Source organism: Miniopterus natalensis, chromosome 2 (genome assembly GCF_054644295.1).
Source record: "Miniopterus natalensis isolate mMinNat1 chromosome 2, mMinNat1.hap1, whole genome shotgun sequence".
NCBI lineage: Eukaryota > Metazoa > Chordata > Mammalia > Chiroptera > Miniopteridae > Miniopterus > Miniopterus natalensis.
Window position 1 is genome coordinate 51634700 of NC_142082.1, and position 72089 is coordinate 51706788.

Consider the following 72089-nt stretch of genomic DNA (forward strand, 5'->3'; position numbering starts at 1 on the left):
CAAATGCAAATATAGACATGTGCAGTTTTTTGCAAATAATTGTATGCTTTGATCCACCATCACTAAGTAGGTTACTTTATTGTTTGGAAGGGAAGATGGAATTATTCTCATCAGTTTTCACATTCCCACTGCGAGTGATCAAGTGTTCCTTTTGACCAGTATTTCCCTGGTGAAATGGCTGGAATTAAGAGGGCAGCAAGTAGGTGCAGACGAGTAATAGCTAGCACTTATGTAGTGCTTACCTTGGGCTCTTTCTATTCTTTTATTATTTTTAAAAAATTTTTCAAGTACGGCTGATAACTTTAAAGCTATTTACACACGTTCATGCAGTTAATTCTCAGACCAACCCAACAAGATGTGTACTATTATCATTTCCATTTAACGCAGAGAGTTGCACTCTCCTTGCTCTGGACGTGAACACTAGGCTACAAGGGTGTAGGCCGGCTCCAGCGCTTGCTAGGGCTGCCTTGGAGCCCAGGCAGCTGCTCCTGGGGAGCTCTGGGCTTTGCCCAAACACCGAAGGAGAAGGGCTGCGGTGAGTTAGCAGCAGCAACCAGGATATTTGCAACCCTGGTCAAAGGATAAAACGTCTCACTTGCACTCATCACGAAGAGTCCTCCAACTTCATGTGTAGCACTAATCAAATGCTCCTTTTACCTCAGTTTCCTTTCAGAACTCATTTACTTTAATACGACTCTGCTCTGTGGGTTGTCAGGACACAATATGCTCCTAATTTAAAGTCCTTAGAATGAAGGTATTATGAAGATATCAAACAATTACATTCACTCACTTAAGGCAGCGTTGCAAACCCAGTTGGGAAAATCAACAGCTGAGGAATAGACTTCAAAAACACGATTGCTTTCTGCTTCCTGTTCCGAAGAAGTTCTAGTTCTGGGAAAAATATTTTATTTCTCTTTCTCTGGAGAAGCCACACCCTGTTTATATATAATATGAGCGCCCAAGGCACAGGCACTTGAGAAATAATCACCCGCCGGGGTAGAAGCACCGAGGGAAGCTCGCAGCCTGTGCACAGCCGTCAGGGCGGTCACAGCTCCTGCACATGCTGCTCCTGCTGCAGCTGTTCACACTCAGTGGCACAGTAACTGTCCCCTGAGCGGGCTTTGCAGCCACAGACGGCTTCAAAAGTGTTGGTATGAGCATTAGCTAAGTTCACTGAAAAATTATTCAGCATCTGGGCCTTAGGGTTGCCAAGACCCCTGGTGAGTTCTTGACTGTTGGCTGAAATTCTGGAGTAGATGAAGGAGATGAAGAGGAGGAGTCCTGTGCTGAATCGGATGAGGCAGGTGCTGAGATGACCGACGGGATAGTCACATACACTACCTTCAACTCAGCAAGTAGTTCTGTCTCATGGAGATAGCTGCAAAGGGTGAAAAAAAATCCAAGCAAATCTTGAAGTCTAATCTTTAACAATACAACTGGAGACACTTTAGACTAGAAATTCAGAAGTTTCCTTATCTTGATATGGGTATGTAGTATTGTGGGCATTTAGCTTATTGCACATTTATTAACAGGTAAGGCGAAGTTGTCTGGTTTGAACATAGAGACAGTTTCAGATTTCACTGGTCCTTATAACAGCTTGGCTCAAATGAATTGTTCTTCAGCAGGTATTTTTGCACTGTTTGCACTAAGTGTTACTAATTACTCTGTTTTGGGACAGATTTATAATCAATGCACCCAGACCACCGATGACTGTGCGGTGTTGGGCACCAAATAATGGTTTCTGGGCACCTCTCATTAGTAGGGGATGCTGGTATTACCATTCTCATTCAGCTCCCTGACTTCAAACTATCTTTTCATTTTGTGTGCCTTTATATGGGTTTTCCTTACCTACAAATACCAGTCTTTCTTTTCTGAATTTTTCAATAAAAATCTCATTCATCGTTCAAAAATAAAGACTAATACTAAAAAGCCAACTAAAATGAAGACTTTTCTCCTAAATTTGGCAATAGCCTTCCCCTGCCAATCTCTCAGGGTGGGGGCTCTCCTACTTCATACAAACTATATATTGATTAATTGTATTTGGTTAAATGTGAGTCTCATACTTGGAAACTGATTTTCTACAAAGGAGAAAAGCAAAAATGAAGAATATAAAGTGCAGAATATTTTAAAACATATTTACTAGATATAACCAGTCCACCATTTACATAAAGATTTTAACTACCTTCTACATACAAATTGTGGTTACCTATGCTTACTACTTTTCATTAGCAGGTAAACTAAGAAAAAAGCTCAATTTTAAAATAGCTTGTTTCCAAATTTAATTGTTTCATGACGCTGGAGTTTTTCTTTCTTCTTGAGGAAGGGGAGAGAAGCACATTTCAAAGTGTTCTTTTGCACTCCGTTAGGATATACATCTTTTTCATTAAACCATCTTGAAAATATAGGCCAAAATTTTGGCTTTATATTGTAAGACATGACACACTTTTGTTAAGTATGTCCTTGCCTTGATGTCCTTTGGAGAATTGTTTAGAAAATTACTTTTACTGGCATATTTCCTCTCTCACAGCACCCTCGGGAATATTGCTGCATGGAAATGGGAAGGTAATGACCCAACCTCCTCTTAGCATTCTTAGGAAACAATTTTCAAAGACGTTTAATTACAAAGAACACCCACTCGTACACAAACAAATATTTTCTCCCTTCAAGTCTAACCATGTGCTGTCATTGGTATTATGTTCCTAACATTCCTAGACTTCGGAGACAACTGCAGAGCAGACGGTGTCTGCTGGTCTAGGAGCAGAGTCCCTGAGCCATCACCATCCTGAGGAGCCAGGGTACACTCCTGGGGGTTCTTCATTTCCAGACTTTTAACAGCTGGTGATTTGCTCCCAAGTCACATGAAACTGTAGACAAGCAGCTTCCTTCTTTCCCCATGCAAAGCAGTCTTCTCTCCTCTGAAATCTTTTTCTGCATTTTTATCTAATTTCTAAGAATATCATATTGGAAGAAATCGTGGTTGAGATTTTATATATTACTTTACTACTTGCACAGCACATTCCCACATTTAATTCACATAACATGTGAAAGACATATCATTATCAGGCACTAAATAAATTGGCTATAGAACTCACACTGATTCTTCCTGTGGCCATGTCCTTACTCTCTTCCCATCCCCAGACAAGTGTTCCAAATAATCTTTTTTTTTTTTTTCATGACTCTGACTCTTTGGTTTAACAATTATTAATTGTTGGTTATGTGAACCAAGCCAACTAAAGTCCTTCCTTGGAGTTTTGTTTTTAATATCAGATGTGTGCATTGTGGGCAGTTCAGTAAGTGGGTATGAAGTTAAGTCCAGAGCTGCTGACGGCCGTATCTCAACAGTGTGGCATAAGGTGCTTTCAGAGATTGAAATCGATGTGCAGAGAGAGGCTGAGGTAAACTTAGCAGAAAAAGGGGAAGACCCCACCCGCAGATTGGTTCCATGAGCCAATTAAGTGCCCTTTCTATGTTGAAGTCATCAGTAAAACCAAAGGGAGTTGATACAATACTTCCAATTTAAGGGTGAGAGATTGAAATCTTGTAAACATTAAGCAACTTTTTATTTTATTTTTTAAAATGTATCTTTATTGTTGAAAATATTGCAGATGCCGCTTTTTTTCCCCATTGACCCCTTCCATCCCCACCCACTCCATGCCCCAGGCCTTTACCACACTATTATCTGTGTCCATGTATTATGTATATATGCATATAAATTCTTTGGTTAATCTTTCCCCACCTACCACCAACCCACCCCTACTTTCCCTCTGAGACTCGTCAATCTGTTCCATGCTTTTATGTCACTGAATCTATTTTGTTTATCAATTTATTATGTTCTTTAGTGAGATCATATTAGTGAGATCACGTGATATTTGTCTTTCTCTGTCTGGCTTATTTCACTTAGCATAATATTCTCCAGGTCCATCCAGATTGTCCCAAAGAGTACAAGATCCTTCTTAACAGCTGTATAGAATTCCATGCTGTAAATGTCCCAAGGTTTTTGCCCACTCATCTACTGATGGGCACTTGTATATTAGATATATTTGCTGTCTCCCAGTCTTGTGGAGTGGGATTTTGTGGTGTATGTCCAGTGGGACCTAGAAGTGTGTTTTCCTTATACTTTTGAGCTATTTGCTCTAGGTGTGTCCCTTTTGTGGATGTCCCTTTTGTGGGTTCTTTGGGCTCTCCTATTGTGACTGGGTCTAGATTGTCATGGACCTATTCATGAGAGGACTCTCCTTTCAGGTTGGCTCACTGTGATGCTCAGCCACAACCACGTCGTGTAAGCTGTTGTACAGGTGCTGGCAGGGCAAACAAAACACAACAAAACTGCCAGGAAGCAAACAGTAACTTACAAAATATCCTGACAATCACAATGAAAACAACCCAAGAGAAAGTAGAATTGGGGGAGTGAAGCGAGAACACAAATGCTAAAGCAAAAAGAGAAAGAGAGAAAAGGATATTGTTGCTAATAGTAAAATAAAAAATAATAATAATAAAATAAAAAGTGAAAAATAAAGAAGCTACTGGGAGATAGAAGGAGCAGAGAAAAGATTCTGAAAGGAAAGAAGTGTGAGCAAAAAAGTAAGGGTAGAGAGTTGGAATAGAAAAATGGTTGAAAAGGTAAAATAAAAAGACAAACACAAACAAACAAAAAGACAGGAAGACAGAGAATAAAAGGGGAGAAAAAGAGAAAAAAAAAACAGAAGAAAATTATGCCAGTGGAATGAGAAGAGAGAGAAGTAAAGCAAGGGCAGGGATGAAGACAATAAGAGATATGGAGGAAACAATAGAGAAAAGCAATGAACTTATTGGTTATCATAATAATATCCCAGCAATAAAGCACAGAATATCAAGAAAATCTTGATGATAGAATAAAAAACAAAACAAAAAGCAAAGCAAAAACAAAACAAATCCTTAAAAAGTTAATTTGAAAATTACAAAATTAAAAACAATTAAAATATATATTTTTTCTTTTCCCTCTTTTGCTTTTCTTTTTTTGTCTTTATTGTTGAGAGTATCACAGATATTCTCCCTGTTTCCCCCATTGATCCCCTCCACCCCACACCCACCCCACCCCACACCCCCGTTCACAAGCCCTACTGCAGCTCAGTAAGGGGAGCAATATCCCGAGCTACACTAGCTGGCCTGCGCTCTAAAGACTCCTTTCAGAAGACTCTGGAGCAAGACCAGACAACCTCAAGGGGGAGGCAAAATAGCTGACAGGTGGAGGTGGCCCACAGAGAGCCTCACACCAGCCACCTACCTAAGGACCAGAGCCAAACCTAGACAGCTCCTGACATTGGTTACCACACCAAGTACCTCCCAGGAGACCTGAAATCAGCACACAAAACAGTGAGCTTCAGATGATGTAAGCTGAGCACACAAAACTCAACTGTTTGACTTTTTTTTTTTTTAGAAAAAAGAGGGATAGATTAAAGATGATGGTGGACTGAGTGGAAGCTACACTGACACTGTCCCAGGACCAAACTGGAATTACAACTAAGAAATAGGAAAACCATCCTGAATAATCAACTGCAACTGAAGATGAGCTGGGGAGCACCCTCACGACCAAGGAGGAAAAGCGGAGACCACATAGAGACTGGTAGGAAGTGTGAAGGCAAGAGGGGGCTGGCTGGGCTCCCACAGGCAGCAGCTGTGGGATGTCTCAGCTGTGGGGATTCCCACTGAGAACTCTGGGGCCCAAACCCCAGGCTGGGCTTCCCAGCCAAGAGCACCAGAGCTGAGGAAGGGGCTCCCATAACATCTGGCTGTGAAAAGCAGCAGGGCTTCTGTCTGCCAGGGAGAGATGGAGGGAAATGCAGGCCCCCCCTTAGAGAGCCAACACACAGAGTTTCGTGTGCAGCCACTCACACTGGGCCCTGGCAGAGAGGAGCAGAGTAAACTGGAGCTGTGTGAGGAGAACCTAGGGTTGTGGGCCCTAGAGATGGAGGTCAGAGGACACCCCTCTGGATTCCTGTGCCGAGTCATTCCCCCATACTGCAGAGGCAGACACCTACCTTCCAAGCAGCTCTTGCCTGAAGGAGAAGCAATTGCCCCCCCCCCCCAGCCACCCCACCCTGTAGAGTTTCTAAAGCCTGAGGCTCATTAAGAGAATCAGGTTAATCAGCCTTCAGGCAGAGGCAGATCTCAGAGTGCTTTGAGTCTTTGCCTGATTTGCTTCTGGACCAAGGCCTTGGAAAAGCAGACTTTGGTGTGTATCTTGGTCCTGTCCAAATGCACCCAGCCCCAGCAGAGGAGACCTCAAGCTATGGGTGGTTGATAGCTCCAAATAGGGTACTCAGGGCCAGTCACAAACAGAGTCTGATATTGGCCTGCACCAGAGACCATCCCAAAAGACTGAGAGCCATAGCAGGCCTACCTAATACATAGAAACAAATCCAAAAAGGCAGCCAAAAAAACAAGCCCCAAATGAAAGAACAAGAGAAGTCTCCAAAAAAGAGCTAAATGAAATGGAGATAAGCAATCTATCAGATATAGAATTCAGAATACTGATTGTAAGAATGCTCAACAGCATGCAAAAAGATATGGAAACTATGAAGGAAACTAGGAATGACATAGAAGAAATAAAGAATACATTTGGGCAGTAAGAAATACTGTTAAAAGTTCAAATGTCTAAAAATGTCCATTAAAAAGCATGTCAGCCTGGAGGCCAAGTATGGAGGAGCCAGAATGTGGATTACAGGCTGCTTCCAAGAGCCAGGTGAAAGGTATATTGACCAAGAAGGCAGGTGGTTCTGGAATAAACAAGAGCTGAACCATATCTGTGGGGCTTCAACAGCCACATAGCTCAGTGGATGGACTTGTAAAATGTACGAAGTCATACCAAACACCTCTAGTCAGCTTGAAAGGCATAGTCTCACTGCATCTGTTCACTCACTTGCAACCCCTGCCCAACCCTATCAATTCCATCACCTGGCTAGTGGTAAGATTCTAGTTGCTGCACTTACTCAAGTTATCTTTTTTAAAATAAAGACAACTTTCTGCAAATTAATGTAAGTTGGGTACTCACAATTTGACTATACTTCAATGTAAAAATATTTCCTGGCTTTCACCTTAAGTTTCTCTTCTTTCTGCACTTTCTCCATATCTTGTCCGTGTGAGGTGCCTATTTGTAAATTTGAAAGGAATCATCACTGGGGCAGAAGGGACGCTTTTCTCGGTGAGATGAGGAATCCTGCTCTGCGGGAAAGAGGACCACCTCAGCACAATGATGTTACACTCCGTGAGCAGGACACAGGGAGTCAGAAAACATCTGGAAATCTATAAATAACTGCTTAAATTTTCTACTCTATTCCCTCCATAAACTCTTTCCCTTATTAATATTTATTAGCATTTATATAAAATTATAAATTGAAGCTAATAGATTTAGCTGCTGTTTATTAAATGAAAATTGGAACTTAAAACACGTTGAGAACTTATAATTTTGACTCACAATCAAAGGCTGCCCAAGATAACGGCTCCAACTCTGAGAAAGAGTCAAAATTCTAGAGAAGGGCTAAAGGAAGAAGTGAGGGAAGGAAAGTTTCAGAGTCACAACTAAAAAATGGTGAGAGAGAGGAAGTGGAAGGACCTGTCATCAGTGGAAATCAGACAATCACTGGCATTCATTAGGTTCAGTTTCTGGAAACCAACCAGTGTCCCCATAGTTATGCATTTACTCAGCTGCTCTGTGCTGAGCACCATGCGTGACTCTTGAGAAAGTGATCAAGCATATATATAAATTTTAAAACTTAAATTGGTCTACGTATACATGTGTACATACTTAAATGTATATGTATATATATTTTTTCAATCAATAAGCTATTTTAATTTTAAAAAATAATTTTATAATTGAGGTACCTGAGATTGAAACAGGTTCAGTGCTTCTCAAGGTCATGGAATAGTAGAGCCAAGATTCATCTGTCCAAGTTGATTACATCACCATTTCAGGTTGATCTCTGCAACACTGCTTAAGATGGTTCAGATTTTACTTTATATTGGAAAACAGAAAGCCATCTATTTGATTATATATATGTGTATATTTTTTATTATCTAAACAAATAAAAATTCTTCTAATTTTTTGGTGTCATTAATGCAAACAGAAGAGTGTTAAGATGTTTTGGATGATTTCTGCTTAGTTTTCATGGGCAATGAAATCAGAATCCACACCTGCTGAAGAAGAGAAATGATCTCACATGAAGGTGTGCGTCGAAAGTCATTTAGAGGAGCAAATCCTCATCATTTCTCCGAGACCCCTCTTGTCAATCACTAGCTGTCAGGAGTGTTCATCCTGTCACTTTTATTGAAGGTAACAAAGCTTGTTTGATGGAAACTCTTTTTCTTGAGGAAAATTGTATATGTATATTTATAATAACAACTGAAACAAATATATTTTATAGTTTGCCTCAGGCACAGTCTACATGATGCTGTTTCAGGGATATAGAAATATCCACTAACAACCAAGGAAGTCCTCCCCCATTTACTAATCTCGAAATGGATTCATGAGAGTGAAATGATTAAATGAGGACTTCTGGGAAGAGGTGTGTCATCAACTAAAGAAATATATGCCTGGTACGTATTAATACTTTCTTTTTCTAGAGGGTCAGAAGGTGGGAGGAAAGACAAGAACAGAAACCTTAGAGATATTGAGTTCAGAGAAGGAAAGCTTCCTTCCTTACAGTTTTGTACAGACCTGGACATGCACATTTCTAATTTATCTCAGCTCTAAGAGAGGAAGGTTTTTGAGAATGAAGACAGATTTTCTTTACCTTTTTTCCCTTCTAGTTCTCTTTTGAGGATCTGGCAAAAGCTTTACACTTTTCATCAGAAAAAAATGTACGTGTACACATTTATCCAAGGGTTGGGGTACAGTGTCAGGGGTTCAAAGACTCTCTGAAACCTGTCCAAGTTGGCAGGTTGAGGGCTGGTGATCAAAGGGCTGTTGTCATCCGTGGAATAATAGGTGTTTGTTAGAAGCCCTGAGTGTGATGAGTGCTTTCCTGTCCGTTGGAGAGGAGGCAGGAGAAAGGTCTGGAAATAAAATCACTGAGTGTCAGGTAGAGCGAGTTGTTTGGTTTGAAGTGAAATGTGCAAATGGATAAAACAGCAGACAGAATAAAAAAATTGAAACCAGTACCTGAACAAGTACAATTTGTGGGATGCAATTTACAGAGCAAATTTATTTCCTTCTCTCACTGGTCTTTCAGTGCTCAGTGAGCTAAATTTCCCCCTCCCTCTGCACGAAAAGGGGTAGTTACAGGACTTTGCAGAACACAAGCCACTTTAAGTCACACAATTGTCTCATTTTGGTACTTAGGATACCTGGTCTCACATACAGAGGTTAATGTGTCCAAATTCTGCTGGGGTGGGGAGGGGCACCTGGGCTACCTCCTGCTTTCATTCTCTCCCTCAGCTCACTAACCTTCCAGTCCGATGCTCTGGGGCTGGGCTGTGGGGAGTGAAGGGTGTAGGGGGTTGGAAAGTTCATGCTCTTATAAGCCATCTTTGTGCTATGGTTCAAACCCACTTTCTGACTGAGAGATGGGGCCCCTCCCCATTGCTGGAGATCTTTTTCTAGCAATTCCTCAGATGCAAATAAGGAACGCTCCTCATTTCCCTGCTTCCACAGTCCCTAGGAACCTTGGACTTCCCTCTGCAGAGGCCTACTTACCCACATGCCTCCACTGTGGCTCTTCTTACATGTGGCCCCTGTCCTGACCATGGGGATTAGGTGTCTTTCCTTTGCACTGACACATTCGTTGAGCTCAACACAGCAGCCCTTTTTTTCACTTCTGTTGTTGGTGGAGCTGGCAAGTCTGCCCTCCGCCTTTTGCAATTCTCAGCAGGATTCAGACCCAAGTTAGTGAAATTCGTCAATGACAGGGGACACACCTGAGGCCCTCCCAGTGATCCTGTGGAGGTGGAAGTTGAGGTGAAGGAGGCAGCTCACCCTCTTTCTCCTCTTGGGTGATGGTGGGTGGCTCACTGTATGCCAACAACAAGTTCTGCAAGATCTTTCTCACAGATTCTCTCAGGATCTTGTACATGCTCAGTGGGGAAGAAATATTTAATATGATCCTGAGCATCTGAATTTTTGTGAGTTCTATTGGTTGATTTATCTCATAACGCACTATAAAATCAGATACTTCTCATCATAGGGTAAAAATTATACAACTCTAAATTCACAGAAAATTTTAAAATATGTTTTGTTTTAAAGAGATGAAAACAGAAAATTAAACCATACATATAATTTTAGGCAAAATAGTTGTGAATTAATATATAAAGCTTTAATTTAACAAATTTAACAAGCACTATCGCCACTTTTCTGAGAACTTTACAAAAGAATTCATTTAAACCTTATAACAAACAACATTATGATGCAAGCACTACTGTTTCATCTCCATTTTCAGAAAAGGAAACAGGCCCAGAGTGGCTAAGCAACTTATTCAAGGCCACACAACTGGTAAGCCTCAGAGCCAGGATTCGAGCCTAGACAGTCTGACTCCAGTAAGATTGGCCTTGGCCTCTATACTATACTTCCTCTCAAGATTATTGGAATCCCTAAGGAATTCTATAAGGAGAAAGTGTACATTTTATCAATTTGAATTCCACAGTCTATCATTTCAACCACCACTTCCAAATGCTTTGCTTCCCTATAGTTCCTCTCACCTGGCAAATCAGCTTATGTCAATTACCTACTTAAAACCTTCAGTATTTATTTTTATTACCCACCAAGACCACATTTCTTAGTGATGTACAAAAAGCCTTTCATGGTCTAGTTCCTTTTAACCGGTCTCATTCCCTGTCATTTTACCAAACACTCCTCTCCATCACGCTGCACCGTCACTACTTGTCAGTGTCCTGAATTATGTCCATGAAAATGCAATTTCATTTCTCTATGCCATTTATTCCACATGAAAATACCCCTCTCATGTATACTTTTATGGTCTTCAATCCATAACTAGATTTCTTTTCCTTTGAGGAAGCCATCCTTGACCCATCCATCCATGCACCGCGTACCCATCCATGCATTCATTGTTCACCAAGTGCCACAGACCTCAGTGTTCCAGGGGCTGGAATACATGGTGATTAAAGCAGATACAAATCAGCATCTCCTTTCTGGAGCTCTCTTAATGTCTGGGGATACATCCATTTCATTTCTTATCACAACATTTTGTAATAGTTTGTTTACATGTCTCCCTTGCACTATGGTCTGAAATCCTTCAGGGTCCTCAAACAGGTCTTTTTAAACAATATTATGTTCATTTCTCCAAGCACCTAGCAGAACTCTTAGCATATATATGATGTTTAAGTGGTGGATTATTAAATTAATAAGTGAATATGTTAGTGAGAGGTAAATGAATAAATGAATCTGAGAAGAATGTTCTTGCTCTTATATTATTTTTGGTGTAATTAGAAATTAGTACTAAGGTAACTAATAAGGAAGGTGTTTCTGGAGTCTAGATCCAAGAATTTAGAGTTTGGACTGGTTTTCTAACAGCTATAGAAAGAAATGTGGTAGATCCAAAAAAGATTTAGTCCCTGTTAGAAAAGCATAATGTAACCTCTCTGAAGGCCAGGTGAGCACACCCTTTCAGCTTTCAGGCTGTCTATGCCACCCAGAAAGCTCCTGAATTGATCAATATGGAAATTTAGAGCAAAGAAGTGCAAAATAAAGGAGAGATTTTAAAAGTTTTCAAGAACTCATGTTTTCATTTTTTTAAAAAAATCATTAAAGGCTAGCTGTTTTGCTTTGATTTCAAGGGATTCCAACTTGATATTTAAAAACCAAAGAAGTAAAACACGCTACTAAGTCAAGTTTCCAGTCTTCTCAGGAACAGTGAATTGAATATTCAAAGAAATTAATAGGAGAGTATATACAAAAAGTTCCTGTTCTTAGTTAATATGAATCTCTGTTGACATGTGTGTTCAGTACTTGGACTGGCTTTTGGCACATTTTCTTAAATTCATCATGTAGTCTTCTAGAGAATTATGAAAAACGCACAGAAGAAACCACTATTTTCGTTAGATCCTTTTATGCTTATCAAGTAAAATAAAGTAATGGTTTCTTTGATGTCACTGTATCAAGAATTAAATTTCCTCTAAGGAAATTGTTCATATCCCTTTCACAATTTGGTGAAAACGATGAGTCACCTGCCATTGACCTTCACATGTTTATGTGTACTTATCTAAACCACACATCTGTTCTTTATTTTCCAATAAAGAGACCATATGCCCCTTGACTCACATATAAGAGCATGATGTTCCCAAACAAACACACTAAAGTTAATTTATGGGATAAAATGAACGTTGAAGAGGATTCACATTCAATGCTCTAGTTATGAAAAATAGCAGAATTTATTCCTAAAATCACAAGTGGCATTTCATCTTTTCTTTCATAATACTGAGGTGAAAAAAACAGATTAATAAAATAAATTTTTAAGAAAGCTAAAGAGGTATGTTTTTAGGAAAATGTTTCATAAAAATGGCTTCAATAATTTTTTTCCAGTTTCATGGTAAACACATCTCAAGACAAATTCTCTCAGACTTAATATTTTAAGTCTGAAAATTTTCTCAGACTTAATATTTTACTCTTTTAAGCCAGCCAATTGCAATCTAAGAGAAATATCAACCACAGGTCTGAAACTTACTCAGTAATAATAACAAACAAATTATTTTTCATATTTGAAAACACTTTAGAAACACTTCTACATTATTGGCTTTCATTTGCTTCTAATAACAATCTATTAAGGGAAGAAGTGCTATTATCTTTGGTTCTACAAATGGGGAAACTAAAGGTCAAAGAGTTTAAACAAATAGTCTAAAGTCTTAATGACAACGAAGAAGACAGAACTTGAACCCAGGTCCTCTGCTAAATATGTTGATGAAAAACAGTGATGGTTCAGAAAAGTGGAAGGAGATAGATTAAGTTGCATAAGATACTAGTTCTCAATAAACATAAGAAATAATCATTGGATATATATCCACTGATGTTATCTATCTATCATCTATCTAGATATACATTTTCTTAGATTTGAACAAAACACAGCCAGAGTGGGAGAGTTAATATATCTCTTTCAGGATTTCATGGCTAAAGTTGACAAATATGAAAGGTACAGAAGAGTTTTAATATAGATATACTGGATTCCAAACCCCCAAAATATATATCATTTTCAAATATTCATAGAAAATAGATTTTAAAAGCTGATCATATATTAAACAACTAGAAAATTTGATAATTTCATAGTAAAACATCCTATAGGTTGTAGCAAAAAGAAAGAGAATCCTCTGACTATAATCACTTAGAAACAAAAATAATATCAAAGAAATCACTCTCTATTTAATACTTGAATTAAAATGGAAATAAAAATGAAATAAAATACATTTTGAAATTAATATCAGTGAAAATGCTATATGTAAAACCCTATAAAATGTTACCAAGTCTGTAACACAGAAGAAACTATGGTTTTAAAATTTGTATTAATGAAGAGGAAATATTTGAAAACATTGAACTGACAGTGAGATCAACAAATTAGAAAAGATGACAAAAGAGTTTAAATATGGGACTAAAGATAAAAAGATAAAGAGAAAAGGAAAGAGTAATGAATTAGGTAAGAACAACCACCACAAGAAATCCATACAGTGCTAGCTCCTTAAGTGAACAATGCAATAGAGAAACCTTTTAATCATGTGGAAAAAATAAAGAGAAAATATAAACACACAACATCATATTTCTCATCATTAGTGAGAAATAAATTATAAAATATATAATCACAAAACAGATATTTTCAATATTATTTTCATAATATGAGCTAATAGCATGAATTAGAACTGTAGATACTGACATAAGAGGTATTTTGCTTAAGGATCATCTTTCCTGGCTGGTGTGGCTCAGTTGGTTGCAGCATTATCAGGAAACACTGAAAGTGGGTTCAGTTCCTGGTCAGGGCCCATACCCAGGTTTTCGGGTTCAATCCCTAGTCCACATACGGGAGTCAACCTTGATCAATATTTCTCTCTCACATCGATGTTTTTCTCTCTCCCTTCCTATCTCTCTCTCTCTCAAAAAAATTATCATCTTTAGGAATTAGGAAAGTGTCTTAGAATAATATATAAATATATTTTGAATAAAGAAGAAATAATAGCTTAATCTCTTTCCTGCCTCGTATACTCAAAATATAATCTCCCAGGAAAAAAACAACTCAACAATAGTGATTATGTTTAAGAAATGCTCCATAAGAGTAAAATCAAAGCATCAGTTTTCATAGTTAGAGAGTCCCTACTTTTACCATTAACATATATATCTCTATATAGTTTTTCCTAATGTTTTCCAATAATTTCCATTGCCCTCTTCTTCGTATTTTGATATTAATTAGGAATCAGGTACAAAAGAACATGAAGAGCAGGGTCTCATATAAAATCCCGAAGGATGCATACCAAATTATTAACAATGGTTAGCTATAGAACTGTGGGGTGAAATTTGAAATTACAGAAAAACTTTCTACTTTATACATGTCTATAATATTTAAACTTATAAAAACATATATTGTTATTAGCCTAAGTTTAAAAAATCATTTTTATTCTTTCATCTATAATTCAAAGTATAAGAATCTCTTTTAAGAAAAAATAATCAGAAATGATAAAAAGCCTAAACCAAAAAGTACTATAACACTGAAAAACTATATATAACCCAATATTCAACACTACAGTGATCTTAACTATGGCACATTAAAGTAGTAGATTATTGCCCTGACCAGGTGGCTCAGTTGGTTGGAGTGTCATCCTGTACAACAAAAGGTTTTGGGTTCAAATCTTGATAAGGGCACATACCTAGGTTGAGGGTTCGATTCTCCATCAGGGAGGCAAATGATTGATGTTTCTCTCTCATATAGATGTTTTTTTCTCTCTCTCTCCCTTCCTGTCTCTAAAATCAATGAAAACATATCTTCAGATGAGAATTAAAGAAACAAAACAAAACAAAAAAACCCAGTAGATTATTCTTCAAATGAAATGGTTATAAAGAATATTTAATAGCTGAAGAAATGTGTATAATTACATGTTATATTTATCTTATACTACAGAAATTGATAAATATTAAAATTTTTATATACTTTAGAAAATGCAATAGTTATAATAAACATCTAAAATAGGAGTACAGAAAAAGTTGCATTGAAATTATGGAGGATTTTTTTTCTTCTTTTTACTTTCTGTATTTTCCAAGTACCCTGTAATAATAGAGATCACTTTTATAATTGGAAAAATATTATTTAAAATATATTATACCTACTAAATATTTTAATCAACATCAATTTAATCATCTTTTTTAGTTTATCATCTCCTTGATGGCTTATTTTAGAGCTTACTTTTTAACAATTTTGATATTTAATATTTTAATCAACTTTATTAATAGAAAAGGGTTTGAAAGAAATGTATTAGAATTTTAATAACAATAGTTTTGGTACCATGAGCAATTCTTTCGTTCCTCTTCATTCTTTATATTTTACAAGTTTACTATGGTGAACATGTTATTACAGTTTTATACAGGCTATGGTAAGACTCATTTATAAACAGAGTGTGGTTACTTTTAACCTTTGCTCTACCTTAATCTACACTTGTGTTCTATGGTGCAGATTAAATATACAGCTGGATGATAGGTGGGTGGATGGATAGAAAGGAAGGGAGGAAATAAAGAGGAAGGGAGGAAGGGAGGAAGGGAGGAAGGGAGGAAGGAAGGAAGGGAGGAAGGAAGGAAGGAAGGAAGGAAGGAAGGAAGGAAGGAAGGAAGGAAGGAAGGAAGGAAGGAAGGAAGGAAGGAAGGAAGGAAGGAAAGAAGGAAGGGCTCTGAAGTTTTCTATGTGCATTATGATATCTCATTTAATTTTCACCTCATTTATGTAAAGGAACACTGAGGCACAGAGAGCTTAAGTTATTTGCCATCTTCCTCTCCATCCAACCACCCATCCATCCACCTGACAAATATTTATTGAGCTCATACTATTTGCCTGTGATGGACATTAGAAACAGATGGATATGCAAGATAGACATATCTGCCCTCCAGGTATAATTAAAATAATTATTCTATACTTAACTAATTCATTGAATTATAATACATACATAAAAGAAGTGCTTAAATAAAGTAAGAGATAAGGCTGAGGTAAGGCTCAGCAAAGAAGGAATAAAGACCATCTGAGGTTTATATAATAGGACACTCTCTTCTACATCCCCTCTTCCACTCTCTATGAAATTAAAAATGAAGTGCCTATTGAATTTGCACTGGATGCCAAAGAGGGAGTTATTTATATGCTGTTGTGGTCTTCATAATACAGGTCAATCCCAGGAAGGAAACAGATGTTCTTAATAAGAATAATGCAGAGGGTGCTCTTTCATAAAGGGCAGGTCAAAGTCAGATTAATGGGAGAAATTTTCCTTTCCCCATATGAGACTTGAGTATACGGTCTTCATGAAAAGTTAATGCTCACTTGGGTGGGGCGTGCTTGTTTCCTAATGAAGAAATAATTACTAAGCTTTAAGTTAACAGTTCAGTAATTATTGAAATTATAGTTCAGTTAAATCTAAACTGAAACCAGAGTAGCGATTCTTGTTTCCTCATAGAACTACAGTTTAATTTTCCCCTTTAGGGATGAATGAGGTCCATTAAACTCCATTAATATTTAGTTGAGAGCATTCATCTTGCAGAATTCAAGCACAAACCAGGGAGAAATGTTTCCCAAATGAAGATGGGGTATTTGCTTGGGGGCCTTGGAAGAGGAACATCTAGAATAGGGAGGAGGAATGAAGAGAGAGGGTCGGCAAAGAAAGAGCACCCACATGTTCCTGCTCACGTAAGCATTAGCCTCTTGTCAGTTAGATTAATATAAGTCAGTATGCAGAGATGGATAAATTCCGGGTGCTTCGATTATGAAGAGTCTGGACTTGCAAACATGGGGATCCTCCATGGACTCTGATAAGTCAGTCAAATTGTGACCACCTTATAATATCCTTCCTGAGCTACTAAATGCTTTTCTTAGGTAGCACTTTTTAAATTTTTTTATTTTTGTCTATCTCAGCACATTGGTTACTATATAGAGCTAAGCAGTCTAAAATTTCTTTCCCTATCTTTTGTAAGTATCTGTTTTTTTCTTGAGCCATGACGGCTTGTTCTTATGAGTTTCCATTTTGTTTGGGGATAACTGTAGATTCATATGCCTTTGCAGTAAATAATACACAGATATGCCACATATCCTTCACCTAGTTTTCCCCAAGGATAACATCTTGCTTAACTTACAGTACAACACCACAAATAAGAAATTAGTGTTAATATAATTTTAATCTTTTTCATATTTTTCCCAGCTTTACACACTCTCTGTCTGTGTATATTTATTTCTATTCATTTTTATCACATTTATAGATTTGTGTAATTTGTGTAAAATAAGTGTCTTAAGGTTTTCCTCTATATTCATTTAAATCTATATTAGACTGTGTTATAATTTTTGCTTCAATTATCAAATATGATTTTAAAAACTTGAGAGGAAAAGCTATATCTATTGTATTTTCCTACATTTTTACTCTCTCCCTTGTTCTTCCATCCTTCTTGTTTAATTGTTACTTCTTTTAGCATTTCTTCTCTTCTTAGAGATCTTCCTTTTGTCATTCTTTTTGGGAGGGGCTGTAATTTTATTTTATTTTTTTCAATTACAATTTACACTCAATATTATTTTGTTTTTAAAATTGAACTTATTGGGGTGACATTGGTTAATAGAACTATATAGGTTTCAGGGGTACAATTCTATAATACGTCATCTGTGTACTGTATTGTGTGTTGACCACCCCAAGTCAAGTCTCCTTCCATCACCATTTATCCCCGTCTACCCTCTCCTACCTTCCGCCACCCACATTTCCCTCTGGCAATCACCATACTGCTGTCTATAAGGTGTTCTTGTTTTTGCTTAATCCCTTCACCTTATCTTTTTTTTTTTAGTAGAACTGATGATGACAAATTCCTTAGTATTTTCAACTGAAAATGCTTGATTTATCCTTTATTTCTGAAGGACATATTTGCTAGATATAAAATTCTGTGTCAGTAGTGCTTTTCTTTCAACTTAAAAGCATTGAACTACTTCTTTCTGGCCCCCATAGTCTTAAAGAGAATTATACTTTTATTCCAATTGTTTTTTCTCCATAGATAAGATATCACTTCTCTATTGCTACCTTCATAATTTTTTTGTTTGGATTTTAGTTCGCAGAAGGGTGACCATTATTTGTCTTGGTGTGGATTTCTATATTTTTACTCTTTGGAGTTGCTCAGTGTATTGAATCTGTAGGTTTATGTCTTTTGCCAAATATGGAAAGTTTTCAGTCATTATTTCTTTCAGTACTTTTTTTTTTTTTTTAACCGCTGCTTTCTTTCTCTGCTTCCTCTGGGACTCTAATGGCATAAATGTTAGATCCTTTGTTATAGTCTCATAGTTCCCCGAGGCTGTGTTCTGTTTTTTTATCAATCTATTTTCTCTCAGATTTGAACATTAGATAATTTATATTCTATCTTAAGGTCCACCAATCCCCCCACCCACACCTCTGACCCCTCTATTATACCGTTGAGCTCACCTATGCATTTATTCAGTTTTTTATTTAGGTTAATGTAATTTTTAGTTCTCAAATTTTTTTTTTTGGGTTCTTTATATTTTTTATTTCCTTCCTAAGGTTTTCTATTTTTTATCTGTTTCAAGTGTGTTCATAATTCCTCACTGAAACATTGTTATGATGCCTGCTTTAAAATTCTTGTCAGATGATTCTAATATCTGTATCACCTAGGTGTTGGTGTCTGTTACCTTTTCTCATTCAAGAAGTTCCTAGTTCTTGGTATGATGAATGATTTTTCATCAAAAGTTGGACATTTAGAGATTCATGTCACAGGATTCAGGATCTTATTTAAGTTTTGTGTTTTAGCAGGTTTTCTTTGAAACTGCTTTGGCAAGGCTTGTAGAGCTCTGTTTCATTACTGCAAAGGGGGCTGGAGGCCCAGTTTCCACTGTGCCTCAGTGGCAGGAAAGAGGCTTCTCAACATTGCTGAGTGGGGCTAGGAGTTCAGGTTTCCCCAGTCCTCCCTGATAACTCTGTCTAGGAGCTGGCGGGGCACTGCTCTCCATGTGGCCTTCACTGGAACTACAGGAGGGTATCACCTCATTGTCATGGAAAATAATCATTCATCATCACATTATCAGTGAGCAGCAGTGAAAGTCCTGCCTCTATTAGGCATCTTCGGATACCAGCTCAAGGTGGAGTTGCCTTGTTACTACCTGGTGGGGATATAAATCATAGCTCCAAACTTGGCTTTTTGTGACACTACCTTGCAGGGTGTTGAGGCACCTTGTTACAGCCTGTTGAGGGTGGAAATCTAATTTTCCCACTGGACCACAGTTTCATATTTTTCCTGTGGCATTTGCCTGAAGAAGAGCAGTTATTGTCAAAGATTATTCTGTGTTGCTAGGTTGCTGCTTCCTGATTCTTTGCCTAGAAAGCGCAGACTCTCCTTGGTGTCTTGATATTTTGTTTTTGTCTCTGCCTGTAAGTGTATCCGGGTTGCAGGTTTCCCTGTAACCCAATCTGGGGTATATGAAGCAAAAGATATCTCTGGGAACTTATCACCATGTGGTTTCTAGGCTCCAAGTTTTCTTTTCTCCAACTTTGAGAGGCTCCTTATGTTTGATTTATCCACATGTCCAGGGTTTTTAGGTGGACTTAGCAGGAGGAATAAGGAAAAGCATGTCTACTCTATCTTTTAAAGGAGAAGTGAAATTCATTTTAAGAATATAACAACGTCCTTGGCTTCCTGGATGGTAATGGTGATGATTCATGGAAGGAAGCAAACCTCAGGGAACTCTGCTTACTCTTCCTCCATGCGACTTCTAGGACCTTTTCTGCAGCTAATGATTCTTGAAGAAAGGGCCTGTAAGTTTCACTTACCAATAATTTTTAAAAAATAGATTCAAGAAGAAATATGATCAATAAGAAAGTATATGTTATTCTTTAAAACAATAACAACAACAACAAACCCCAAGTTAATTCTAAATGTAAGAGAAGAGATTGAGGGGAAAACAGATTTATCAAGAAGGTATATTAGCGAAGTAAAAGGGAAGAGGTATAATAATGGAAATTAAGGTTTGGGATATTTATATAAGTGGATTTAGAGGCTGCTATTCTCAAGACTCTGAGAAAAAGAAACTGTCATCTCTGTGAGGATATTATGAGTTTTCAAAGAGGAACTATAGAAAACAAGAGTGAAATTAACATGAAAGAAATAAAAAGTAAGCCACAATTATAAGATATTCTCCAAAACAGAGTTTTTCCTTTTTTTTTAAACTTTATTCTGTCTGGAAATTCAATCACAGTAATTTCTTACAACTATTAAGAGACTTTTGTAAAACTGATTGATCCAGAATTACATGTTCTATTTTGTTCATTAATTTAACAGAATATAGATTCATTCTGAAGGCAATTCTTAAAGCATCATAATTAAGAGATCCTCTGGAACGCTAATGTAATGGTTAAATCATTCAACAATAAGGACATGAACAGCAGTGGGAGGAAAAATGAACTTCACAAGTAAAATTTGCAGCAACTGTAGCCATATGCAAATGTGATAGCAAACTATTTCTGAGTCTGCCTTACCCATATAGCCTATTAAGTTAAAAGTAAGTAGCAAAAAAGTTAGTGGAGATTTATAAATGTGTAATAGCTATGACTGATGTTGTGATAAAGTCTCTTTGATATCATACCGTCCAAAATAGTTTCTGAATCATCATTCATTTATTAGGCAAGTAAATTATTAAAGTTATCTTTAATGTATTTTAACTGTTAACTAGCAAGCACAGGAAGCTGTACTATATTCTGTAATAATAATAATAAAAATTAAACATAGGCCCTTTCCAGATGTTGGGAAGTAACTTAGATACCTTGATTTGCTTTTTGGAGTTGGATGGGACATTTAGTATAAATATGTCATGATTACACTAACCAAGGTTCTCTACTACCCAAGCAAGATTTTTTAAATAAAATTGGTTATACTAGAATATATCAAAAATATCAGAATGAATTCAGCTGTGATCTAGACATTTCACTTGAACCAACAGTGACATGACTATAACAAGAATTTTTACAGAGGGAAACATAAATAGAAAGAAAATGATATGTTGAGTGAATGAATTATACTGGCTCTGAACTTCATTGGACTTGCACAAGTTATTTAATTTTTTTAAGCCTAAGTCATTAGTCTAATTGTGAAATCCTTAATTCAAATTGAATCAAGATTCTTAAAATTTTGATGCATTTGAGAACCAAAATCATCCATATCCATACAGGTTACTATCTACCTTTGGAGAACTACTGTTTAGCTGTCTTCACTAATATGACTTTACTATTCCAGGAAACTTCTGCTCAAGAGGACAAAAGTTACTAATAGCTTGCTTTTTTTTTTTTTTTTTTTTTTTTCAGGAAAATCCCTCCACTCCCCCCAAAAGACATCTAAATGAATATCAGACATTCAACTTTTCAACAGCCACCCCCCTCCCCAAACTACTCTTTTCTCATTGAAACCTTTTGAAACCCTTGCCTAAAAATCTCCACTTTGTTGTGTTCACCCATCCTGAACTGTTACAGCATGGTCCTGTACAGTCCTAATCAAGCTCCCACAATGAAAGCTTCCAAACAGCCTAAAAATTCCAACTTTGCCCTCCACCCTGAAAGAAGCCATTAAAATCCTATCAAGATAATGAATTCTCTCACCTTGGAAAACAATAAAATCAGCTTCCTGTTGTCAACAGTTTGTTTTAGTGATATTTTCAGTGAGCCAGCATTTAATAAGTTCTTAAGAACTAATAGGAAAATTATATACTTTCAAAATGGGATATATTATTTTATCACATTTTTAAAAAATAACCACATTTGGTGACTATTGTAGTATAACAGAGAAGGAAATGAAATTGAGCTGTGCTATGAAGACTATAGATTACCTTGTAAAATAAAGTGACAACCGCCCTAGCTTTATCTCCCTTCCTCTTTATGACTTGGTGGCAATGAAATTGGAAAGTATTTAACAGAAACTGACCCCAGCCATCCTGAGCGGCTAAGAGAGAGCCTTTTATAATAACTTTTAGCATGTAAGTCAACAATAAGATTTGAGTACCCCTCAATCACAAGGAGGCCTGAGGTATGCCCTGCCCTGCAAGGTGCAGGGTGAAAGACCTACTAGGAGGTAAGTTCTGTTTACAAATGGAACTGAAACACCTCAGGGAAAACATTAGTCATCTCCTTGTGATGTGAGCTCATTTGTAAGAGTCCAAGGCAGTAATCAGCCACAGCTTTCTCTGACCAAGAGGCTGGCTGCAACTGGAGCCCCACCAGGGCCTGCTCACAAGCTTAGCTCTCTATTCCATCCTTTGGAGGGAGTGGTGGCATATGTCCCTCCTCTTTCCGTGAAAAGGGGTGCAATCCCTGGGAAGAGTGGTGTGGCACAGCCTGGGTAGTGTAGACAACAGTGTGAGAAAGACAAGTGGAGGAGAGGGATGGAGACGTCTGGAAAGGGGGAGTATTCACACGGGACAATGCCTCTTTCAAATTCCTCTCTTTGTGAGGTAGATCAAGGCCTTACCCTCCGTTTTTCACATTGTGCCTTTCAATAAAAGAAAACCCTATACTTTCCCATTATTGTCTGGAGCCTGTTTGGTTTGGGGGAAAATGGTGAGGATGGCAAGAGGTAGGCATAGAAGGAGCTACAAGTTTTATTCAGTTATCCTGTGGAGACTGGAGCTGGAAGAACAGAAAGGCATCGTCTCTCTTTTTCGTGTCATCACTCTCATCCATGAAAGCCATATCTCTGACCATACTGTGTGTTAGAATGTCTGGGCCCATGAAGGGATTTGGTGTGACTGCTGGAGGGGGCAAGTTTGGAGGCTATTCATTTATTCATTAACAGACTCTGAGGGATTTTTTTAAATCTTCACTCGAGGATATGTTTTTATTGATTTGAGAGGGGGAGGGGAGAAACATCTATGTAGAGAGAAACATCAAATGGTTGCCTCCCGTATGCACCTCAACCAGGTATCAAACCCACATCTTAGGTATGTGCCCTGATTGGGAACTGAACCCACAACCTTTTTGGTGTATGAGGTGACATTCCAACCAACTGAGCCACCCTGCCAGGCCAGATGCTGAGGGATTATTATCTGCTAAACACAGTGCTTTAGGTGGTGAATAAATTGGTGAGCAAACTTGTATGGTTTCTGCCCTCATAGAGCAAAGTCTAGTACAGAGGATGAATGCCAGTCAAGGAATTGCAAAAGTTAGTGTGAGCTTACATACCAGATTAGGGCAGCCATGGTGCTCTGGAAATTCTGTAGGGAGGTCAGGAAAGGCTCCTCTAGGAACTGTGATTGAGCTGGGGCCTAAAGGAAAAAAGGAAGTTCTTCTAGCATGCATTGCATCTTAGAATCATGAATCATACATTTATGAATCATAAATTTGAACCCTAGCTAAGGTGCAAGGGCTTTTTAATCTGATGCTTGCTTTCACTTTAAAAAGAAACCTTGGTGGTCAAAAGGAAATTATAACAATACAATAATCAAGTGGAGATTTAATGATTTGAATTTCTGTTGTCTAAATGCAGGTGATGCTGTTTGGATTTGACACAGAGATGGAGAGAACCAATGGATCATAAGGGTTAAAATTTATGCTCTGTGGTCAGATGGCCTGTGCTTGCATCCTGTTGCTACTGCTACTTAAGAGATGTGGCACATTCTTCCACAAGGAGGTGCTCTGATGTTCTCAAGGCCAACAACCCTAGTGTCTACCTCCAGGTGACACAATAGCTATCCCTCTAATCTGTGCCTTGGTTTACCTTATAAAATGGGCGCAGTGATAGCAACTACTTCAAAAATTGCAAAGTAGATTAAATTAGGTAAAGGGTAAGATCTTTTATTTATTTATTTATTTATTTTAATTAAATTTATTGAGGTGAGGTCTTTAGCACAGTGACTAATCAAAACTGGCAATGGTTGTTAATGAGATTGACTAGGTAATAAATCAGAATCATTCAAGCAAGTCTCTATATACATAGATCTCTGAGGTGTTTAAAGGACAGAACCAGCTACTTCACATAGCTCAGCTCTGAATTGTAATACATCTTTTTCTCATTTTAATCTTGCTCTATTCTTAACTTTATTTCGAGGCCATCAGGGTCACACTTGTAAGCTGTTGATACTTACGTTTTGACGTGCGTACGCGCACACACACACACGCACAATGAATGTTAAGTAGACATTACTGAAAAACAACTAAGTCCCAGGAAGTAGTCTCTTTTTCTGAGGAAATCATCTCCTTTCTAGGTTGATACCTTAAAAGATACAACCTTCCTCTCATGGCAGCTGAGATCCCTGAGACACACAGAAAAGTTTCTGATAGGAGATAGTTATACGCTAGCTTTTTATTTGTCTTATATTTTTAAGGGGCTGAAATATAAAGTGCAATTTCCAGGACTGTACAATTCAGAAACCAGTTTAAAATGGAGAACTGTCTGCTTTGTACATGGTTTTGTTTTTATAAACTAAATGTCTCTCTTATCATTCCTATAGCAAAGGCTCACCCCAATGGAAGTCATGGGTCAGATTCAGAATGGCTCACATTCCAAGGGCTATTTTTCCACATACCCTGAGGAATTCAGAATCATCTTAATAATTTTAAGTTACACACATTCTGAAAGGAATGCATCCTGCCTGCTCAGGGACTGGGTAGCTCTCAGCCCTGCCCTGAACCATGTGGGTCCACTGCCCTAGAGAGCTGCCGGGAATGGCTTGAGGAGGTTACGTGTATTTAGCCGGGTTCCCTCAATAGACCAGATCTGTTCTATAAGACACCAACAGGGATACAGGATATTTAGAATCAATGTTCCCAGAGTCTGGAACTTGCAGAAGAGGAAGGTATCCTTGCCCACTGGATTTCTACTAACCCTCTGTGACCATTTAACCAGCATTTCATGTCAAGGGCAGTACCTTAAACACAGTTCTCTTCACTGCTGCCTGGTGGAAGCGTGGCACTTAGATAATCCCCAGACCCATCAATTTTACTTATTCCCTAGAATCCTGAACAGTGCTTCAGTGACTTATGGGGGTCACCAAATGAGCATTTTAAATTTTCTTTAATTAAACCTTTGTATTATATGTTTGCTTTTTAGTGTAAAAGGTTGTTTTTTCCTCTCCTTTTTTAAACTTCAGCATGACAAACTTTAGAATGACAAACTAATTTATTGAGACCAATGAATTGGTGTGTGAAGGACTGAGTTTGAGATGTAGTCACTATTTTTGAGCATCTCTATGTGTTAGTCATTATGTTAGCACTTACACATGGGTGGTCTTAACTATCTTCATAAAGTGAGAGCTGTGGTTCGTATTTTGCATAATACTGAAGTTGAAATGTATAAAATGGAATTTGGCATACATGCTTAGTTGGGATTTGAATTCATGCCTCTGTCTCAACATCAGCATTTGTTGTATAAACCACTTTGAGGATCATAGCATCACCGAAGGAAAATATGTCTAATAAATGAATTTTGAAGGCACAGAAGGATACATTTATTTTGAAAATCTTGGACCTTACAAAGTACAGAAAAATAAGTGGAGATATTCAATATAAATATATATAATTTTGAAATGAGATTCAATGGGTTGTGTGCTGAGTTGTCTTCTTTGTATTATTTGTACATTTTTGAGTGTGAAAGGTTTTTTTCACTCCTTTTTTAAGCTTCAGCATTGGCAAATTTTAATTGTTAGAAACTTCTTTTCAAATTCAGAACAACTTTAAATAGCCTTCTCAAGTTAACATTATTGCAAGAGGTAAAATCAAATGCAATGAAGAGGCTTTTGCCGCTCAGCCTGGCTGCGGCTCCCGGAAGCGTGGGTGGCTGGGCACCGTCAGCTTCCAGACAGGACTGCTTCAGCTGAAGGGGCAGAACACACAGGACTCCTTGGAACCGGTAATTTCTCTTTGATTCCTCATCTGCCTAGATTCTCCCTTTCATTAGAGGCTTTTGAATCCAATGAAGAATGACAAGAGGAAAGAGTGCATTTCAGATTACAAAGTTTGATTTTTCTAGTCTATTGATTTGTAGGGCCATGTGGATTTGATATTGGCTGTAATTAAACATTAATCAATAGTCATGTCTAGTCTTCAGTTCTCTGTTTTTAGTGATGGGCTGCTACTGTAGACTGGTTTCTGAATTTCTCTTGCTTTTAACCATTAACTTTGATAATGCATGAATATTAAAAGCTTGTGCAGCAAAGCTCACGTAAGTAAAAGAGGAATTAAGTGACTTGTTTGCTTAATTATATTTTTAGAGGACTCTTACTCTAATGGCTTAAGATCATGGACTTGAGACTAGGTCATTAGAATTTGGAGCCTGCCTCTGCCACTTTTTAGCTCTGTTAACCTGAGCAAGTTACCTCAGCTTTCTATATCTCAGTTTCCTTGCTTATGAAATGGAGATAATGATACCTACTCCATGCAGTAATTAAAAAGATTTAGACTCAGTACACATAAAGAATTGAAACCATGCCTGACACACAGTCTAAGTGTTAGCTATTCTTATTAAGTGTACTCGATTATCTTGAGAGGTCTTTAAGTGTGGGACTGACGCACTTGAATTTAAGAATTGGATAACATTATTGACGTTTTCATGTGAAATAAAAGTTAATTTCTCTTTTTCCAGACTGTATTTTTCTTTAGTAGCATTATATTTTATCAAAAGCTATAAACATAGTCTTCTTAAAATACAGGACTGAACTGTTCCTCTCAGTTTGGACACTGCTAAGTCTTATATTTCAAAATGTGCCTGCATTTCTATGAGCCTTTCATCCAAGTACTTTGCCAGCTGTGTGTAGGAGTCAGGGAAAGATTGCTATAAACAGTTAGATGTAGTATTCAGGAAGGACTTTCTTTAGAAAGAAAAAGTTGGCATTTTTGTGGTGGTGCTGGGCTAGAATTTTAAGTGACCTTAGCTCTAGTTGTAAAGCACGTTGATACAGGAATTCTGAAGAATTTGAATTTGATTCTTTGCTCATATAGAAAGTGTTTGATGTCGACAACCCACATAAAATGGGGAGTGGTTTCAACACTGGGTAAATTCTAACAAAATGGTTTTTTTTATAGTGACAAAAAAGCATACCACCATTACCTTTAAGATAGCACTGCCAATTCAATTTCAGGTTAATCTCTTGCAGATGAGAACTCAATCATATGTTTAGAAGATCAGACATGACAACTGAGTAAGAAATTATTGTTAATTTGGCACAGATGTTGGCGAAGGTATCCTGGGAAAAGTCTAAATCGCAGTAGGCTCATCAGTCCAGCTTCTTAAGTCTTCCACAGCTGGAAGCAAGCACTACTGTGCCAAAAACTGTCATAGACAATTGACCTCACAAACAGAGAGCCCCCAGCATGGTGTGATTTCAGGGTTGGTTGAAGTCCCCTTGCTTATCTGCTTATCTAGCTTATCCATACCTAGAGTTTCAACCTGAGGATGCCTTTGATTTCATTCAGTCCATGTGTCCTTTTACCTATGTGTTCCGGTAAAGAAAGAAAAGGATGGTTTCAGCTGTGAGCATCATTGTCCCTCATGATGCCACATCTACTGTTCACTTTTGGTTTTCATTTTTCATGACCTCAGGAGTATTGACTAAACCGACCACTCCCTCCCAATATTCCTTTCCCTTGGCTTCTTCGGCCACTTTCTCTCTCTCTCTTTTTCTCCCTCCTCTCTGGACGTTTTTTCTTAGTGTTCTTTATTAGCTCTATCCAACTAGTAAATATTGGATTTTCAAAGGCTGCTTACTCTTTTCTGTCTGTGATCTTATCCACTTTTTACACTTAAATTGCCGCTTACTCCCTGGCAAATCCCATCTTATCTTAGGTTCCTACAAGGTAGTTTATTTGGAAAGTTACCCCAGGCAGTGGCAGTGGCACACATGGGATTGCAAGGCGGGCAATAAGGAAAAGCCAGCGGAAAGGTGCATTTTCAAGTTGCCCTCTTCTTTAGGCAACTGGAGCTGGATCCTTCTAAGTTCTTCTGAGCAGCTTTAATAAATGCAGCTCGGATCTGTCCACCTAGGGGATAAAAAAAAGAAATATTTATTTATCAGTTTCTATTTCCCATTGATCAAGGGGGAATCTCATGAGAGTTAATTTCCTGACACTTCAGGGTGCACATATATGGATCTCAGGCAGCAAACAGGAGACACATGGTTAAAGTCTAGGGAACACATTGTCAGATTAGACCTTCGAAAATCTGGTTGAAACTTGATGACAGGGGGTATCAGTGGTAGTTGTAGCACCTTTGGCTGGAGAGAGATGGGCTAAAATGATGTATGAGGAGGCACAAGAGATGCCTGATACAAATCCCAAGCATATTTCTCTAGCCCAGACTTTTCTGAGCTCCAGACCCATCTAACCAATCGAACTCACTCATGCCCTCCAACCTAAACATCCTCCAAAGTTTCCTGCCTGAGAAATGGTACCTAGGTGCTCATACCATAAACCTAATCATCACCCTTGACATTGCCCTCCCTTCAATTTTCCATATGAATTGAGCTCCAATTCTATCTCTTGTTGACCTTCTCCATTTCCACAACCACCCGTCATCTAAACCCCCATCACCTCTCCCTTTTAACCACAAAAAGCTACCTCACATTTGCTCTTGATTTCTTCAAATTTTTTCTCCACTCTGACCTGGAAAGAACATTTTTAAAATGAAAGTCTAAGCACATGATTCTCTTGTTAAACCCCTTTACTGGCTTCTCATTGCTCTTAAGACAAAGTCCAAACACTTTAAAAGTGGCCAATATATATGGTATCTCTGGTCATTATCTTTGTCATTCAGAGTCCAGCTTCACAGAGCTTCCCTTCCTGTGCCAAGTAGCACAAGTTCCCTCCTTCCTCTGACCCTGCCTACAATCCTGTGGTAAGTATGTCATTTTCTGTAAGTTAGTTTAGAAAACAAGGCAGATTAATGGTGATGTTTGGACCTTAGAAAGAAAGGTTGAGGTTAATGCAGGGAACAACTAGAGAGAAGGAAGTAGTTCAGAAAGAGGGAACTGAAGTCTGATTTAAACATCAACTACTTTTATCATTTTTATCCAGTGCCTTGTACCCAAACCTTCATTATTTATTTAACAAACAGTTTTATCAGTTACATAGCACTTTGTGTAAAGCACGGCCCCAAGTGCTTTGAAACATTAACTCATTTACTTAATTACTGCTGTGCTTCAGAACCGAACTCTGTTCCAGATTCAAGTTCCTTAATGTTGCCATGCTTATTACGAAAAATACTACACTTCTTGGAATTCTGGTGGTTTTGTAGAATAAGTGTTTTAAATGTTGATATTAAACTATTACACATTATGCACTTTTGGGAATACCTGACTTTGAAAAACACCTTGCCTTTTCATTTAATTTTTCATTAATTCATTCAATATTTATTGGGAACCTTCTTTATGTTAGAAGATTTGCTGCCAAGGCAGTGTGTTGCCAGGACCTCAGATTCTCTATCCAAACCTGACCTTTGTTCCCCTGGCTGGCATTCCCTGCTATTTGTCTCTCCTCATTTGAATAAAACTCTGCTACCTAAGTTACCAAGCAATAAAAAACCCCACATTTAATCTATTCCAAATGTTTTAACTGGAAATGGAAGACCCTTTACTATGCATATGTAGTAGCCCAGACTATTACCCTTTGAGCTAAATTCTCGCCCTGTTTCATGCATCTCTACTCCAGCCTTGCTGCAACTTGGGCAGGAGCATCTCGGTGCCCTCTCCATGCACACCTGTCTTTGCATTTCCTCTTCCTACTCCTTGCAAGGCCCTCTTCTCTTTTATTGACTGGGGACTCCACTCATCCTTAATAAGATCAAATGCCATATTTTATTAGGAACCTTATTTTGCAGAGATGGTCATCATCTCCTCTGAACTCCTGCATTATTTTTTGCATATGTTTATTTTCTCAATAATATCATATTTTACATGTTTATAGGCTCCTAATTAGACTCTGGGCTTCTCAAGTTCACAAGTCATAGCTCCTCCATTTTTCTTTTATTAGCACTTTGGGAAGAAAATATCACCATCAAAACAACAGAGATAAATATCTAAAATAAACCCAACTTAAAGATACTCACAAACTATATGAAGAACATTTTAGTACTTCGCTAAAGGACACGAAGCAAACCCTAAATAAATGAAAAGCCATACCCTGTTTGGGAATTTTAAAAAAACAATTCCTATTGACAATTTTCTGAAAATTAAACAATAAACACATGTATATCTCAATTAAAATAACAATATATTTTTTTAACTTTCCAGAAATAATCAGTATGTGAGAATATCTTGGAATATCCTGATATAGAAATGTAATTGGTAGGAAGTCATCTTTTATTGGTTTAAAAAGAATTATGAAGCTATGCTAAAATCATTTGGTACTATTCTATTGCATAAATGATCAAGGAAACTGAAAGAAAGTGAGAAATAAATTCATAAATATAATCAAGAAATCAGTAAAGAAGATATTTAAAAATCTTAAGGATCTGATACATTATTCAGAAAATTCTTTTGGCGATAAGGCTAGGTCTTTTGAGAAAAGTAAAACTAAATCCCTACTAAAAGTGTTATTCTAAAATAAATAGCATATAAATAAGCATTTAAATATGAAAAATTCTAAAAGCACCAGAAATAACTTTACTTCTTAAAAATCCTTGGAGTGGAAAAGATTTTTTCTAACTCAGAAATTGAGGGGAAAAAAATAATAAATTGGACTATACAAAAGAGTTTAGCTTTTGAATTGCAAAAATATTTCACATCACAAGAAATATGACAACTATGAAAAATATATGCAAAATATATAAATATATGCCAAGCAAATGTCACAAAGAGTTTTCACAATAGAAAAATGAGCAAAGACTTGAAGCAAAATTCCACAGTAAAAAAAATTACAAATAGTGAATAGCCACATGGTAAGAAGCTAAAATTCTCTTATAACTCTATATGCAAATTTACATAACAGTGAGACACCATTTTTTCCTACCTTATTGGAAACACTAAAATGTTTTATAATAGCCAGTGCTGGCTAGAATAAACAAGTACTCTCAAACTTTGTTGAAAGACATTGTGAAAATATAAAGATGTTTTGAGACCAAGAATCCCACTCACAGGAATTTATCTGTTTTACTTAAGTGCAAAGATGTTCATTGAGGCCCAAATCCAGAAACAACCCAAATGTTCATCAATAGGAAAAGTACTAAAAAAATTCATCTATTGTGCTATTTTGCAACTCTGATTAAAAATGGGGAGATTTAGCTACTTAAATGGAAAGTTGGCCAATATACTGGTCAATAAAAAGGGAAAATTGAAAAACACAAATGCTTGTGTAAATAAAAGGATTATTTACATATGTATGCATATATTTTTCTGAGCATGTAGACATAAAACTGTTCATATGGTTAAATCTGAGAAATAACAACTGTGGAGGAAGGGAGATGGCAAGGGGACAGTATTACCTTCCATATTCTATCTTGTTTGAATTATTTTATAAACCAAATCAAGTAGTGTTTTATAGATTTCTATTTTTTCCAAAAATGGAAACTTTTCTTGCCTGTGTCACTGAAAAAGTTTTCTTTAGGAATAACTCGTTTGTTCTAAGACACCATGTGTCTGCCTGGTAAATGATGGGTCCAGAAATTGAAATATCCATGCTCATGGCTTGTGACAAATTCCTCTGGGGGTTAATTTTTATATTTAGAGTTTGCTCTGACAGGAGTATTGAAGTCTGCATATGCATGTTGTAGCTGGGATAGTTTTGGCACAAGCCGAGGCTCTTGCTGCTACAGCTCAGACAGGATGGATGCCTCCAACAGCAGCAGCAGCATGCTGGCCATGAACAAGCCCATTTATTTTAGCATTGAGTGCATCATACTTTTTCTTAGTCCTGTGCTTTCTTCACTTCCCTCTGGGTTGGCAGAAAAAGTAGATTTCACAGTATTATTATTTTCTCTGTTGCTTCCTGGTAAAATATAAAAGAGAGAAAATGTTGAGTTTCCATGAGGTCTCATTGCTTAACATGGAAGTTTGGCTCCAAAGAGTGTCGCTACAGGTACAACTAATTAGGTGAGTGACTTCGGATTTCCACGTACAATTCTGTACCCAGTTCTGCAGTGCGAGATTTTCCCCACGCCACCAAATAATTCTGCAGCATCAGCTGGGTTTCCTATAATTTTTCTCAATTCTGAGACTGTCCTCCCAGAGATAGCATTTTACAGATTTCACAGACTGAAGGCTCAGTCCTGCAAGACTCTCCCACCCCACCACTTCAGAGACCCATCACAAGTCTAAGTTGTAACATGTGCTTCTGACTACCCAGCTGTAGATCAGAAGGTCCCCAAACCCTCTCTTTGGGTTCAATTAATTTGCTACAGCAGGGATTGTCTTTTCTTGGTACGGTGGGTTACTTTTAATTGTATCATCAGCATTATGATAATTATGTTAAGAGATTCTAGATCCTATTTAAATTTTTTTATTTTTAGCAGACAGTCACAGGCTTAGGTTTAGCACAAAACTCCTGGCTTACTCTTGTGGGCTGTGGTTCCAATGACAATTCCATTATTTAAGTGTACACTTCAGTGGTTTTTAATATGATCACCAATATGTGCAACCATTGCCACAGTCAATTTTATAATACTCTCATCACAAAAATGAGAAACCCTTACCCTTTAGAAATCAGTTTCTTATCTCCCCATCCCCCAGCCTTAGGCAGCCACTAATCTACTTTTTGTGTCTATAGATTTACCTGTAATAGATATTTCACATAAGTTGATTTATATAACAAGTAGTCTTTTGCAGCTAGCTTCTTTCACTTAGCAAGTTTTTGAGGTCAGCCATGCTGTAACACGTATGAATACTTTACTCCCTTGTATGGCTGAATAATTTTCCATTGCATAGATATACCACCCCTTGTTTACCCACTGATGGCTATTCGGTAGATGGACATTTGGATTGTTTCCGCATTTTGGCTATTGCGAATAGTACTGTTATGAATATTGCATGCAAGTTTTTATTTGAACACTTGTCTTTAATTCTTTTGGGTTTATATGCAGGAGTGGCATTGCTGGGTAATCTATATTTGTGTGGTATTTCTATGTTTAACTTTTTGGGGAGCCACCAATCTGTATTCCACAGCAGTTGCACAAATTTATACCCCCACTAGCAATGTATGAGGGCTCTAATTTCTCCACATTCTTGCCCACACTTGTTATTTTCTTTTGGACAATTTAATTTTTAGAGTCTTTATTTTTAGAGCTATTTTTGCCTGCTTTGGTGTGTGTGATGTCACTGGAGCTCCAACTGGACCCTTCCTGTGTTGCCTGGAGGGGGAAGAAGTCCCTGGGATGTCTGGTGCCTCTAGCTGGTAAGAGTCTCCCCTTTCCCCAAGGGACAAAGATTGCTGTGGGGAGATTCTTACTGCCACCGCCACCTGCTCACCAGTCTCTTGGTGACAGAAGGGAGTCTCAGATCTGCAGGGATAAAGAGACTTCTTGGCCAGGCTGCTTGTTTGGTGTTACCTGGCCTCCCAGTTTCACTAGGTGGTGGGAGAGAGTCTCTGGCCTGATGAGGAAGAAGGCCCTTTCCCTGGCCTGCTGGTTTTCAGGGTGGGTCTTGAATTCTCCCCCTTGCACACGTTGCCTGGTGTTGTTGACAGGACTCCTATCTGATCCTGAGGAGGAATGAACTCATTTGGGCTGCCTTCCATTGCTTGATGGGAGATCTGACATGGGAGGCCTGGGTGACATTTTTCTGTTGGGTAGAGGGCTGTAAGACCACTGCCACTGTGTTTTCCCTTCAGTCTTGGGATCACTAACCAGTTCGCCTTCCTCTTTCTACAGTTCAGAGTTCTCCTTTCATCGCCTCTTGCATTATTTCCAGGGTTTATGGTAGTACTCGGAGAAATGAATATACACTCTCTTATCCAGACTGGAAATCTCTAATTATCTCTTAATGTGTATATCTCTCTTCCACTAAACTCTGAACCCAACGGGACCATGTCTTACTTTGTGTTTTCAGTGTTTAATTCAATTTCTGACATAGCAGACATTTACTAAATGTGTTAATAAATTAATATACAGAGTTTGTTCTGTTTCACTACGGTGAACAGAAGATGTCTGTGCTGTGTTACTTAGCAGTGTCAACAAAGCCAGGTTAGGGTTCTTCTCAATAATATGAAAATGTGACTTTCTTCTCTGTGCTTGGATAGCTGACTTCACATTAATCTGTTTTTTTTAAGATTTTTTATTGATTTTTTTAGAGAGAGGGCAAGGGAGAGGGAGAGAAACATCGATATGAGAGAGAAACATCCATCAAACCATAGATCGGCTGCCTCCTGCACGCCCCCTACCCAAGATCAAGCCGGCAACCCGAGCATGTGCCCTGCCTGGGAATCGAACTGGCAACCTTTTGGTGCAGAGGGTGATGCTCAACCAACTAAGCCACACAGGCCAGGGCTCGCATTTATCTTCCAGTGTTACATCCATTGCATGGAATTAAAAGAGATCAAAAAAGGATATCAGAAATGCTTTATGCCACCACGTCATATGCATCCGAGAAGGTCTGAGTGGGCAGAGTTTTCTCAAAGGATTTTAGAAAGTGATCTATATGCAGCTATGCTGCTCCAGCCTTTTGTTAAGAAAAGATGAAAAGAGAGATGCTACTCACCCATTAACAGGTGAGCCTATGAAACAATAAGCATCCAGCAGAGTTGTTTTTATTTATTTGTTGCCATGGCTTAATGGAATTCTGAGGAGGAAACTAAATGTAGGTTAAGATTTTTAATAATAGAGACACCTTTTTTGAGTGTCTCCTGTTTAAAGACCTGAGCTAGACACATTACTTACATTACCAATTAAATCCACAAATCTCCATTCTGTAGATGCAGAAGTTATGAATTAGAGAAATTTATTACCTAAACTCATGCCATTTGTAAACTACAGAGTAAGGATTCAGTCTCCTGACTGTCTAACTCTTAAACTTGTCCCTCTTTCATTTGTAGGGAGACTCATATAATACAAACTTTCCAAAGGGAAGCATAAAAATGTAATGCCTGACAAAATAAGATTTTACAATAAAATTTGTCTTCATTTACCCCAAAATGTCAGAATAATAGCTTAGTTAATATTATAGGATGTTTTGCTGCAGTGATAGTAACAACTGCCTTTTAACAGAATAATGCATTATTATTAGCTCATTGAACTAAAATAGAGAACATTGTTTCCAAAGACAACGATGTCTTATAATTTGGTGCCTTCTGCCCTGCCCCCTACTGTGTTATTTTCTTTCCTCTACACTGACAAAGGCATTCAGCAAAATGAGGAAATAGTGGAGGGCACAGCTGAATCAAATTTTGAAACAAACAGCCAAAGATAAGTGTGTCACATGAGAACAGCTCTTAATTGTTCTGTGATAATTCACTCAAAATATAATGATGTTGTTAGAAAGAATGAACTAGTTTTCTTGCGGATTAAGAGAGAATCGTTTGTAGAAGATGAAAGGGCATCTAGCATTTGAATAGACAGAGAAAAGAACTGCAAGAACATGAAATTACTTTTTTGCCTGATAAGACATTTATCTGTGTTTCTCTATCCTCATGCTAAATGAGGTCTAGAAGATAGACTCCTTTGAAAGCAGAAATGGTATTAGGTTAGAATTCTGTTCCAATCACTCAGAGGACAGACATAAATAAGCATTGCAACGAGTCTGGTTACTAACGAGGAGACTTCTTTTGCAAAATTCATCTTAACTCGCTTTTATTCTGGAAACTGCCCAGGGCTTCTTACCAAAAACCAAGGCTGAGTTCTATACGTGGAAGGAAATAAGCTGTATGAGTGGCCTCTCTTCACTGGGAGAATTTGGAAACTAGAATATCATGCTCAAATCATGCTTCTGGTGTTTATGCAGATTTCAAAGCAGATGGTCCTGGGGACTTTTGGGAATAAATCCCTTTAATGAAGATTTCTCTAGAAATATGGATCTATCTGGTATAATGTGGAAGGTAAGGAACCTGGGGGGGGGGGGGTGGAGAGTAAAAGTAGAGGGGCTAGGCTCTAAGCAGTGTGCCACAGGCCTAATTCTGAAAGACTTACTCCCCAATTCATATGTTGAAGTCTTCACCCCAGTACCTTAGAATGTAACTGTATTTGAAAATAGGGCCTTCAGAAGGTCATTAAGTTAAAATGGGGCTTGTTAGTGTGGCCAACTATTTCCATACAACTGGTGTCCTTGTAAGAAGAGATTAGGACACAGGAGGGACACCAAGAATGCATGCACACAGTGAAAAGGCCATCGGATGAAGCAGTGAGAAGGTGACCTCCTACAAGCCAAGGAGAGACACCTTGATCCTGGACTTACAGCCTCCAGAACAGTGAGAAAAATAATTTCTGTTACTGAAACCACCTAATTGGAGATACTCTGTCATGGCAGATTTAGCAAACTGATACACTGACCTTTGTTAAAAAGGTAAAAAATGAAAGCAACCTGCCTACAGGAAAATGGACAGTGCAAAATGGTCCTCTGCGTTTTACTCTTCCAAGTCCCCCAAATCCAGGAGAGAGGATGAGCTCCCCTCCTGAAGCACAGATGATGGGGAGTCCCATTTGGGTTAGCTACGTGAGTCTGAAACAGAGTCAACCTGAGGTCTACCGACAGATGAGACAGGGGTCCCAGCTAAGCGCCGCTGCTCTGGAAAGTAAATGTTTTGCTGCTCAAAAAGCAGAATCGGCCTCTGACCAGCATTCTATGAGCCCTTTTCTCTCTCCGTGTTGCGTTTACTTCCCCTGATCTTGGTTTAAATCTCTTAAATTTCCAGAAGTGGGAAGGAAGATGAGAATCAGGACCATGTGTGTAGAATAGGCAGATTTTAAAACCTGTGCTGTAGTGAGTTTATTTTAATCTCCTTTCTGTCCTTACTCCCTTTGATGAATGTGAGCCTCTAGGCAGACAAGCAAGACTTGAATGCTAGATTCTGTTGCTCTGTCTCATAGGAACTTTGTAGGGTAAATAATAGTACAAACTAGCCATCAATCAAATTTTATAAGATTTGGTACCGAGGACTTTTATCTAAGAAAGAATCAGTCGAGTAAGGCAGAATTTGCTGAAGATTTGGTAGCAATAAACTAGTTTATCCCAGCTATTCTTTTCTATTATCTTAATCTTAAACAGTTAATAAAGGTTTGTCCACTAACTATAAATAAAACCCCACTTTAAGGAGATAAATTCTGAGAATTAAGTTTAGTAAAAGCAGCAGTTCAGAAACTATTAATTGGGGTTGAACATGTTACAAATTTAGAAAAACAACAAAACCTACTCCACTCTTTTTAATTGATTTTGCTACCAGAAGTTATGTTTTGTGTATCGACCATAGATAACAAAAATTGTTTCTGCTAGAATTTGACAAGTGAGGCCAATATTTGCATAAACAAAATTGTTCCCAGAATTAAACTTGTAAAAGTAAACAAGATGTTTATTTCCTTATTGCAGTGATGCCGAAACTCCACAGAAATAATCTGATTTTATATGTAAAGGAAAGAGACTCTGTCTTTATGGTGTGCTATCTATATTTAATAAACCAAAAAGTTTTTAGCTCCAGTTATGTGTCAGGCACAATTCCTGGTGCTGGAGATAAAACAATTAGATGAAGTCCGAGACATCAAGTTACTCAGTCTAACCGGGATGACAGAAAAGTGAACAGCTATCATCAACTAGACCAGTCTGATCAAGTTACGCAAAATTCAGTGACTAATAATTGGGCTTAGATCAGTGAGCAATTCACAGCTGATGGGTGTTCCAGCTGAGTCCTAGAAATGATTAGGGACTTATCAAGTGGGTGGCAGAGTGGGGGCTTGTAGGTGAACCAGGGGAGTCTGTGAAGGGGTAGGACATTCTAGGCAGAAGGAGCTATATATAAGGTCATACATTACACAAAGAAAAATCCAGTCCTGAAAATATACTTTTACTGAGAGTCAGAAAGTAAAAATAACAGTTGATCCATTTGGTGCCTGGGGAAACTTGATCCTTAGCTCGAGCAGTCGGAAGCTTGGCTGCTTTGTATTGGCCTGTATCAGTGCCAGTCTAACTTATTTGCTTCCAACCCTTAAGTAATTTATCCTGAGTGTCTCTATGTGCAGCACAGACTCTAGATGTTTTAATTCTTAGCAGTCACAGATATTAAGATTTCTAAAAAGTATGTAGGGCAGTTATAAAATTCCCCCCAAATTTTGGAACTTTCAAGGGAAGCAATAAAATAAATTGGATTTTCCAGCATTTGAGAGACGTTCGTGTGTCAAAAGTGCCCCCTTACAGCCCAAGGTTACACATCATAACTTCTCAGACTTCACTACAGTGAAAAAACACCCACGTGGCCCTGAGGGCCTATTAAATTTACCAGCATCAAAGGAAGACATGTTTAGATACATTAAAATGTGGTTTCTATGTTTATAAGGATAGAAACATTATATGTCTATAATTCAGCCACATTAAAAAATAGCGTACAGACCACCTTGTCCTACAAAACAGCTGTGGGAACATAAATTAAAGGTATTATCAATTCATTGGAAAGAGTTGAACATTTTAAGAAGGTTATTTCTATCGGTGGAAGCAAAGATGGAGAGCTGTTGAATAATTGTGAGTTGCTCATACTGTGCCTGGTTTCCAGAAATTGAATTGGAACCAGATGTCTGCCCGAACAGTGAGCATGATCTTATTAGTAAATGTTTTTTTAAATGAAACACATGATGACAAAAATGGTTCTTTGGTGAACTCCCAGTCAAAGGAAAAAATATTAGATAAGTTGAAAAATATGCCATGGTCTTCAAATTTCAGAAGCAGAGACTAGCAATTTAGAGGCGCTGGGGTGGGGAACGTTAGGAAAAATCTTCAATGCACTTTTCATTTAATTTGGTGAACATTTTGATGAATAGTAAGAAATGGTTGATGAAAAGATTAGACACTTGAAAGAGGGCTTAGATTTCATTCTTTTTAGTTTGGTTTCAAACCCTAGTATATTTGCTTTTGGTTGGTTAGAAATACCAGAAGACTTTTACTTAAAGAACCTAAGCAATTAAAATAGTATGTGGTTTCAAAAGAGGGAAATATTATTAATTATTATCTATATAATAATAATTAGGTGTCCCAAAGAAATATATGCACACTTTTTTTTTCCTGATAGTTCAACTGATGTTTCTTTCTTTTCAGATTTAACCCATTGGAATTAATAATTATTCAAAGTGTGTATACACTTTTTTGGACACTCTGTATATGAAAATAAAATAAATTTATTTTGCTTTAACTATATTTATATTGATTATCTGTATAGCTTTTGTTTTTAACTTCTGATATTAGAACAGGTTAGTATCACTTTGCATTTTGTAAAAAAACTTTGTGGCATTGGATATATGTATTTAGTTAGGTATTTGGAGTTGTCTTTCAAGGATGATCACTAGTTTCCTTGAAAGTTAAAATACAAATTAAGAAATATAGCATACGGCATTGTGCCACAGCTCCTTACACAATATTTTCAACACAGCTGGTTTTCAATGAATATTTCTTGATTTTTATTGGATAACTGACTCCCAGGGGGAAGGTAAGGTTAACAGCCATCACCAGGGGGCAGCAGAGGCTGTAGGATCTCAAGACCTGGACTTGGCTCTGCCAGCTAACATGGGCACAGTCCTGCCCTCTCCCTCCATTTTTTTGAGGTTACAGTCCGTCCTCAGCTAGGTGTGAACTTCAGAATAGTCCAGGGAGTTTTGAATCACAGTCTCTGTGGGAGGGGCTGGGGCACGTGTAGTTTCCAAAAACCACTGGTTATTCTCATGCATAAGAACAGGTAAGAAGAGAGACAGATAGGAAAGACCCCCAAGATGAGTGCCTGCTTTCCCATGGGTGAACCTTAGGGAGCTGTGAAAATATAAACCATAGATACAGGGTTTTCAGTAGTTTACCTGGTGATGTTTGATCTCACTTTGTAGTCACATGATAGGAAGAAGGGTGAAACAGCATAGACTGTTTTCCCTGAGTCCCCTAAAGACTCATCTTTTAACTGGTGTGGAATCTCCACTGAGCTAAAGTTCACTAGACTTACCTCCACTGTTCAGGTGGCTCACAAAGCCCTCTGGTTGTTCTCTTTTCTCTGGCTCTCTAACTAACGTTCCCATGATTTTAACTTAAGTCGGTCATTTCACCATTTACTCACGTAAGAAAATGCTTCCCTCTTTAGCTCCCCCTTAACAAAGCTTCTTTTGCACACAAAATGTTAATTGTTTTTGCTAAGCTTATTTGCACAAAAATGACTAAGGGCAGTTGGAGCACATAGTTGTGATTCTGTCTTGGATATATATTATTTTTTGAGGTGGATTTTCTTGCAAATTATCATTCCTCTCATTATGCAAGATCCAGGGGTAGGTAACTTTTTCTATCAGTCTTCTAAAATCATGTGTAAAAATGGTCGTTCCACTGTATCTTAGAGTTGAATCTACAAGAATTGAATCAAGACTGTGGAACAATACAGGGGAAATAAACCAGACATTTTTATGACTCTAGATAATACTTCTTACAAGGTAGGGTTTATTTTCTGGGCTCGCAAACTTTATATTATTTAAGACAGGCCCTAAGAACAAAGGGGATGAGTGATATATTTTCCTCTTGCTACCAATTAGTTCTTCTTTCGACTCTGGGGTATTGCTAACTCCCTGCCCAACCAGGTGAAGGGGTTTGAATTTTACTGAGTGTGTTGAGAAGCCTTTGGAAGGTTTTGACTAGGAAGGAACAGGTTCAATTTGTGTTTAAAAAAGAGGGATCTGACTGTTCTGAGATGAACAGATGGTAAGAAAATAAGAAAAGGCAAGAAGAGCAATGAGAAAACTAGGGGATCTCAGAGATGCTGTTGCTTGGATTGGGAGTAGTGATGAAGACAGAGGAAGTAAATATGGGTAGAATATACTTTGGAGACCCCAGATGGCCTGGGTCGATTTTTGTATGGTAAGGTGGGACAGGGGAGGGGAGGGAAAGGAATTTGGAAAGGAATGGTTGGAAAATCTATTCTTTTTTCCTCTCACATCCCTTGCAAAGTTCTCCAGGTCTCCAAGCTGCTCATAGTGCTCATAACCTACAAAGAAATTCAGTAGAGTGAGACTAAAGGAGTTTGTCTCTCTCTTTATTCTACATTTTAAGGGGACTCACGTGTTTTCTTCTACACAAACAGGTACGCTGAAGAAATAACGTAGCGTGCAGAGAACCACGCAAACACGTATGAACTGACACTACTGTGCAGAGGTAGAAAACGTGTGAGCCAGACAGGCTAAGGATGCTGTGTGGCACTTGCTAGCAGCCCTGGTGTGCCCAGGAGTTTGTTTCAACTAGGCCTGTGACTGCAAGTCCAGTCCTGGGATCAGTGTGTCTCAATGTCAAGTGTGAGGCGTAGTTTTACTTTGTTGGATCTTGGTCATCATTACCAATACATCTCTCAGTGTTGCTTTAGTGTTCTGTTCTTTTCAGGAAGGCTCTGACTTCTCTTTTTTCATTTTTTGGCCATGTGAGAAAAAATTTTAAAAAATAGTGCTGAATAGTGACCCCATGAGAGCACTGTCTGAGTCTGGATCTCTGTGTGTGAGACCTGCATCTCTCACCAAATAGCCAGGCAAGTCCCTCATTCCCCCTGGAAAAGTGACTGCGATATGGGGAAGTTGAGTCAAGGACCCCCAAATGCCCTCCAGCTCTAATAATCTGTCACTCTTCTCTTTGAGGGCCATATGAGAGTAATGTCAGTTTTTGATGTCATGAATGGCCTGCTGGGGTTTGTTTTAAATGAGAGGCTCAGCCACTGCGTGGTATACCAGCAGTCTCCGAGAAGCACATACTGGGACTTTCAAGGCAAACAGGCTGTTGTTTCAATCCCATTGGAAACAATTGTATATCTTTTTGAGTTCATTGAGTGCACAGTTTAGTGTTCCTTGGGATTGTAATCAACTTCTTTTAGACATCTTTTTGTTCATGTTGTTGAGCGCTGTTTAGTTCTTTATATGCCACCTGCTTGTTATTGCTTTGTTTTTCCCTCCTGAAAAATATATCAAGTTAATCAGTTGATATATAAAGTAAAATTGTCAAATGCCCCTGAATCAGGAGTATCCACATTCTCTGTGTTGTTCAGCGAGACATGGACTACAAGGACCATTGGCTACTTCTCACCACTCCATGTGTTTTACAAGGACTTAGTACATTGCACTGGGCTAACAGTATTGTCCAGATTTTAAGTTTTTCTGTAATCTAATATCTAAGTCAATGCCAAGACAGATAAAAATATTATATGAACAGTAAGCTAGCAAGAGGAATTTCTCCTAATTGCAGTGGGCAAACAAATTCAAAGTTGGACATAGTGAGCACGCTACATTGGCTCCCTCTCGGTCACAAGAAGTGGGCCCAGACAACCCTCTGTCTCTCGTTTGGTGCTTTATTGGTCATAAAATGCAGCAAGAGGCTTAGGCACTGTGACAGCTCAGAGGAAGAGTGCCTGTGTGCATTCAGGTGTGGAAAGAGAGGAAAGTGGATGAAACCTCCTACCTTGTGAATCGAAAATCCAAACCAATTAACAAGCTGCTGGGTTTCTTCCTCTCCATTTGGATAAACTTGAGAACTTCCAGAATTTTGAAGAATAGAATTGGGATTCTCAGGTAGCCTTTCCTGTGGCCGAACAAGACTGCCTCTTCCATGTGGATGTCTTGCCGTTAACTTGGATGAAGTATCCAAGTTAAAATTGCTCAACTGCTCCTGCCCCTTTTTTTCGGTTGCACTAAAAGTTATCATCCTCACATGAATCTAACTCATCCCAGTTGTCAGTTGTCATCTTTTATTGTTGTTTTAGAGGTTCTTTTCTGCCTTTTTTACAACTCTTTTAATATATATTTGACATATAACATTATATGAGTTTCAGTTGACAACTGTTGATTTTATACACATATATATTGTAAATGATTATCTTCATAGAGTTAGTTAACACCTCCATCAAGTCACATAACTACCACGTGTCTTTTGTGGGGAGAATATTTAAAATCTACTCTCTTAGCTTTTATACTGACCATTTAGTGGCCAATAAAGAGTTAATAGTGGATTCTGTGAAGGTTTTGCATGCGAGGCTGACTCCATACTAAGCACAGGCAACTAATAGACTATTTGGTCTGGACATGGCTTCTGTGCAGAACAGGATGGTAGCTGTTCCACAGTCCTAAATTATGGTTAGGTTTCTGTCTGATTTGCCTTAGCTATCAGGGGCATGCATCTTGGAGTAGAGCTCAGCCCAGAAGTTATTCTCTGCTTACAAAAATTGAAAGTAATCATACATCTCCCCTGACCCCTGGTTCTCCCCTCCGAGGACAGTCCCAGGCGGCTGCAAAAGGCATACTTGATAATGTGTGCGCAGGAAAAGAGAATCACCAGTCACTAAACCAGCATAAAACCAGAAAAATCATTAAGGCCTGAGAGATTTCAATGAACCTGAGACTTTTCTACAATTAGTGCGTGAGCTCTGATACAAAGAAAGGGTAACTGCGTGATAAGATGTTGCAAGCACAGGCATCTGCCCTGGCTTGGGGCGTGGAGGAGATGCACTGGACAAGCTGGGAACGATGACAAAGCATCCTGCCAGGAGGAATTTACGGAACTTACTTAGAAGATGTTAAAGTTAACAAGAGAACCACACTCTAAATTTAAATAAAATACATAGTGTGGGGGTAATTCATCTTTAATTAGCCAAATGTTGTATAAGATCTAGAGTTTGAAAAGCACCATTTAAAATGCCCCCGAGGGAACGTGGGTGGATTCAGCCAACAATTGAAATGAGATTTTCTTGCCCAGAATGTTTCAGCCACACAGATTTGTCTCTTGCTGAATAAAGAATTTTGGTGTCTTTGTGACCACCACAGTTAACTTGTGCACATACAAAAGCCAGGTTTTGGCAGGCTTTTTATTTCCATTTTCCTTAGGAACATTTCATGCAGCAGAGCAATAATTCTGAGGTCTGGATAAAAATACTCTATAAATATAAGATTAAATTTTGCCTTTAAATATGCAGACTCAACTCTAGTTATAGTTGTGAACTCTTTCAAATGGGGAGCCACATGGATTTGGTCAGGATATTCTAAAGTAAATAAATAAATAAATAAAATGGCAGAGCTAAGATTTGTATTTTTAATTTTTAAAAAATATACCTTTATTGGTTTCAGAGAGGGAGAGGGAGAGGGAGAGAGAGAGAGAGATAGAAACATCAATGATGAGAGAGTCATTAATCGGCTGCCTCCTGCACGCCCCCGACTGGGACTCGAGCAGGAAACTCGGGCATGTGCCCTGACCGGGAATCGAACCACAATCTCCTGGATCACAGGTCGATGCTCAACCACTGAGCCCTGCCGGGGGTGGGGTGGGGGGGTGTGGGTGGGGGGTGCAAGACTTGTATTTTTAGAACAGGAGGGATAAAGGAGATCCTTGGGGACAAGTCAATATCTTGTAAGTAAATAGAACTTATCACATTTCAACTTACACTTTAATTAATGACTCACAGTCTGTCTTTCAAAAGCTATGTTAAAATGCAAAGGCAGAGTAGTAAGAACATTTGGGGTGTGCAATAAAACCGAGTCACACAAATTGTGCCATTTCATATGCATGTTCAAAAGAGGAAAAAAAAAGTCTCCAGTGAATATGTTAAATGTTTTAGTCACTTAAAAATATTTAATCTAGCAAGGAAATGTTTATTAAACAATTTCTAAAAAATGTTTCATGAAGATGATTCTAGAGAGGGCATAGATTTAGGGGAAAATTTTAAATTGCTCAAATAGACCTCTGACTCAGAAAATTATTTTCTCAAAACTAACAATCGAAACATAAAATTAAACATGTTCCCAGTGGAATGCAATTAATAAGACCCAGAAGGCTGAAGGTTTTTATAAAACAAAGGATCTATTTTTCTCTATTAAAAATGTTAGAAAGGCGTGTATATGTCTGGGAGAGACCTATATACTAAAAGAGATTGAAGATAAGTATCAGTCAAGGTAATATATGGACTTTATTTGGAATTTGATTCAAATGAACCAAACTGTGAACAAACAAAAATTGCACAGCAGTTATAAGGCAATTTGTAAAATGCGAACACCAATAGGATATTTCACAATGTTAAAGAATTACTGTTAATTTTATTCAGGCCTGATGATGTTTAAAATAGATAATTCCAATCATTTGGAGGTATATGCTGAAATCTTCACAGAAAAATTAAGTTAATGAATTTGACTCAAGATTTTTGGTCTTGGAAAGAAAGCCAATGGAAACTTTTAAAACAGCAGGGTAGTTGATTTCTTAGCCTCTGACTAATTTAGAGACTTTTAAGAAATTTATATTAGCTACAAATTTATGTTTGTTTCTTGGTATTTACAAATGATTCTATTCAGAGGAAAATCATCCTTACCACTAAGAGAGTGAACAAAAGAACTACACATGCAGTTAGTAGGAGAAAATCCATTGTATATATACATTGCTATTTTGATTTAAGGCAGTCAGGATACTCCCAAGCTGGCCTATTTTTCCATTTAAGCCCAGTTCCCATCAGCATCAAGGTGCATTAGGCATTTTCTCTCCTCTAAGAGGAGGTGCCCGGTAATGCTACTTTCTAACTGCAGGGCATTGGGCAGGGACGCCACCTGCCTGCATGTCTGGAACAAAGCAGTGTGTAGGTCTTAGTTAAGGTTTTGTGAGGTCATGTCATGCTGCACATGAATGACTGTAGTGATGCCATCTCCCGTAACTCTTGATTGGAGAGGAAACTCAAGTCAGTCTGCAATACTCTGATGGTGAGCAAACCTTCTCTGTATCTATGGGATAATATAGTGTGTATTTAGCACCTGTCTATAGGTTTACATTTAAAGGGTTAATTGCTGATGGTTTAAATGAAGATGTATAAGAGAGCAACACATCAAAGGCAAACCCAGCAGAATATGAAGACTTCACAGAGAAAAAAATAAAACAACAACAACAACAAAAACAAAGGTCATGATCAGCTGAAGCTGGGAACCAAATAGACACAACACAGGTAGAAAACGCCAGCTACGTAGCTGCATTTTTACATCATAGGTCTTGGAACACAAAATAAAAATGACGTGGATGGGAACCAGACAGAGGATGGAAAATAAATTGAGACAGTGGGAAGTTTGTAAGGGATGCTTCAGTAGTTATGTATACATGAATTCTGGATCCATTCATTCGTTCCTTTAGTAAAGATTTTGGGATCGTTTCTGGGTACCATGCACTCTTCTAGGCACTAGAGATGCAGCGATGAGCAGACAAGAGGTGCATATAATTCCCTACCTGTGGTCTGTAACCATCTGGCATTGCTGCATTCAAAGAGAATAACTTAAAATTCTCCTGCATAAATGATAGCTTACTCTGAGGACTAGTACTAGATACGAAGAAAACGAGCACATGTACTTCTTCACAGATAAAGGAAGCACCAAAAGTCGATGCTTATATGCAATGAAAAGCTGACAGATTCCTCTCCCCATCCCGGACATAACTCCTAGGTAACTCAAGCTAATCTCACTTCTGTCACAAAAAGTACAAAATAAACATTTCTAAATCCGAAGGGGAGAGGTACAGAGAATGGAAGGAAATGTTTTTCTTTTCTCTTTTTCTTTCTTTCTTTCTTTTTTTTTTTTTTAACCCCTTTCTCTCTATACTTTCTCATGAAAATGAGCTTTGAACAGCTTCAATGGTTTGTGAATAAATAAAAAAATCAGACACAGCAAGTACAACAGAGACCAAATACGGGCAAAAGGGACACATAACAGAAGATGAGCTGCATGTTATGTATGTTTCACATCAATCGGCAATCTCCACAGGTTTTGTCGAAAAGGAAGAATATGAAACCTAAGTTCCATGAAGGAACCATCCATTTGTATTTGTTTCTACCACTGGATTCCCAAGGACTAGCACATTTTCTGGTTCTTATTAATAAATATTTATTGCGTGAATGAATGACAATGACAAAGGCTTTACTGATAGCAAAGAAAATGAAGTATATAAAGATGGTGATCAGTCTTGTTGTCTTGCATTCCTTATGTCATTTCCTGTCTTATTTCAGTCTTAATGTCTTCTTCCCTAGGGACTCATGCTCTTTTAAAATTCTTAGTGTTATATGTTAAGCTAGAGAGAATATTTTTTATCCGTGACACTATCTAAGATGGTATTAGATATATGCACTTAATGTGCTTTATATATCAGTAGTTAGTTTTCTATACACACTTGAAATGTTGAATTGAGAAATTTTCCCTCCCTCTATTAGTAACAATTCAAAAAGAAACCCAATGAGCGTCATGTGAGCTCTCAGGAATTCGAAGACTGGTTATCTCTTCAGAGAATTATCAAGAATCTGGGCTGTTTTTCCTTTGACCAACAGGTTCTCCTGGGATCAGAAATTAAAAATGGCTCATTAGTATGTAGACACATAATACAATAAAGGAATCCATAATTTTGTAAAGGACTGTAGCATAAGATGATGAGGAGGCAAAAAGTAAAATGCATCAGATGACTTATCTGAAGGTTGTCACCTGCCCCTGGATGTCTCACAAAGCAAAAGCACCTTAGTGTTCCTCCATATTTCCTATTCACTTTCTCCCCCTCTGTGTATGCCCTGGGATGGTAGTGATGGCTCATGGAATCATGCATGAGTGGGCGGTAGATGGTCAGAATAATTGTAGCAGAATATGAGAAAGAGTTTGGAATCAAATCTGCATCTCCTTTACCCAGAATCCCACACAAGCACCAGATAGAAGCACATTCTGTCATAACTTTTTCAAATAGGTTTTCAATGTCTTGTTCTTTCTCTTCTCCTTCCAGCATCCCCATGATGTGAATGTAAACTCTCTTCTATCCTAACATGTTGATTCTGCAGGTGAGATTATGCTCAAGCAATGAGGCTAAATGAGTGGCACACTTGCACAGGTGGCAGTCACAACTCGATGACTGCTCGAGTCTCTACCACTATGTCCAGTTCTTTCCAGAGAAACTACAGCCTTGTTTAGTGAAGTCCTGATTGGACTGTGAAGCAGACAGTTGACTCGAGGTGAACTCATGTGTTCCTCTTTCCCATCAAAATGAATTTATAGTTCAGAAATGTTACAACTTGAGGTTGATGTTAGAAATAAGAGGGCTTGATAGGGGCAGGAGCAGCCATGTGCAGCCCAAGCTCACAAAGTAGTAGAGAAAACTAGCCAACGCAGGAAACAGTGTGGAATTATAACACTGCTATCTCTCCCAAAACTCTTTTTTTTTTTTTTTTTTTTTACTTCTACTAGTTGGAATGGCTTTCTGCTACCATAACTAAAAAAGCTTTGATGAGGGCTAAATTAATAATAATTTTGTTCAGATCAAATAAGTATTTAACTAAAAATTTATACCTTGTTAACAGACATTAATTAGTGCAACTTAGAGCTGAATTTCATAAATGTGTTGGCATTTTAGATGTACTCTTGTCTCTTATAAAATAGAGCCATCTGCTAAATGCTCTGATCAAAACAAAACATTACTGAAACTAACATAGGGCTTTGAAATGAAAGTATGAATAGACAGATTCTTTAATTTTCTAATTGCTCTTCCCTGCTATTGAAATTAGCCAGCATTTTATCTTTAGTGGGAACAATTATGAAGAGAAACACGTGCCAGTAATTTAAAGGTTAGCCACTATGGCATGACTAATGCCTATGAGAAAAGAATCGGCAAATTGCTACATTGTTACAATCAGTATAATTGATTGTCCCAATGAATACCTGGGATATTTAACTCCTCATTTTCTTTAATGGATCATAATTATATCTGCACAAAGCAGGAATTAGACACAATAAATGTTAGTTTCCTGCTTTTACCTGTTCAAATATGTTTATAATAATAAAAATACTTTATGTTTCTTTTAAAACATTTCACTTTTAACAAAAAACAGCTTTTACTTTATCAGTTCGATATTAGTAACTCTTTCTCACTGGCAGGTGGGAAGAGCAAAGGAGCTCAGTGTACTTGGGATGATAATAACATTAGAGTTGTGTCATCACCAGCACTAAATGTGTCCTCTGGGAACTGAGTCTGGGAGAATTCTTCACTGCCATTTATTAGTGACCTTCAGCTTCGTCCTTGTCATCACTCATCTCTTTTCCACGGTAGTTCCATGTAGATGAGGGAATGGGAGAAGTGTTTTTTTAAAAATCTGCCTTTTCGCTTGGAAATATTGAAGAAATTAATACTTTACTTTTATGTAGCTAATGTGTCCTAAATAAGATGGCTAATGATGTCAGGCTGAAAAATCAATTCTCTGAAGGAAAACAGCCCCACGGGATCTATATGGCTTCCAGAGGTCTTACTATGGCCACATGACCAAAAAGCGTCTTCTGTGGCCCAGTGTTTCTCAAGCCAAAGCTCACATCAGTGTCCCCAGGGTGTCCCGATGCAGATGCTGTTCCTTTCCCAGCCAAGTCGTGTGGTCTGCCACTTGGTATAACAACGCCCCTCGAGAAGCACTATGCACCTGACTGGTTGGCTACATATTCATCTCTGCCAACTTGTAATGATTAGTTTATTGTTACAAATTACTTATTGAATTTTGTGTATACTTTTGCTCTTAGAAGTGACAGCCCCACCTGTGAAAAAAGAGAATACTGTGTTCAGCTGCATTATCTGATACCTTATTATACCAGTTCTGTTCCCTGAGAGAATATAGAGCCCTATCTCAAAATGTGCAGACAACTGAATCACAACCTCTTGGCAGTAGGAACCTACCAATTTGATTTTTAAACTAGTTTCCAGGTGGTTCTTAAGCAAAGTGAAGTTTGACCATCACTGATGCAGAAGACTTCCGCCTCAAGTTCTCTTCCAGTTGAACTGGTTTACTGAACCCTTTGGATGCCCCTTAGGTGTGGCTGCCTCTCTGGCCTGCAAGAAGTCTGCCTCGCCCTGGAGTGCAGTATTAACATGCCCCGTGTGGCCATCCAGGCCCTCTAACATGTCTTCACCTCTGTTTTCTTAGCTTCCTTCAGTAGGTCTCAGCATGTGTTGGAGAAAGGAATATCATTTATTGGACAACTTCAAACCATCAAATACAAATAAATACTATTCTTTTTTTGGTTTAGGAGAAGGCCTTGCCAGCTCATACTGCATCAGTATCCACTATCAAAGCCTGTCTGTCTGTCCTCTCTTGAACATGAACTTACTGAATGTCTAAAACGAGCAAAGAACTCAGTGAAGCATCATCAGGAATACCGAAGATGCATCCTACACAGCCTCAAAGGAGGTTACAGACACCTGAGTGCAATGTTACGGACAGGTGTACGTAGTAAGGAACACCGGGTTTAGCACTGGGGCGATTCTAACATGAGCAGAGTGTGGCACTAGGAGATCTTGAAGGTTTGAACTTGGACACTGGTGAAGTTTTGAGAGGTCACCCTTGAATCACTACACTGTCCTATGTGGCACTATAAAGCCTTACAGGGGCTGAGGGGACAAGAGAGCTGGCATGAGGATGGAAACATGGGGGTGAGATTGTGCTACCATGGGAGACTAGCTGAGGCAATTTATAGCAGCAGAGCTCTTTTTTTTTTTTCATTCCATTATCCTTTTTTCTATTTGGATACAGTCCGACTTAGTGGTTCTCCCCACTGAAAATGAGATGGCAACTGTAACAGACGATGGAAAGAACACCAGACTGAATGCTTGCCAATTGGTGTGGTTGAGCTCTTTCTTCTCGGCTTGGAAATTTAGAGCAAGGAGAGATGTATGTGGGTTGAAGCAGTCCCCTCAGGATCTGCAAGAGCCCGCCTCCCACTCCTACTATTTTAGGCAGGTCTTCATCAGATTCTCCAGACAGGAACCTCTCCATTTTTAGCCTAACTCAAAACAAATTGCAAACCTCCAATAAAGATATACAGGATTGATTAGTTATAAATAGTTTTTCAGTTTTATTTCAAAGTAATGCATATACATTGCAAAACATTAGAAAATATATCGTACAAGAAGAAGAAAAGACATTTTTTCCTTCATCACTTTAACTTTTTTTGGTGTTTAATCTCTTATTTTTTTGTGTTATATACATTATGTATACATATTCGTAAAATTTTTCACAAAAATGGGGTTCTCTTGCACAAAGTTTTAGTAATTGAATTATAAATTTAACTTCATATTCTAAACATCTTTTCCTGTCATTTAATATTCATTCTTGGGATTATTTTAATGGCTGATAATGGCTTATTACTTATGAACGTAACACACTTTATATAAACAGTTCTCTATTGCTGGATATTTAGGATATTTCAAGTCTTGTGTGAGTACAACTAGATAGCTCAGTATAACTACATATATTTCAAAGTATTAAAATTCCCAGTCTAAAGATCAAAATGAGCCCTGACTGGATGGCTCAGTTGGTTGGAGCAGGCTCCCATGCACCAAAAGGTTGCAGGTTCGATTCCCAGTCAGGACACATACCTAGGTTTCGGGTTTGGTCCCCAGTTGGGGTGAATATGGGAGGCAACCAATAGATATTTCTCTCTCTCTCCCTCTCTCTCTAAAAATCAAAAAAGAAAGTAAAACAAATCCTTGGGTGAGGATTTTTTTAAAATAGATAAAAATGATCCTTTTGAAACACAGCTATAGGCTATAAGTTGGCTAATGGACTCTACGCCCTGGCACCTCAATGATTAAGATCTTAAAAACTGGGCAGAGTCTTAGAGAAGACAGTTCTGGGTTTTTAGTTGATGGTAAAACGTGCACCGCTCTTTAAGCAGAGAGGATTATTCCCGTCTGTGCAATGGACTAAGTAAATAAGAAACCAGGCATATGAATGGTTTGCAGACAGACAGATTCAGGGGAAATCTGGCTTCCCCGTGACTGATGGCCCCCAAGTGGAAAACAATAACATGACTGGCCAATGTTTAACAATCTTTAAAAAAAGATGTATTTCTTCCATCCAGAGAGTAAAACTTTTTAAAAACCCTTACTTTTACATTTTTGTGTCAGATCTTATTTTTATTTTGAAATCTTTTAAAGGCTATGAAAAGATACATTAAATAAAACCTCATTAGAGAAAGCATGATCAGCATTTCTAACCAAAGAACAATTGTGGGAGGGAAAATTCTTTTCAGAAATGCAAAGAACAATGCCAAGTTTCTGATTTTCAAAGAAGCTGTTAAATAAGGCACAGAAATGAACTGGGGGGGGGGGGGGGTAAGTTATGAAATGTTCTCAAGTTTCTGTGAAGTCAAAGAAAGTGCATTGCAGAGTTTGATAGCATAAAGATCAGGCTTGCATTTTTAAGATCTCTGTATCAAACCCAATTACAAAACTCCATAAATCTTGTTTATAGCATGAGCCTCTTACAATATTTCATTTACCTCTGGGGGCCATGTTTAGATAATTAGAATAAAGTCTTATGTATATGCAACTCTAATGCCATTAGAAATCATTACAGACTCAATATTACAATTGAAGGAAAGAAAAATGAAAAACTCCCACTATCCATTCCTCCCACAAGTAAAAACTAAAAGTATTTTAAGATTAAAACTTTCCAAATGCCTCTGATTTAAAATTATTTTATCAAATTATGTTATTTTTATTTTGTAGTATTTTAAGAGTGATAAAAAGGTACATTAAATAAACGCCTTAAGAGAAATTATAATTAGTAGTTCTAACCAAAGAACAATTTAGCATATATTTTATATATGCTAAATAGAAGTTACACATATATATTTAGATGGGCTCTCTGACAATTTGGAAATAAGGGAAACAGAAGCAACTTCTGTGAGTTACAGTAATTAAGATTTGCTTGGCTCTAATTAATTTATAATAACAAAGAATACGTTTAAAAGAAGAAGATATGAACAGAGGGAAAATGATTAATAAACAAAGAAGTCAAATGAGAGACCTCTGAAAGTGCGTATGTCCAGCTTCCTCACAAGGACAGTGGATTTGGAGGACAGGAATAGGCCTGTTCTTCAGAGAGGTGTTCTGAACTCTTTGCTGGGGAGGGGTCATTTTTCTGGGCTTGTCATTTAGAAATAAGAAAATTATAACTGTCATTTTTACAGAAATGATAAATTCCATTATAATAAAAAATTTTTGTTAATTTAAAAAAAAGAAAAGTATGCCTACTCCATAAATAATATTACAGCTTTTCACCATAATTCCCTTATCTATTAAACAGAGCCATTTATTGAGTAACTGCTACTCCCCTTGCCTATAAAACAATTTTTATGTTTGCCCAGCTATGCATGCAGTATCCACATAACTCTCTTCTAAAACAGCCCGGGAGAAATACCTAAGCATTAGGTTGACTACTAAAGTTTGGTTCCTTAAGCGAGAATATAATAAGAATCATAAGTTTCTAAGATTTCAGGACAGGATGGGAGGCAAAGGATGAGTGCTCTCGGGGGCAAGCGGATATGTTCCAAATCTCTGTAAAATGTTTCCTGAATATGAGTGGCGACTGCATTTTGTTTGCAGAGGGCTCTGCATATGAGAGGCCCGTGTAAAGCTGTGCTCACAGAAGGGCTCCTCGAGACCTGCAGATACCTTAAGCCAAAAGGTAGCTGCTGAGCAGCTTATTTCACATGTGACTGAGTGATTTCAAGAGGCTGCCCGCCTGCTGTATGTTTGTTTTTCTTTCTCATGGCCCTGGGGACTCCCAAAATCCAAGACAAGTTAAAGAAAACAACAAAAAAACCTACTAGGATACTAGGGAGAGTGCCACTCTGGGTTAGCAAATTCATTCAACATTCAGGATAACATATTTTTTTCTCTTTTTTATTGTTCATCTGTCTTTTTATCCTACTATGCAGGTTCTTTATCTTCTCACTCCTTTAAAAAATTTAAAACTCCCAGCTATTATAGGTAGTTTTCCCATATTGTTAACCATTCACTATTCTTTTTAAAAATGGCATCATGTTTATGTCATGAATTTGCATTTTCTATTTTTAAGGATACTAATTTTAGTATTTTAAAGTTGCTTTTGCTTCCTGCTTTGGCTTTTTCTCTTAGAGACATTGTCTTTTTTCCTCTGTTTGGATGGTGGTGTCTTTTGTGAGTGTTAGTCTTCTCTTTAGAGGTAGAGGTTTCCTCAAGCGCCTGCTGGCTTCTGTCTGGCTCAAAGCTGAGGCAGTGAGGCTGCGTGTCTGTCAGGCCGGCTATCATACTGAGGGATCCCCAAATCTTTTTCCTTTTTCTCCGGAGTGGCTCTTCAGCCTTGACGGGCTACCCGCAGGGTCAGGATGGGCGAGGAGGACTCGCTCTGGCCTGCGTGCTGTCCCTCACTGCTGCTCCATCTGTGCCTGAGGTCCCTGAGCAGGGCCTTTCTGGTACAATTTCTGCAGGGAATAATCCTCTCCTCTTTTTCAGGGGGGAAGGCGGGGATGTTGCTTTGGTCCAGTGGGGAGCAGAGCCTCGGGTTGCTCTGTACCTAAAGTGCCAGCCAGTTCTCCTTGCAGTCTCTCAGGCTCTGCCCTACTTTCCGCCCCTCCTTCAGCAGTCCCGGTTCCCAGGAGTGAATCGCCCTGTCAGTATGTACCCTTTAAGACAGGGGGTCTCTGCCCTGCCGGGGTGGCTCGGTTGGCTGAGAGTCGTCCTGTGCACCCAAAGGTTGCCGGTTTGATTCCCGGTCAGGGCACATACCTGGGTTGCGGGTTTGATCCACAGTTGGGGCATGAATGGAAGGTGACTGATGGATGTTTCTCTCTCTCTTCCTCTCTCTCTTCCTCCCTCTAAGCATGTCCTCGGGTGAGAATAAAAAGAAAAAGACATGGGGTCTCAGCTTTCTCCACTCTGTTACTCACTCCGCATTTGGGGATTGGCTTTTCACCCTCAAAGATTTATGGCCAGCTCTCATCACTGTTAGGTTAACTCCTGATCTCTCTGTCCTTGTGTGTTTGTCTCTTTTATTCTATTAGTCTCATTTTTTTCTTGGCTGACCGTGGGACTCTTTATCCTATGATCCCTGTACTGGACATAGGCTGTTTTTATGTCTCCAGCACCCCTTTCTCCTCTTAGGTAAGAAGATCTGCTTCCCTAAGGGAGACAATCCATGGGATGTGGTGGAGCGACCCCTCTCCCCGCTGCCTTTAGGGTTTGAGGCCTCAGCCCTGTTGGCGCGCACGCCCAGACTTGAACTTCTGGTTTAAGGAGAGCCTTAAAACAGAAAGGAAAGTTCACAGCCAGCGTGGGAAGGTCTTTTGAGCCACTTGTCTCTTTAATGAGCCTGTTTCCTCCTGACCCATCTCTAACTGAGGAGTGCCCCACCAAGTCTCTGCTTTGTTATCCAAACAATACTGACTCCAGTCCCAGAGCAGGGAGGGACATGTCTCCTTCCCGCCATATGCTCATTTTCTGACCTGGTATTACTTTCACTCCACAAAGAGCGACAGGATGCAGCCATGTGGTCCCAAAGTTATACAACTGTCTGGCTTCACCACATGCCTCAGATTTGGACTTATTAAGTTACACAACATGTGGGAGGATCAGCAGCCCTGGAGATCTTGCTCCCAGCTGCAGGCCATTTCTTTCCATCTTTTTCTGGGCAGTGGTTTAGAAATCTTGCGGTCATAGTTAATGCCGGGTCTTCCTTGTCAAAGATAAATGAATGAGACAAAGGGTGACAGCGACAATCAATGCAACAGAAGTGACACTAATTACTTGTGGAGCAGAGATAACCATTTCAGCTGAGAGAACTATCCCTCCTGTCCCCCCACCCCCCCCCTTTTTGTGTGTGACCACCATGATGAACAAAGAGTTCCCAGCCTTCCCTTGGAGGGTTTCTGCGGTGTGACAATTCTGATAGCCAAGCAGTTCTTCATTATGTCCAACCTAAATTGCCTCTGACTTAATTTAATGCTACTTTATTTCATTCAATTTACCATGTTAAGGGAAAAAGTAATAAGTTTCAATTTCATAGCAACCCTTCATACACTTGAAGACTGATTAAGCCGCTCCAAGTTTTAGAAAAGAAAACAACCCTGACAAATACGCCTGAATCGATTTTTAGATTGGGTTCCATGGATGATGTTTCTCAGCAAAACACGACCTGACTGAGCTTCCAGAATTCTCTCATCTCTTCTGATTTTTTGGCTACACTTTTTTTTTTTTTTTAACTAGGCATGTACTTCAATTACACTTTATAAACCTCCTTTACAATGTTTAGCACTTACATACTCAAAACACATAGAACTTGATTCTAAATTAACTGAAGCAGATAGCCTGTATTTTCAAAAGTGATTTCTGGCTAACTTTGGTCTTAGCAAAACATAAACCTTGGTCTCCTGGGCTGGATTTCCTCTCTCATCTGGTCACAATTTGGAGAACCGCTGTGTAGGCTGGAGTGTTGTTGCTGGAGACACTGCTGGGAAGCAGCCCTAAGTGTGTGGTGTGGTTGGTTTGAACTAAACAAAGATGCAGTAAAAGCACAGCGTTAATCAAGCGCAGTTGAGAACACGGTGTTGGGGATTGTGTCTGGGATAAGAGGAGTGAAAATGCAGAGCAACTTTCTAAAGCTTTTCTAAATGCACATGGGTACTTCAGGGTTTCTGTTTTCAGTTCAACAACATCACGCCATAAGATAATTAATGGCTGCTCTTGGTGTTTTGACATGATTGACCTTTACAGGTGAGCTATGGAGTCCCCGCCGAGAAGGATCACTTAATAAGGATGATTTAGTAGGTGTGAAGTACTCAAGTCAGGACCCAAGCATTTAATCACCTTTAAAATGTGGAAGACTAGTCATCCTATGATCCCTGTAAGGGCCATAGGCTGTTTTTATGTGTCCAGCACCCCTTTCTCTTTTTAGGTCAGAAAATCTTTTTTCCTAAGGGCCCCCTTTCCATGGGCTTTGTCCCTTGTGGGACCAGCATTAAAGGGCAGGTGCATGACACAGGCCTTGCTTAGCTGAAGACTGCATGCCCCTGGCCTCAGTGACTATGGACAGACATGTGATAGAAGCAGAGGTATTTTGGGGACTTTTCAGTCGGTTCCAGATAAAGAAGATGGACAACGGGGGTACTAGAAGCTTCCAATATACAGAGAAGCAGGAGCTCCTGCGTTAATGAATTCTGCTGCCAACCGCTTTAGTTTGTTTGGTTTTGCCAGTTTCATTTGAATTTCTATTACAATGAGAAGTTCCAGTGAATAGGATCTATCAGAAACACTCTATTGTACAAGCAAGGAAAATGAGGAATGAATGTTAAGTGATTTGCCGGAGTTTGCTGTGGAGCTAAGCTTGATGTCAGCCCTCTTAACCTTGGTCCTTTGGATCCTTAGATCCTGGGCACCTGCAGTGCGTCAGCCCTGGTGGCAGAGTGGTAAGCTCCCCCCACCCAGCTTCCAGGCCATCTCTCTTTAGCTCTCCGTATTGGTCTGAAGAGTGTCTTGATAAGCTGTGCATTTTTAAACAATTTTAAATATCCAAGAGAGTATTTCTGAAAACATTTCATTATAATAAATTAAATTGCAAAGAAGAAAGTAAAAAATTTCCTGTAGAATCATAAATATTTAATTTAGAAATATTAAATATTATATTAAATCTTAAAGCCTTTTGTAAACACCATTTTGTAGTTGAAATAATACAAACACCAGGACAATTAAGCCACTTTGCAAATTCATACTCCTTTTAGTCTATTCTTAGAAAGGTTTATTGCTTGTTGCTTAATTCATTATGAAGATTGTGTTATGTAGTGAGGTTAAATATTTTTCTTGTTTACATTCATATGCATGATATCTTTTCTTAAAAACGTATAAATTCTTATAATACTACCTTAAATGTCTAAAAGGCTGAATAAATACTATTAATGGAATGATTACTCCTTAAAAATCTCATTGCCAGCTGCTTGCATAGTGGGAAGGGATATAACAGACCCAAGGTTCTTCCTGTCCTTTCATTCTGCCCTGAAGTTGTAATCACCCTTCATCTTTTGTTGATCTCAAATGCTCCAAACATATAATCTCCAAAGCCTCCCATAAGACAAAGGAACCCAGGAAGGTCTAACACAACTAGAAGAAAAATGGTAAGTCTAAAGTATACCTAACTTCTTATCTCATAATTCAAATGCTTCTTGTCATATACAGATTTATTAGGCAGAAGGTATGAAAAGGAACAGAATTTAATTATTGAAATAGGTCAGTTTATTATTTTTAAAATAAGCATGTAAAGTTTTTATTAAACTTTAAATATATGTAGTTTATTTTATGTTAATTATATCTCAATAAAGCTTGTTTAAAAAAAAAGATGAAACAAATGTATATGAACCAGTTCATACTCACAAAGAAGGGTGTCCATAAAGTACCAAGTGGCAAAAAATGTGAGAGAGTAGGCATGAGATCATTTGCGAAATACTTGTAATACTTGTTAACTTTGATTTCATTTTTCAACTTAAATTCTATCCTAGTCTACAATGAGCGTTTGTCATAGCCAGGCTCCGAGATGGCTCCCAGTGACTCCTACTTCTTGGGGTTTATGCCCTTTGTAGTTGTCCCCCACAGGGTATCAGGGTTAGTCTGTGTGACCAATAGAATATGTCAGAAGTAATAGTATGTTGCTGACAAGACTATTCTTAAGGATCAATGGCTTCATTTTTGTTCCCTCCTGCCCATCGTTGGGTCTAGAAGATCCAAGAGCAGCTTTATGGTGAGATTCCGGTGGAAAGGAACTGAGTCCATCTCTCAACAGCCAAGTAAGTGAACCCTCTTAGTAGGGCATCCTCCAGGCACAGCCAAGCCTTCAGACGACTAAGTCTTGTCTGCCATCCTGATTATAACCTCATGAGAAACCCCAAGAGAAAACAATCCAGCTAAGCCATTCCCAGATTTGCCACACCCAGAAAGTGCATGTGGTAATAAGTTTGCTGTTTTAAGATATTAAGATTTGGGGGAATTTGTTACATAGTGATAGATAACTATTACAGCGTGAATTCCCTTTTTGAGGGGTATACATATATAACAATGTATTCTGGTGTAATTGGCATAATAAAATGCACATATTTAAAGTATACAAATTGGTAAGTTTTGATGTATATCTGGTATGTTTATATCTGTAAACTATTACTAAAATTAAGATAAATATATCCACCATCTCTCCAAAAGTTGCTCATGCCCTTTGGTTATCCCTTCTTGGCCCTCCCAGCTCATATATCCCAAGGCAACCACTTTCTGCTTTCTGTTGCTATATGTTACTTTTAAGTTAATTAGCATTTTCTAGGATTAGGTGTAAATAGAATTGCATAGTGTGTATTTTTTGTTTGGCTTCATTTACCTCAGCATAATTATTTTGAGTTTCATTCATGTTGCTGCATGTGTGTATCAATGGTTCATTCCATTTTATTGTGAAGTAGTAATCTGTTTTATATACAGTATTGGCTATACCATGATTTGTTTATTTAGTCACCTGTTGACGAACATTTGTTTTTTTTTTTTGCAGTTTTGGGCTATTGCAAATAAAGCTTCTATAAATATTTGTGTACAAACATTTAGCAGATATATTCTTTCATTTCTCTTTAGTAAATACCTGGCAGGAAAAATGGCTGGGTTATATGATAAATATATATTTAACATTATAAGAAACTGCAAAACTGTTTTCCAAGATGTTTGTGTCATTTTACATTCCTAGAGTTTCACTTTTTTCACATTCTTGCCCAAAATCGGTATGATAAGACTTTTAATTTTACTAATTCTAATAGATTTGTAGTTGCTTACTATTATACTTTTAGTTTACATTTTCCTAATGACTAATAATGTTAAACATATTTTCATGTCCTTAGTTGTTATCTATATATCTTTTTGTGTGTGAAATTTTTGTTCAATATTTTGCCCAGCTTTTTGTTTTGTTGTTTGCTTTTTGTTAGTTTTAAGAGTTCTTTATATGTTGTTTATCAGATATATGATTTGCAAATATTCCCTTCCCATCTGTGACTTGGCTTTTCATTCCTTTAATAAGTAAGATTGTTAAATTTTGATGAAGTCTAACTTATCAATTTGGTTTTTATAATGGATTACGCTTTTGCTATTATGTCACAGAAATCCTTGCCTAACCCAAAGTCACAAGAATTTCTTTTTCCAATGTTGCCTTCTAAGAGTATTATAATTTTAGACTTAGCATTTAAAATTTATTTTGAATTAATTTTTGTATAGAGTGTAAAGTATTAATCACAGTTCATTTTTTGCCGATGTATATACAATTGTTACAGCATAATTTGTGGAAAGATGATCCCTTTCCATAGAAATGTCATTGTACTTTTGTAAAAAATCAATTGTAGTATGTAAATTTAAGGGGAGAGGATTATTTGATCTTCTGGGGAAAACTTACAAATGAAGACTTTTAAAATTTGAAAACAAGTATATTTAATAACAAAAGTAATATAGGAAAAGGCAGAAAACAGACAGAAATATTAGAATCAATCATAATATCACTGGCCAGAGATAGCTAATGATTTTCTAAAAATACAATTCATCCTTTTACCTTTTTAATAAAAATTGGGTTTGAATATATTCTTTTGAAACCTGCTCTACATATCACTATATCACAAATGATTCTTGATATCTTTAACATCTTCTCTAATACAGTTTTTAATGAAACCATAGTTGTGACCACAAAGTTCAGAGAGAGACAGAATATATTCTTATGTATCACCAAATTTAGAAAATCATTATTGTAGGAAATTAAAAACTGGATAATTAATGATTCAATTGGAAGTTTTCTTTAAATTATTAAAACTAGATAACATTAACATTGTAACTTTTTTCTTTTAGTTTGTGTCAGCATTTCTGGATTTTTCCATGCCAGCAGTTTGCCTAAATTGTTCATTTTTTTTTTTTCCACTATAAAGAAGAGAAAAATAACGGGGACAAAGTTTTTTTTATTATAGTGCAGATTTTAATATTAACAAATATTTAGAATTCATATGAAGTCACTTTTAGGAATCTGGAACTGAAAATTAGGGGGTATAAATGGAAATTTGCTGCCTAAAGTTTTTGGATCTTGATTCTGGTAGCCACTCATAATGATGTTGCTGGAACCCATCCAGGATTACACAAACTTCTAGGCTCACTGAAATGGAGACGGATAATATATTTTGAAAACCACATGAAGTTCATCTGCAAATAGTCAAATTAGCCTTTAAAGATACAGAGTACTCTATAAGATTTAAACCAATTCCATGAACGAGTCAATGAAATTGACAGAGTTTCAGTTATCCGAAACCACCTAGCTCTACTTGGAAACACATTAACCTTCTTGTATAGAAATGTGACCCAAGAGGAATGAAGCTATATTAATTGGCTGTTGTTAGGGGAAGTGCTGGCCAAGTTTTGTTCTGTGTTCTCCCACTATCATAATAGATGAAATGAAAGTACAGAGGATATAAATCAGCTCTGCTGGGCAAGTTGTTAAAGGGTTTTTAACACCATTTTCTTTCCTTTCTTTTTCTTTCTTTCTTTCTTTCTTTCTTTCTTTCTTTCTTTCTTTCTTTCTTTCTTTCTTTCTTTCTTTCTTTCTTTCCTTCCTTCCTTCCTTCCTTCCTTCCTTCCTTCCTTCCTTCCTTCCTTCCTTCCTTCCTTCCTTCCTTCCTTCCTTCCTTCCTTCCTTCCTTCCTTTCTTTCTTTCTTTCTTTCTTTCTTTCTTTCTTTCTTTTTTTCTTTCTTTCTTTCTTCTTTCCTTTTTTCTTTCTTTTTTTTTTGTTTATCTTCACCCAAGGACATTTTTTTCCATTGATGTTTTACAGAGAGTGGAAGAGAGTGAGGGGGAGAGAGAAAGAGAAAGAAACATAGAAACAATAGAAACATCATTGTGAGATAGATACATTGATAGGTTGCCTTCCCTTGGGGCCAGGGAACGAAGCTGCAACCCAGGTAGGCATCCTTGATTGGGAATTGAACCCCTTGAACCTTTGGTGCCGAGGCCAACGATCTACCACTGAACTACACTGGCCAGGGCTCTAACACCATTTTCTAAGTCTAAAAGGGGAATGCCAACAGGGGCTTCCTATTGAGGAAGCATTAGTTTAGGATTTTTGTAAGGAGGAAAGTAGGGCATCTAGATGAGTGTAGATCAAGCTGAAAATCACAGAGCATTGACCAAACCTGAAATAACTATGTGTATTATAGGCCTCCAGCGGGAAGCTACAACCTTAGGATTCATGCTGTGATTCATGCTAAGGTCCTCCTTTGTCTCATGGTCAAAGTCTGAAAACTACATTTCCCAGACTTCTTTGCTGAATGATTTAAATTTAATTCCAAAAGGGGTCAGTCGGGAGAAATTTGAAGGACAGAACTGATTTTTCTTTTTTCTTTTGGCAGCAGTAGGTGAAACATTTGGCGAACTGTAGATATAAGGTTTGCAGCATCTTCTTGGTGAACTTCCTCGAGACGTCTGCCTCAGTGCTGTAGGCAACTGAGAGCTTCATGGACACTTTCCTGAATCTCTACACTTTCTGATTTCCCAAAAGCCAGCAATGGCATACCCTGACCTTTGGTCTCCCAGCCCATAACCAGTGTTTCTGAGTATTCATATCCCTCTATTAAAGCCCTTTCTGTTAAAACAAGTAGTATGATTTATGTTTTCCCACCAAAATGTGACTAATAGACCATTTAAGTACTAAGATTATGTAGTAGAATTCTTAGCATCTGTGTATGGTGTACACATTTAGAGTTTCATGTATAAGTCAATTTTCTTTTATAACTTGTTTCCTGTACTGATGGTTGACAGTTCTAGCTGGTCCATGACACAATATCTTCCTAGGAGTATTGGAAATAAACGTTCCATATGAACACAAAATATTTGATGAAAATGATCTGAAATAATTATATAGATTATTAGATTATTTCAGATAATTATGTAGATTATCTGGATTTCCAGGGAGGTAGGTACAAGGAGAAAAAACTTAATCTAGGTTTGCAGTTACCTTTTTCTGCTCTAGTCAAGTTCATTTCAGATAAATTTCCCAAAGCAACAATCCAGAGGCCAGAAAAAGACTCAATGGGGGAAAAAGAATCTTGCCACAAAGTGAAGATATGAATGGCCACCTTGTTCCTCTACATAAGTATTTTTTGTAAACAATAATAGAAAACACAGATAATTAAAAAAAGTAAGACCAATTTTTATTAGTGCCCTTCTTGACATTTCATGGACACTGACTTCATTAAGAAGACACAAGTTTTTTGCATTCATTTATTTAATTTTTTCCCCATCACTCTTTATTCCCCATACCCTCTTCCACCTCCACCTACCCCCTTCCCCCCACAATCACCACACTGATGTCCTTGTCCACGAGTTCTTTCTCTTTCTTTCCTTTTTTGCTCAATACCTCCACCACCACTCCTCAACTTCCCCCTGCCAGAAGACTCAATATTTAAAAGAAATATTTAGGACTTCTAACACTGACAAGCAAACTTTGTTTCATGGAATCAATCAATTAAGGATAAAAACTGTACATATATTAGATGACACATTTCATTCAAAATTTTAATAGCTTTATTGCACTTTCCGGAGAGGAGGGAGAATACATTTTTTAAAAAATACATTCTTAAAACTTAGATTATTGAATTGTTGAGCATATTATTGGCAATGAAAAATTGATGTCACTTCAAAGCTAATGTTAATAATTGAAATTATTTGAAAATTAGAAACACAAAGACAACTTTAATTTATTTTTTATCTAGAAACTAGGTTATGGTTTGAGTTGCAAAACTTCCTGGGACACCTGTTAGCACCCATTTACTATGATTTATGTCTGAGATTTAAGAAAAAACTACAAAACTTTTTGGGGTCAATCAAACAAACAACCTGAACATGAATGAATGCAAACGTATGTCATGATCCTGAATGGAAAGACAATATTTTATCATGATAATTTAACCCCCAATTAATATCTACATATCTAATAATGCCAATGTCAGTGGGACATTTATTTTTCTTTGACTTCCAAAGTTATTCTAAAGTTCATTGGAAAAATAAAGACAACATAGAAAAAAAGTTTTGAAAAAGATGTGCTCATCACAGATTGGATGATATCAAAGATTGGAAAAACTGTGGTAGGGATTGGGGAGGCTTGGCAAGTATAACCTAAATCAGCACTTTTCAACCCTTTCCATCTCATGACACATGTAAACTAATTACTAAAATCCTGCAGCACACCAAAAAATATTTTTCCCCAATCTGATAAAAAAAAGTATAATTTTTATTTTTTCACACTGGACAGCTATTGTGTTGGCTGTTGTCATTTTTTTATTTAACAATCTAAGGGAAAAGAAGTCAGTGCCCCTGACTAAATAGTCAGGTCCTGCATGTTTTAAAAATTCTTGTGGTTCATCTGTTGGAAATCGCTGGCCTAGGTCAGTTACACTGCATTCATGAAAGGGAATACTCTATAGTCATAAAAACAAACAGGTGTATGTACTGCCCAGAAAGATGTTGGTGACGTATTGTTAGTGGACAAAACAACAACTTGCAGGCCAATGTGTTTCACATGATTATATTTATGTGAAAACTGCACGCATGAGTATACCCGTATATGTAAGTTTTTCTGCATTAACCCAGAAAAACTTGGCAATACACCAGGATCCTAAAGTTATCAAATCTAAGACATGGTGTGGGGGCTGAGGTAGACATTTCTGTATTTTCTGCATTATTTAAATTAAAATGCAAGGAAGCCCATCATGTACTTCTTTCTGTTAATGTAAACAGACATATAGACACATACATATATATATTTATGCAAGAAAAGAACTCTGATGTTTATAAACATGACTGCTTACTCTTAAGGATGGATCCTTTTTATAGAAATGGACTTTATTGTGCTGAGAAATTTTAATCTTATGTAGGCAAATTTGGGAGCAGGAGTCAGAGAAACTCAAATTGCTTTGCATGACAGAGAAAGGTTTATGTATGGTGCACAATGTGGTTTGATAAGGTACTGCCAGTGGTCCGATTTTAATATTTCCTCTGCCACCCTACAAAATCCTGAATAAAGGCTACATGGTTCACTAAGGTTTTGGTATGAGTGGATTCTCTTGGCACAACTCAGAGTCAATTAGGGCACACTTCGAGGGCAGATGCAATGGCAGTGGGGCTTGGAGAGGGGGATTTGGAAAGTAAGACTCCAGGAATTTTCAGAAATCTAAAATATATTTCACCTTTTCCCCGGGTGTGGATTTGGACAAGCTTCAGGGAGAACTTTCAAACATCTTTACTTGTGTTACTTGGAGTCTGCAGCAGGAAGGCTGGTCCTACTCCTGACAAAACTTAAAAGTGAGAAACAGTAGCTGTCCAGTTATTCTCAAAGCTGAGCAAGGGTGATTGAAAAGAGGACTCAAGAGGGCTGCCCAGAGGGATGATTAAGATCCCAATTTAGATGATATTCTATGAGGAGCAGAGCTGGGATGGCAGAGATCTGTAAGTAGCCATCGGGGAAGCTTTGCCTGCATTAACGTATCTGTATCTGAAGTGAGAGATCCCCAGCAGTGAAGGAGCGGTGTCTGAAGAAACCACAACCATTCCCTAAAGAGCAGTTAGTCTTAAACATCCCCAAGCCCAGAGTGTCAGTGCTGTTAGAGTTAAGCAAGATGTTTTTTGTGCTGTAACTATCTTCTTTTCTGCCATTAAACCTTGGAAGTGCCAGGGGCAGCCTACATTTGAGGCAGTGGGAGGACTGCTAGATCTGAATCTCAAGTTCCTGGTTTCTACAATAGGCCTAATAAATTTAAGGACATGCTTCCCTGTCCCAACACGGACACACTTGAAAAAGAAAATGAGTAACATACTAATACTCAAGATCCAGTGGTTTCCCCAGCCAGGCGTGGCTCAGCGGTTGAGCATCGACCTAGGATCCAGGAGATCGGGGTTCGATTCCCGGTCAGGGCACATGCCCGGGTTGTGGGGTAGGCAGCCGATCAATGACTCTCTCATCATTGATGTTTCTATCTCTCTCTCCCCCTCCTTTCCTCTCTGAAATCAATAAAGGTATGTTTAAAAAAAAAAAAAATCCAGTGGTTTAAAACAAATACTGACCAGTTAAAAATATATATTTTTTTAGTTTAATAGATTTTATCTCTATAATAAATAAGATTTATTTGCTTAAGTAATAATTACTGAGTGCCAACTTTGTGCCCGGCACTCTTCTGGGCATGGAAAAAAACAAAACAAAATGACAAAATCTGGCCCTCAGGGACTTTAATTCCTGATGGGGTAGTCAGAGTAAAAATACAATGCCAAATAGCAACAAGTTCTATTATGAAAAATAATAGCCAAGGTGATAGAGTCACAGTGTTATAACATAGTAAAAGCCAGGAAAATTCCAGGACAAGTAGAACAAGGAAACTGAGACAGATTGTTAAATAGCAGTTTGTGACCATCTAGTAAATCTTATCTTTCCTAAACCAAGGACGCTTGAAAGTAAATGGTCTGTGTTAGATAGGCCAGGTACAGAAACCAGGATACAGAAACCCAGGTACTGAAGAAACTAAAGTACAGAAACCCACCTAGCAAGTGGCAAAACTGGGAAAACAAGAACCTTGTCCCCAGGGTAACATATACTCCCCCAGTATATCACTAGTCCTGCAGTTTAGACCCCCTGAGCTTTCCTCCCTAAAGATAACATCTAGGTCTCAGATGTATTTCAGCTCCAGGCCCAGAAAAGCAGCAAAACCAGACAAGTGACACTGTGGCTGCCTCAGGACCAGCTACATTGACAAATGACTTCCTGCCTTGGCACCAACCAATCAGTGCAGATCACAACTCTGAAAGAGCGCACCTGGAAAGCTGATGAATATTCTATTGGACACTCCCCTGAGACCTCCCCTAAGATTTCCACCTGCAAGCAAGAGCTAAATATGTTCAGGACAAAGGGCCCAGCATGCTCTCCTCCCCCATGCCCCCAAAGGAGCATGCCAGCACTATCTTCTCCCCTCTGAGGGGATCCCCTGAGATTTGCAACCAGGGAACAATGGGCAGAGGCAGCTCCTCCCGGGCTTACCCCCTGAACCTCTCTCAAAGGGCCTCTTCTCGCTCCCTGACTTCGCAGTGAGCCAAGGCAGCCCAGCCTAGTCTCTCCTGTTGCATGGTCTATGCCCTTCCTTGTCTCACTGTCCTAAGTATATTTTTGCTGCCGCCAATAAATTCTTGCTTTCTTTTCTACACTTTGTCTCTTGATTGAAATCTTTCCTTCAAGAAGACAAGAATCGAGGTCTTTTCTTCCTTTCCCCGGTAACGCCAGGACTGCTAATTAACAAAAAACTTCGGGTTACTTTTAGAGTGTAAAATTTAGGTAATTTGAAAGAAATGAGGAAATGAGTCATGTGACTATCATAGGGAAGACTTGTCTGGCCAGAGAGAAGATGGGTTGCAAAGGACTGAAGTAGGAACAATCCTGGCTCAGTTGAAAAATACAAGGAAGTTCTGTAGTTAGGCCAAATGCACAATAAACTTCTTATTTCAGATGAAGTAACTTTTAGAGAGAGGACCTTTTGAGAAGCTATTCTTGCTGTGGACCAGAGCTGGAAAGAGACCATTCTGGGCCCTCGTCAGGAAAAGGGTCTGTTATAACCCACATTGTGCATATTTAAGTCATGCTCTGAGACTCACCTCCACCTATGGTTTATCCATAGCATGAATATGTGACTGAAGTGGAGGTCCTACAACAGTCAAATTTTGCCATCGTAAGCTCATTAAAATCAATACTGCATTGACCTAGGGAAGAATATCTGGTCATAAAGGCATCATCTCCCTTGTGATTATGGTGGGGATGGGAAAGGGGACTGTTTAATTCTCTCTCACACATTTTTAATCCACTACATGTAATAAATTGGTCTTTTCCTTTTCTTCTGACTGCACTCAGAGTGTTTGATTCTATTGAACAAAATGGATTGGCTAATGAACACTGATATATGTTGTCTAGAGATTGTTAGTCCTGAACCCTTACCACAGTAAAAACATGGATTATAGGGCTCCTTTTTACATGAGATTTATAAAGCACTTTTTTACAGTGCTTGGCACAGAACAGGTTCAATAAATAACAATTACTACTACAGTCAAATGTCTGTTCTCGATCGTGTCTCATCTTGAACAATTCAATTCTAGGTCAAGTTGTTCGTGGAAAAAATGTCTCAGATGTGGAATAAAACTTCGGTTCTCAACCTGACAACACTTTCATGTTGATACATCAACATGACAAAAAGCATCTCTCAGGCAACAAACAAAAGAGAGAGTGGGAGTCATTTCACCACTAAACCCTGCATTGTTAACATCTCAGGAAATTGTGCTGTGAATATTTTGTGTTTTTTTGCTTTTGTTGCTGGTGGAATAGATGATTTAGCACAGTCCTAAAACATAAAGAGGCCATCAAGAGTGCTAATGTTGCCAAGCGTGTGAAAGAAACAATAATCACAGACAACTGAAGAGGTAGAAAAACTGTTGTTGATTTGGATAAACAAAAAGCAGTTAGCTGGTTTACAGTATTTCAGAGGCAGTGATATGTGAAAAAGCAAAGATGCCACAAGCTGACCTGAAAGACACACCTGGAATGAGTGCTGAAAGTGATTCCTTTAAGACTAGTAGGAGGTGGCTTGATAAATTTAAGAAAAGAAGTGTTTGTTTATAGATTAAACAGTACACTAGACATGTACTGTACATAAGAAAGGTTAAAACAGGGAATCATTTGACTGTCTGGAATGAATTAATTTAATTTCCATTACTTCTAATGGGAAAAAATGACTTGGATTTTGAACAAATTGCTTCTCAAACAGCCTTCCAGTATGAATTAAGTTTGGGAATCGAGGTTCCACTGTGTGTGATAATAATAATAGCCTGGGATTATTCAAATTAGTGGGTAGTGACTAATCAATACAAATGAAGGAAGTTTCTACTGGTGGTCATAAGAACATGGCTGGGTATGTTGCCTCACAGCCCATCCATGCAGGAGAACCTGCCCCTGGATATTTCCTGCCTGAGATTTCATCCAACTAATGTGCCCTGGCAATCGCTTTATGCCTATAGTTGCTTAGAAAAATGTCCATACTGGTGGGAGAACCCTTGATATGAAATTGCTATACATACTTTTTCACCTTGCTTACAGTAAAAATCAAAATTAAACTGAATATTCAATTAGAATAGCTTTTGGTCACATTCTCCCCTCTCCCCCCCAATTTTATGCTTAATATTTAACTTCTCCCCTCTGGCATTATATTACTTTTATTTTTATATTTTAGTTTACTAGTATATACATGCACTTTATATATATATATATATATATATATATATATATATATACACACACACACACATATACATATATATGTGTGTGCATGTGTGTGAGTGTGTCCTATTGTGAGCCATCTTCCATCATTTCTGGAACTTTTAAGGTCTAAATTAGAAATAATTAATAAATATTAAATGACATAAAATTAGCCTAAGGTTTAAATATACATGAGCCACTTAAAAAAGAACTCCAATTACATGTCCATACCTTCTACTTAAGCATAAATAATTCATTACCATTGAAATTCTAGTGATTTCAATGGTGAATATAGACTAATGAGGGAAATCACAGTAGTTTGTATAAATTATTTGATCACTCATTCCAGAAAAAGAAACAAGAAATAAACAAGAAAGCTGCAAGAGCAATATTTTCCAACTCAATTTGGAGCTCAAGCAGATAAATTTGTTATTTAACAAATAGATATAAGTATCATTGGTCATAATTAAGAGTAAAGTATAAGGTATTAAACAGAAATTAAATTGTCAAATCTCCTCATAAGAAATAAATGGTATAACAGCACTGTTTCTGTGAATATTATTTTTCATAAACTGGCAAGTTGGAAGGTAGAGAGCTTTAGCATGATAAAACCATTACATACAATCAAATATTAAAGAGAATGTGCTTATTATTTTCAAGTCTCTGGTGGGCCTAGACATTAAGAATTACTATTTTAAAAAGTCGTCTAGAATGATGTTTTATTTTCTGTTATTTCTCTGGATACTCCCTATATTTTGCTAGAACTTGGTCATGCCTATTGAGCCAGTTTTCGAACATCTTGTAGAAATGAACATCTAATTGATTTAAAACTTAGCCTACATCAAAGTACCTCCTTCACATGTCCACAGGTTTGGTTTTATTCTTTGTGATAAGAGGTTACTGGATGTAAGCAAATGTCTCATTCCTCAGAGCTGTGACATTGTATTCTAGTTATTTATATAGAGTCTTCTCTGAACCAGTGGCTTTATGAGGTGACATTCTGAATATTACGAAAGTGCTCATTTCAGCTGCCTTGAATTCTGGTGGTCATAGTCTTATCATCAAACTAAACTTTGTAGAAATGTGTGTCCAAATAGTCATGTATTATGACTTTCGCAAAGTTTGAAAGCTTCAGTGAAATAATTTGACTGATCTTGTTGAAACCAAGAGAAATTCCTATCAGCCAAAAAACCCCAAAAACAAACAAACAAAAACTCTTTCAGGAGAATGATGCTGTAGGATAGTGGAAAATCCATCAGAGTATGTTCTCAGTTATATATCATCTGCTCACCATCTTTAGATACATCTCCTTGGATAGCCAGTTAAATCTCCTGAGTGTATTTTCTTATTTGTAATATAAGAAAGTGAACTATATTATTAATATCCTTTGGGTCTAAATTTTCTATAATTCAATGAAGCAAAGCGAAGCAAAAATTAACAAAACATCAAGTTGTGTTCCAGCTAGTATAGCTTTTAGGCATCCACATATCCATATTTGATGTAACATAGATTACGCACAAAAACAGGAGAGAAAAATTAGGGCCACCCAAATTAAAGAAGTGTTATTAAAAAGCCCTATAGTAATGCAAATATAAAGGTACTTTTATATGAATAATAAAAATAAAAATGAACCCTGATGGGGCTCAGGGCAGGCCACTGTAAAATATTCCAAAATGGCATATTGGTTATTTTGAATTAAAGTTCTCAAAAAACAGCTGATGCAAGAAGGACCCTCTGACCTTCCTCTCTGTCCCCCTGAAGGAAGGAAATAAACCTCCCATGTGGAAGGTACCCTGCCTGCACCAGGTGGTGAAAAGACGGAGATAAGGCTGAAAAGGCTATGTAAACAAACTGCTTAGTTTCTCCCCTAATTAGTACCCAAGCCTAAGTTCTTTGTCTTCTCGGTTCTTCACAAATTTATTGTTTCTTTATCTAAATTGTATAAAACTGTATGATTTAGTCACTTCAGGGAATCTACTATTTCTAAGAGATCCCATACCTACAAAATTAAAATTTGGTTTCCTCCTGTTAATCTAGTTTATGTGAATTTAATTATTAGGCCAGCTGGAAGAACCTAGAAGGGTAGAGGAAAATTTTTTCTTCTGACAACACAAAACATTGAGAATTTTACTTTAATGATATTTCTGTTCAGGGCGTATTCAGTCTCTATAAATTGTTAGACCTGAAGGCCCAAATTATTTCTCCAAACTAGGACAGGGTGTATCTGGATTTTCACTGAGGAATCACATCTAAATGCAAATGGAAAGGCTTTTCTGTATGATCCATAGAAAATCGAGGGAGAGGCTAGGAGGTATATTCAGATTTCATGAACTTTAATTCAGTTCCTTATATATTCAGGGTGTTTTCTTACCAAAAGTATTCTTTAAATCATTTCACAGTTTGAAAAATAAAAGAGAAATTTATCTTTTAAAGGTATCTAATGGTTAATTGTTTGGAACTATCAAATCAAAGTGTGATAGTCTGATAAATGAACTAAAAATAGATCTTGGCTGCTCCTCGGTTTCTGCAGTGCAAAACATCATAATATAATTTATCACAGCCTTTAATATACATGTCAGGTTCTTAAAATTTCAATAGTTGCTCCCTTTCCACAAAAGCATAATTTTACTTCAGTGAAATGGTTTAAGCAATTTGAGTGTTTTCTGCTGAGATGTGAATCAGTACCCTAAGTTGTAAACATCTA